Source organism: Harpia harpyja, chromosome 18, assembly GCF_026419915.1.
Source record: "Harpia harpyja isolate bHarHar1 chromosome 18, bHarHar1 primary haplotype, whole genome shotgun sequence".
NCBI lineage: Eukaryota > Metazoa > Chordata > Aves > Accipitriformes > Accipitridae > Harpia > Harpia harpyja.
In genome coordinates, this window is record NC_068957.1 from 24,433,057 (window position 1) to 24,505,145 (window position 72,089).

Below are 72,089 nucleotides of genomic sequence, written 5' to 3' on the forward strand. Positions count from 1 at the left end.
TTTTTTTTCTGTTATATCCTCTATTATCCTCTATTATATTACATCTTCACACCTTGACAAAAGGTGGGAATTTCTTTTTCCAGTGATGATGCGCGGCTGCTCCACAGGCAGGTTTGTTCCCACAGTCTGTTGCCTCCAGCTCTTGCCATGTGCTGCCTCCTGCTCCCGATAAACCCATCGGTGGGGACGTTCGCACAAGACCACACATCTCTTTTTTTACTACCACGAAGCCGTTAGCTGCTGCCTGGATGGGTGTGCTTGGGGGGGGGGCATTTTCACCCGTTTGCACAACCTGCTTCAGCCTTGGCTCACCTTCCCCACCTGCTCAAGTGTTTTCCACTATGTTGAGACCCAATGCCCAGTGACTCATTAGGTCAAGTTTTCATTAATTTGCTAGGAAAAATGTCCTCGGCTCTGTATGTGTGGGTTTATAAAGCCCTCTGGACTTCTGTACCTGTTCTTTGGGCTTTTTTTTGGCAGTTTGTTTTATTTTTCAAATATTTTTTTTGTTTTGCTTTAGGTTTCAAAACCCAGCCAAAAAAAAAAAATTTTTCAAACTGTTTTAAATACATCTGATCTAAAAAATAAAAAAAAAAAAAGGCAAAAAAGGAGATGAAAGCAGTGACAGTTTTATTCCAGGAGACTTGCCTTCATGTGCTGCCCTGGCTCGCAGGTGAGATGCTTTCCCATCCGCTTCTCCGTGGCTCCAGCCATGCGGGCAGCTCTCCTTAACCCCGCTGGGAACCGCACACCACCTCCGGCTGGACCTCCGAGATGGACCTGCCTCTCCAGAGGCTATCAGCTGATGTTTCGTTGGATGTTGACTCAATACATCTCTTCACGGCCATTTAAAGCTCCTCCACGCGGAGTGTGAAGGTTTGAAGAAGACTCACCAGCAATCACAGAGGTGCTCCTCACCTGCGGGGAGAAATAGTTTGGTTTTAGAGGAATAGAGGCTTCTGGATCCTAGTAAAAAGATGCAGCAAGGGCTGGTTTTGGACAACAAACTTTGCCGAATAGTGTAACTCAGGACAGGGAGGAAAAAATTGTATCTTGCCAAGCAGGAGCTTGGAACTAAAAGGGCTTGGGTTAACGATGGCTCTGAGAACAGGCTCCTGCTTGTACTGAATTTTCCATGGATGGTGAGGGGCAGTGAGAATCAATGGCAGAAAATTATTGACAGTCCATCAACGGCTCTGTGGCACAACCCTGACGGCGTAAAAGGCGGATCGTCTTTCCCCATTTCAGCTCTCTTGCTCTTCCTTGCTCAGCTGGGGCTCCCCGGAGCTGCCCGCCGTGAGCTGCTCCATCGCCCCATGCAGGGGTCGGCCACCTCCTCTTCCCCTGCCCCAGGGGACTCTGGCAGTGTCTTCTGCGCTTTTGGGGTTGACCTTGGGTATTTGACCCAGGGGAGCACTGGGACACCCCAAAGGTGTTGGCTCGGTAATGCTCATGGGAGCATTTTAGCACCCCAGCTCCAAGAGTGAGCTGGATTTCAAGTATCATTTTCCTAGCTCGACAGTGGACTCTAGCCTGAAAATCCTAAGAAAATGGGTAAGCGCACACACCTATGTTCATTACACAGCCATTAACTAAAAATAGCCACTTCGTAACCTTCATAACCCGACTTTGGGAAGAAACAGTAATACATACCTGTAAATAGAAGTGCGTTGCACTGGGCTGCAACTCAGCTACGTCATGATCAGAGGGAAAAGTTCTATTTTATTAATTTTGCAGAAAATGTATGGTAGTCTCTGCCTAATGAATACTAATAGAACCTTTAAAGCTCATTTACCAAATACATACAATTAAAGGACAATGAGAGGCATTACTTACAGAGCACATTCAAGCATTACTGAAATATCCCATTTGTTTATCGCAATAATTGCAAAATAAAATACATTGATTGCTCCGTATTTATAAATTCAAGAGCTATTTGGGTCTGCGCGCGCTCTTCCTAATCTGTAATGAAGGTTATAAAAGGAACAAGCATCTTAATGTAAAATACAAGGAAAACTCTAAAACGGCATGAAATTTGAGAAATAAGGCATTGTGAGTCAGTCATTTACTCATGTTCTCTCCCACCAAAGTACATGGGCGATGATGCAAACAGGATGTGGGAGGATTTGTGGATATTTATGAGCAGGTGCTCTTCAGCTGGAGTCTATTCTGAAATAATTGACACCTGGGGCAGAGTCTGCCTGGGGGATCGTGGTGGGCAGCAGAGATGCTTCTGCAAAGTGTCTGTGGATTTACACCACCCTCAGGGCCAAATTTATCTTCTAGCTTTTTTCTTTTTCTTTTTAATACCCCCCAAGAAAGGTGCTGGCCGGGTTGCATCTATGCCAGTGTCACTCCGGGTACGGTGCTGAGCGGTACGTGGAGAACGACAACAACGAACGGGTTCTGCTGGGGTGTTGGAGACCTTCAGCCCTACCTTCCCCCAGGGTCTTCCTTACGGAAAGCTGGGGGAAGAGCCCAAAACCATGCTGCTGAATGGGGTGACAGTGCCCAACCTCCCCTCCTGCTGGCTTTCTCAGGGCTGGGGCAGAAAGGGACGGCATCAGTGTAGGAACAAATGCCCTCAAGCCCCAACCTTGCAATAGAAGGTTTCCAGTCAAGAGCCACTTGCTTGCTTTTATTTGCAGGCTTGAGTCATTTTGACATTGTTTCATCCACACAGACAGAAAGAGAGATCGTTTTGCCAATTTATTTTTTTTTTTTTGCTTTAGACCAAGAAACAGCTGTAGTACAGAGCAGTTAGAGGAACCTTGAGGACTTCAGGGGTTGTAAAGGGGTGTCAGAGGTGTGTGCGTGGCTGGATCTGGGGATATCCCATGTGGGGTGACAAGCGATAGACAGAGGAGATAAATATAAGCATTGTCAAAAGAGTGAAAAATCCCATTGCATTTAAACCATGGAGCTGAACCCCTAATCCCCAGAAGAACGATCCAAAATTATACTATTTGTCTTCTGCTGAAAAACATCCACCGGGCAATTTGATTTATTCTTGGGGCTTTGGGCTCATCTCCATAACATCTATCTCCCCGTTAGTTTACATATTCCCCTATCTAAAGCTATGCTATCCCACCGTGGCAGCCCCCAGCCATGCTGGATGTGTTGGTTATCATCTGCTAGTGAAGCGATTCATCTCTCCCAGGCGAGGGAAAGCAGACACACACGTGGTTTTCAGTGGCAGTTTAGTCATTTTCTTTATTTTTTTTAACTGATATCTCTGGTTCCACAAATACACCATTTTCAGGTTTCTGCTTTAGAAACCCAGCTCGCCCCACACCTTATTTCTCCTATTTGAGAAACTGCTGCCTGCCACCTGCCACTCTGCGGGAGGATCAGCCTCTCAAAACGCTCGTATCACCCCAAAACCGCTGCCAGCCGCAGCCGGGCCGTGGTGACAGCATCTCTGTGAAATAGCTGGATCTTGATGAACAGCCTGAGACCCACCAGCCCATCCGTAACGGCTGCTCCTGGAACAAAATGGCTTTGATAAGTCTGCAGAGCTGATGTGTGCAGCCTTCAGGACAGGGATTTAATAACTTAGTATTATTTTTCTTTCAAGGATCATTTATTAGCTCATTACAGAGCTGTTTGCTTCTCACTCAGAAACTAAAGCCGACATTCTTCATGTGTGTGTGCGGCCACAATGCCGTTCAACTTTGTGAAAACACATCAGCAATGATTTGGCCCCAGGTACATACAACTGAGGAGGAAAAAGAAGCAGCGTTTTCTCCTTCACCTGTGGACTTCAGGAGGCTGTGGGCTCTTGTTGCTGCGTGTCCTGGCTGGCCGTGTCTCTCGGTCGTGGTCACATCCCTCACGGAGCCAGGGGCTTGTGCCAGGTGATGAACGGTTTGGACACCCACCAAAATCTCCTCCAAGCCATTCTGAAATTTTAAAATTTTGATTGACGTTGCTGGGACCGATTCCGAAGTCCTGGGCAAAGAGGGAGGAAAGTTTTCACTTTTTGCTCTTGGGTATTTCTTTTTTTTTCTTCTTTTAATGATTTCTTTTGCTTCAGTAGATTTTGAAACGGGAGCACTGTTGAGAAACGAGAGGCTGAAGTACCGCACATAGGGATGGCAGCGTGAAATGTTTCAGGGCAGAGCCTTTAAAAAATTTGACTGAATCCATGTGCGGTTTCTTGTCCCCCAAACAGTATTTTTTTAGCAAATGCAGAACTTAGATTAGCCAGCAAACCTGCCCTGGGAAGAGCGGCAGAAAGCTGTGACACCTCACCATGGTCCTGGTACATCTTGTGCACATCCCCACAGAGGTGCAGAGCCGGGTTATTCCCATGGCAACGTTGCCAGCGCTGGACCCGGGAAGGTATATGCCAGTTGTTAAGTGGTACTGACACTAATGATATAATTAGCTGTGTTAAAAGTCATGTCTGGTAGCATCTACTTTGTTTCCAGGGTGACTAAAACGCCATAAATAATGATGTCCAGCAGCGTTTCCACAGAGCCGCTGTCCCTGGCAGGAGCGGGGCAGAGGGTCCGTCTTCATGGTCAACAGGCAGGAGATGGACGTGGTAAAAGTTTCCATTCTGCTTCCCAAACCGGCAAAGCCGAGATTGCCGAATCTCGCCCTGACAAACGGAGCAGCTCCAGGCTGGGATCCTTCTTCCTTGGCTTTCCACAGATAGGTGGTGTGTAAATATATCGAGAGTTCGGTCACCAGGAACTCATGAGCAGGAGCCCAAACCTCAGTTCTTGCCTCCAGCTCTCCCCGAAGCTGACAGAGGAGAGGGAGATTCTCCAGTGAAAACCATTGATTTGTCAAAATGGGGAAGAACGTGGTTTTAACCTGCTTCAGCAAAAGGTTTTTGGTGGAGAACCACTTCTTTGGCAGCTCGCTGCGTGGGCAGGGGAGCTCAGACATCCAGATCGATGGGTATCATCAGCCCAGCATGTCCCCTGGCCCCTGGGAATCACTGACCTGGGAAAATCCTTGTGGCTCCTCAACTCTTCGCACCTTTGCCATGCACTCACCCCTGGCTGTCGTCTATCTTCCCGGCTGTAGTTTTCATTTTAAATTTTAGGTTTGTTTCAGAAATGTGGAGTTTATCATGGATCTGATGTCCTGATGGTCCTTGTCTGGGGGATGCCCGGGCTTGAAACAAGCCAGGGTTTGGGAAGGAATCTGTCCACAGGAAAAAATCACTCACGCGTGCTCATTTTGCTGTGTTTCCAAGAGGTTGTGGTTTGCAATTTCAATTATTTTGACTTTTTGCTGAAGCAGAGGGCTCGATTCGGTTCAGCTGCTCCGCTACCTCCATTAACGCTGCGTACTTCATTTTCAGGTTGATTAAATGCACATATTGCCCTTCTCATTTTAGCAGCCGAGCAAACCAATTCACGCCAAGGGGTAAAAGCAGGTGACTGCCAGACACAAGCTGCAGCAGCCGGGGTTGAGTCGTGCCCCTGGTGTTTGCACAAGGCTGAGCTGCTGGAGGGGTCATCGGCATGGGCTCTAACGACCAGCCCGGAGAAGGCTTCAAATGGGAAATGGGGAGAAGAGATGAGGAGGAGAACATGCGTTTTTCAAAGGAAAAGCAATCGCAAAATCTTCCATTCGTGTCAAATCAGCAGCAGAAAGCCATGTGCGCAAGGCTGAGCCTGATCCAACCCCCATCAATATTGAAGGGAGGATTTCTAATGACTTCCAGTGGCTCTAAAATTGGCTTTTACAGTCTCTAAGATGCAACCGCAACTGAAAAAATCCCCAAAGCCTCTGTCTTTACTGTTCTCTTTTTTACTGCAGTCTTCTTACCTACTTCTTATTGAGCTCTACAACTTAATACTGTAAAACCGTAGTCAATCCCTGTTAGCGTGAGGTGCACGAAGCCTGTACATGCCCAGTTTCCAGCTCTGCCACCTTTGCTTATTCTTTCAAAGCATACCTGTATGCAGGGGAGGGGGTTACTGCTCCAGTTCAGGGGGTGGACTATGAGGGCAGAGCCAGGAAAGACTTTTCCACTGATTTTAAGCACAACCTGAGAGCCCTTTGGACTGATTGCCAGCCCTCTACAAGGATTTGAAGACCTAATGCCTTTAAAGTAAACAGAGCTAAACCGCTAATAAAATCTCTAATATTTTCAAGCAGGTGTTCAGGAAAATGCTGTACCCTTCAAACCAATTTCTCCCCACCATTTTAACTCAGAAGCTGTTCACTAGGAGAACTGCTGCTTTGGGGAAGGCAACTGCTGAGACACTCTGATAGTTACCAGGAGGTGGCATTTCAATGGATGTATTTTTATTTTCATGCTGTCATTGCACAAAGTCTCTGCACATCAGTGAAGGAAGGTAGAGAAGTGCAAAATTATTTAATAAGGGATGATTAATGAAATAATAATAATTGAAAATAGCCCCAGGACTTGAGTATTCACAGTTATACGACAATAAGGAAATAGTTAAATTTATCACATCTCAGCTCCAGCAGTGACCATGTCTCTGTTCAGTGCATATATCCATTTGCCCAGACCGCAGCACGAGCCCTGAAGCAAAGCCCCATCCCTTCGCAGTCACGGGACCCAGCTGCCACGGCGACATTTCATTAGTCAGCCTTACTTTACAAAATAAATTATTTTCCTTTTGTTGTTTAACACAAACATGCATTGACTAATACATTGTTATGCAAATACAAATCACCGTGAAAGCCAAAATACCCTTCAATTATTTGCATTCCACTATTTAACATCACTAACGGGGGAGATCGATGAGGTTTTCATACTTCCCAAACGCTGAATTGTATTTCAGGTGATGGGGTTGCCTGTAATATTGTCCCTGTAAAACCCTCGGGATGAGGTACCAGGCCAGATGTATACCCTGAACATGTAGGAGGGAGGTTTTTGACTCCCTGCTTGGTGTTTTAAGCCATAAGGACATCCCAGCACAAAAGGGGAGATAAAAGAGGGAGCAAAAGTGGGGGGGGAAGAAAGTGTCAGAAACAAAGTAAGCGAGAAAGCAAACAAAAAATATTTTTAATCTAAAGATGGTAAAAGCAAGTTTTAATAAAGACAAATCACTCAGTTTTTAAATCTGAAGAACTAAACCACTTCCCATTTTAAAATATTTTTTTAATTATATTTTATTGTAGGTCTGCTTTATAGTCTAACTTAATAACCTTGTTGACTCCAAGGGGAGCCAAACTTTTACCTAAATCATATTTCTCCCACTGGTTTTTGTTAGTTTTTATACTATGACCTGTTTTCTTGTTATGACCTTACTTAGAAACCATGGAAGAACCATCACATTTCAGTTCAGAAAAGCACATAAACGTACACCCAGATGAGTCTCTGTGGGTAGCCCCAGTGAAAGCCTGGCTCGCACGTTGGGTGTAAAGACTACTGACGCTCTTGTTTCCTATAATAAGAGTCGAGAAATTCATTGACTGAATACATTATTTAATGAAAGAACTAATCAATTCAATAAATTATTTAGAGTTTAGTATTAGACCAGCTGTGCTTGTCCCACACTATTAAATTTGACAACTGCGATGCTGTTTCTTATGGTCATCATTCTGCCTCTTGATTGAAAACATGACTGAGTGTCATGTTGGGCTGGAATTTACAATTTAATCAACTTCTAAGGAAGCGTAACAAGTTGTTTGTACTTTAATACGAGAAGTTCACAGTTCTTTCTGCTTACCTGATGGGGTATATAGGCCATTCAAGGCAGGTAATGAATTCAGACCCTTGATTGGAAAATGTCATTACCTGGGAACTGCCAGGGATAAGCAGGCTATACAATAAAAAGAGATATATTTCAACATCCATTTTTATCCTTTAGGCAAAACTATGAGCTGCAAATTCAGGCTATTGTCTGGAGAATGTCAGGAGCCGATAAAACTCTGGAGGAAGAAATTGTTGGCATAAATGGTGGGAGCACCGCAGGGTTGCATCAATGTCTTGAGCTGAGACTTCTTGTGCTCCCAACACCAGCTCTCCTCCACGGGGAAAACGGGATGGCAAAGCCAGCCCCGGGCATCTGCCGAGGACGCTGAAATGCTGCCGGTTGTGTGTGTGCAGAAATACAGGAACATATGGGCAGCATCGTGTTCCTGTCTATTCCAGAAAGCAAAACAGAACGAGTGCGAAATAAATTCCTATCAACAACAGGATGAGAATATTTACAGGAAAATGAAATATAGGATGGGGGAAAAGGGAGATCATATTAGAGGGCAGGGCTTGCGAGGGAGCAGGGCTGCATCTCGGTGGGGTTTGCCATGCTGTCTGTATTCACACACACCCAGCATACAAGGAAAATAGAATAAAAAATTGCATTAACCTGTGTATGTACAAGCACACACTTGCCCGTAAACATATATGCACGTGATCTGGATCCAGTTCTCTGGAGGACTTTTTTTAATTTTTATTTTGTAATACATAGCTGAGTGAGCAGCCGTCGAGTGTATTTATTACAGTATTGAATTGCTTTCCATGGTAACTAATTGTGATTTCAGAAACACAGGTTCTGCAATGGTACAAGATGAAATGGAGCTGAATATGGAAGCAGCTGGTAAGAAGAAAATCACTTGCTTATGAAATAGTATTTAATGATTCAGACTGATGGAGCAGAAAAAATGGGGGGTGGCAGGGACTAGAAAACAAAACAGCCCTCCATTACCTTCATGTATTTCCCTAGTTTTTGAATTCCTCGGGAAAGTGTCTGGTGAATATTTAAGGAAAGGAAAACCCCCTATGTGGGCTGCCTTCCCATTTCCCCACTTACTGTTTTATTAAGGGGCAAACTGTTAAAAATCTGGCTGTATAAAAGAAAAGAAATAGTCAGGAAATGAAATTATGATTAAATGGTTATTACTGGTTAAACAAATGGGAAGGCTTTTACAAAAATTTATCCATTCCACTATGAAAAACAGGGGAAAGAGCATGTTTTGAGCAATGTTAAAAAAAAAAAAAAAAAAAAAGATTTCCTCAGACTGTGGGGATCTCGCTGCCCTCCCGCACCCAGAGCTAAGGACGGCACCAGGTGCCCAAAGAGACCCGAGCAGAGCTGGCTACGCGTGCATGAAACAAAGAAGTGGTAAAACATTGAAGACCATTTTGAGGCAACTTATGAGTGTCATTAAAGCAGAGAGGAGATTTGCAGATTCCCCTGCACGACAGACTGCCGTTCCCCTTCCCATCCCTTTAATCTCATCCGGCATTTGATAGCAAAGGGGTTTTGGGGAGCAGCTCGAAGGGGCTGGCGAAGGCAAGGGAGCCTCTCCAGCATCCTCAGGCTGCTGAGGCACACCGATCCCGCCTGCTTTTCCTCCCCATTTCCACCAAATGGCAGCATCTTTGCCGTATGCGAACGGCAGCAAGTCTCTACTCCATCGTCAACACCGCAAGAGGCTAAAAGGCAATAAACGTCCCAAGTCAGGAATTCCCAAGCTGTCACGTGGGGCTAAAACCTCCAGCGTGTTCCTTCCCCTCCTCTCTAAGGCACCAGAGGATCTAACAGCGTATTGACACTCCCAGGAAGAAAGAACAATATTGTTTTATCCTTTTTAAAAAATATGATTGAATTAATAAGCAGTGGTCCAAAAGCCAGCCCATGAAACAAAAAACCCCAACTAACCAAAAACACCCGAACTCCAAAAAAACGGAAAATCCAAGTAAGCAACTAGAAATCTAACTGTGAAGAATGCGGTTATGTCTCCCAACTAAAAACTCAGAATTTGTAGGAGTTTCTCTGACCTTGGTCCAACATCACTGGCATTGGCCGTGTTCATACTCAACAGAAATTCTACAGCCTGTATAAATATGTGTTTAGATTTACGGGAATTTGCATTCAGCGTAGGTAAAATGTATTTTTAAGCATATGTAAAGTCAAATCGTTTGTCAAGTTAAGTATTTTATTTACCCAGCAGACAGTCATGTTTTTATTATATAAATATATATCTAGGCACTTAAAATGTGAATATTTGACACAAGCCTGTTTGACAACTAGCCTAGAGCCATTCAAATGTATCAAAGATATTCATGAGAATCCGGTTGTTCTGTAACCTTCAGTGTAGGTCTGACAGCAGATCAGCGGTAAATCTGAGTTGGTGGTTTATTGACCTAACGAACCGTAGCCGAACCTTTTGCACTCTTGCAGTTCTAATATGCCAGTTTGGCTGCTAGAAGAAGTCTGCATGCTAGAATTGATGTCCAGCCAGAATAATGAAGGTATTACAAGCAAACCATACATTAAACAAGAAAATTATTTTAATGATTGCTCCCCAAATACCCAAAGGCACTAGTCGACACTGTGGACTAATGACCTACAAATTAGTGTGATTAGTACACATTTTTAGCATTACAATATTTTTTCAACAGCTTCAGATGGCACATTAAGTGAAATACTTCTTTCATCTGCAACAGCTTTGTCCTGAATACCCTTCCTCTTGTTTAGTTTAATAGAAAAACATATCAAACAAAAACTGAGCTGTAAGAATCGTGCTGACCTGCCAAACTTTCTCTGCTGTCCTTTCTCCAGATATTTCTACAAATCATGTTGGATACACACCTGTGTAACTCTGAATTTATGTTGATGTAACTTCTCTAACATCAGTCAAATTACACTACGAGAAAATTGAAGTGACGCCGTGGTAAATCAGATCCATTATTTCACAGATCTGCAGGCTCAGTATAACACAATAGACGATATAACATCTTGACTGAGGACAATTTTACATTTCTTTTATCCATTGCAAAAACCTTTGTAATGTGTCGAGTATAAAGCTCACAAATTACATTTTAAAGGAACTACCATAAAGTATATGCTTCAAATAGACCTTTTACAATATAACACAAAATTCAAATGACATTTTTTAGGAAAGCACTTGAAACTTTAACATTTATGTCCTGACAACATTAGATTACTTTAAGCTGTAAACCTTAAGAAGTTTTATGTGATTAAATAAAATCAGCATTACAATTTCCAGGTATTATAATTATTGAACAGATTGTAACAACAAGATATAATTATGACGTAAACATGAAGCTCAGGAGACTGGGACTGAGAAAACTCTCTCGATTCTTTGTAGATTTATATCTGCACATAGTAAAATCAGTAACAACTGGAGAAGAGGTTACAGTATTTCATTTTACACATTGATATCAGTGTTTTGCAAGCAGCAGTCTATACAACATCATTCCCTTTTTAATATTGGTTTACAGAATCACTACTACCTTGAAAACAACCCTCTCCGGGTCAAATACTGCTGCCAGGTCACTATAACATTTGGAGGGAAATACTTAAAACCGTCAGATTTTGTTAATTGCCCCTGTATGTGTAGATATGTAGATTTTATATATGTATATATATACTTACCTCCATAAAATCATAAACCTCTCTTAACCTTCAAAACTGAACTACCTCTAGGTAAGAAATACAAGACCTTTTTCAATAAATTTAAAGGGTTTATTTATACCTGAGACATTTTTGCATATTGATGTCTTTGTACCTTTACCTGTAGGTACTCACATAAGTCCTTTACTCTTTTCTGGATTCTCACACAAAGCCCATTAGAGTTAGGTGGATTCTTCCCACTAACTCCATGGACTTTGACTGAGTCCTTCCTTACCTAACCTGGATGGATAAACAGAGGCGTAACAGAATTAAACATATATATTTAAATAACAGTTGCTGTACAAGCAGACAGGCTGGTCTATGCAAATCCAGAGCTAGTACACCATTCCTGATACTCTTCACAATCTCTGATTCAAAAACAGAATTACAGTCCTTTATACAGGGTGATACATGTTTCTACTTGTTGGTTAAAAAAACCCCTTTTTGAAATATTTCTTCATGTAGTGGATCATTGGCTATACGTGACATGTTGAAAATGCTTTCTTGGCTGACTTGTTTCCCGGTTCTTGAGAAGATCAACCCATTTCTCCACCCAGCAAGCGAGGAAAGCAGGAGTGGAGGAGTAACAAGTTGATGTGGCTACATTACATTAAGGTCACAGGCCAGTGCAGATGGACTGAGATTTTTCAAACAAATTTAGGGAGTTTAGGAGCCCGGTTCCTCCCGAAACCCAAGCCATTTGGATGCCTGACTCCCGCAGATTCCTTTGAAAGTCCCGGCTCTGCCCAGACCAGTTTTCAGCTCTTCAGCCCTTGTTGAAGCACAAGCGATAGCAGGGACATAACCTACATAAGGCTCTTTCAGAATTTCACAGTGCTATTTAATTTGGCAAATACCAAGCTAAATTTAAAGGTTCCCTTTGTAATCTAAACAGCTCAATTAAAAAAAAAAAAAAAAGAATCCACCATGTTTCACTCCATTTTCCTTCTGACAGGGATAATTCCCTAGAAGTGCTTACATGCAAATATAGTGTTATCATATTTGATAACATAGCAATTATTAGAATTGCCGATTTTATTAAATATAGTTTAGCCAATGGAAAGATACTAGTGGAAGTGAAAAAAAGTGTGCTTTTAGACACAGAATTGAACATACTTGAAAAATCAGCAAAAATAATAGTACTATTTTCATGAAAGACATCACAAAATAAATCAGCTTCCAAGTAGATTAGTATACCCTTCTTACGTTGCAGAAACATTGTTTTTTGCACTATATTTTACAGAAAAGAGTTGACTTTAGTGATGATGGTCAGCAAAGTTGTCTTTAAACAGCTCTTTGTTCTACTGTACAGGCATATAATGGGAAAAAGGAAAGCTACATTTCACTGGCAATAGGGCTTCATAGACCTTAGAAATTTTAGAAATGTTTGATTTAAAATAGTGGTATGTAGCATATTTCTGTGTAAAATAAATCAAACACTCTTTCCCAAGTAGAAGAAATTTCTAAAGCCTGACACCTGTTGTTAATAGACAAAATGCAGTCAATGTTTTTAAACATGAGGAGGATGAGGACATACAGTAAAGTACCAGCAATGAACTCGTAGTACAACACACTGACATGTTAAGCATCAGATGTAAGAAACTCTACTGCTTGCATTTCCAGTTGCCTGTTCCAATTTTACAACCGCACCCATTCCAAATCTCCTTTTCATACTATTCCTTCTTGTACCATATCCAGCATCTAAACCGGAGGAGTTTCAGTGGGAACACCTTAGATCCATCCGTCCCAAACCTGCTCATACTGAAGCAAGCAGTGCACACCTCTCTGACCGTCAGTGCTACGAACGCTTTGCGACCCATCGGTGCAGTACCAAGGGCATATGTTTCCCTTTCTGTAATTCAGGAGCTCTCTAGCATGATTGCCAACAGCATTACGACTTTCACGGAGCAACTGGCACAGGGAGGCACTTATGTGACATGTTTAAAACTTATCTTTGGTAAACACTTACACACACAAAAACTTGTAACTAATGTTTTACTTCCTGATATAAGAGAACTCTTCATTTGCTACTAGTGTATGTATGCAGGTATCTAAACATATACAGGACATTGCTAGTATAAAATATTTTTTTCAAATGCCACTGCCAAGGATTTGTTTTAATTCACCTAAAAACAATGCAGTCCTGGGCTTTTGGGGTTCTTCCTGACTCTGTTTATTATGCATTAAAGCATCTCTGATCAATAACAAATTAGCAATAGAAAGCAAGGCCTATGTGCTCAATTTTCACCTTCTTTCTCATTCTATTACCTTGTTTTTCAAGACTAATTTAATCCGAATCATTGTAGCTCTCACAACTTTCATTTTCTGTGAGGCAGATCCTGGAGTCCAATGCTGCATTACTTAAGCGGTCAAATCTCTCACTCAGATCAGTGGAAATTTTGGATACACAAAACTGCTGAGTCTGCTCTTGGTAGGGATGTTTCCTATTAACCATTACTAAACAGTGGTCTGGTGAGGAGAGGGACCTCACATCTCTAATTGGACCTGAAGAGTGATCAGACTAGAGCCTGTAAAGCCGAGCTCAAACCACCAAGAGACAGCCCATCAATGCGTATTTTCAAAAGGTGCTGCAAATAAATGTTGCTGGAACTGCATGGGTATAACTGATGGATGATCTGCTTTAATGTACCCAGAACACTATCACTTCTAAAATCAGGCATTTCTACTGAGAGGTATTTTATTGGCTTAATTTTTCATTTACACTATTTAAATTTGGCTTAAGAATTTTTTTAGAACCCAGAACTTAGTGCATTTCATTTTATAAAATTAGAACAATTTATATCCTTCTCTTTTCATTGGAAAAGAAAAAAAGTATAGCCCAAACACACGTAGGGGTATAAATACTTCATGAATGATAGCTGTTTCACTTATTTTACAATCTGCTTAAAGGTGATTTAGAGATTGATGAACGAAATAACTTTGGCAACTTGCACAAAAATATGTCCTTAAATCAAAAGTGATGATATAACTTGCTTTAATGAGGCCTTTATTATGGAGAGAACTGGAAAGAGAGAGGCATGTAAGTGCTGAGGAGGTTATCGTGTTCCTAAACCATGCCGCTTTGCATTTGTATGTGAAATGGGTATGGCTGGTAGATGATAGGTGGTTGTCCGTGAGCAATGTAGTAATTGCTGAAGTTTCTGTCACTGATATATGGAGCAGGCTGATAATAGCATGTTACATTGGCTGCATTTGGGATGATATTTTGTTCTCCGAGTACTTTTAAAGCCAGAATTGTGATCATATTTAGAGTTTGTCTTCGTTCATGTCCCATGAGACAGACTGTGCTCTCATTTACAACTCCACGCAGAGTCATCAAGTAGTCGTACTTGCTTTTCTCTTCCCCAATGAAGTGGTTGCGCAGATATGACTCAATTTTCCTCTGCTGCTCAGCAACATCTGGAAAATCAATGAAGAACCTGGAGCACATGTAACGTTCCAGAGATTTAATTTCAGCCTCATCTGCTGGCTTAAAGTCACGAACCAGGAGATTGCTGTACTTCAGGAGGCCACCTCCTCTGATTTCCTCCGGGTTCCTTGTGGAAATCAGTTTGTATTTTAAGTGGTCCATTGCTTCATTGAAGTCTCCATACATACTCTCGGCGATGACAGTGGGGTGAGAGTCTTCTGTCAGTTTGCAGTCTGTTGCTGTGTAAACATTTAGTATGGAGTCCAGTATGATTTGGAAGGAGTCCACGCTAAACTCAAACTGCCGTCTGAGCGAGTTCACAAACTTCAATTCTACATTCTTGCCGCTGTTGTTTGACAGCGAGATGAGACTCCAGCGATCGTGGTCAGTAGAGACTTTGACCATCTTCTGCACATAGGCATCTTTCATGGTCTGAGCAGTAATTTTTTCCTTATTAACACATTTTGGCAAGAAGTCCAATAGGCAATTAAGAACTGCTTCCTTAACAACCTGGAACTCGAGCTCACTTGGAAGTTCCACCCCAAAAATGATGTCTAGGTCCTTGTAACTGGTTCCATTCTGCTTTACTAGGATGTGACTGGCTGTCGAACCGTTCAGGCGGATATCTCTAACATTGATTTGCTTTTCAATGAGCTGTTCCTTTACCACATGAATGATATCCTTTGGCTTTACATCCAGTGTTGGAAAATTTCCTCTCCCATGAATAGGTATGACCTCAGCTAAAACTTGATCCAGGATTTTAATCTGATCCCAGGTGAGACTACTGAATCTGTGGTCTGAGTCTTCAGTCATTGTGAAGTCGGTTGGCTAACTAGGGAGAAACAGAAATTAAGAGACAAAAGTTAGAACTTACTCAAATACAAGAGAGCCTGACATTTCACTCGGTTATAACAAACATGTAACTTCCTTCCTCGGCACAGTGACAAAGCAGTTCATTTTACAGAGGCACAATCCCAGTTAATGGTCTGAGTCAACCACTACACTTGTCACAGGCTTTTAATTGAATTTTAATGTACTCAGGTTTTAATCCTGCTGAGACACCATTGTGTTATTGTATAATCCATGACTCAAAGTAAATGCAGTAAACCATATAGATTTCATTTAAACCTCCTCAAAGGTTAATAACATGAAATACTTGGCGGTTATAATGAAAGTCCAAATAAATTTCACTGTGAAGAGCTAAAATGAGCAAAATGAGCAAATTTGTTCTTTCTGTCCTGCCTAGAAATCTCCCTCTATCTTCAGTGACTTGCATACTTAAAAATACTGAAAGATCAGGAAGTTTTTTTAAAAAGCAGGAATGATGCAACATGCTCATTGGTTATCTAGCCACATGTCTTGGATGCACTTTAGTCTCTATGGATCATCTATACGTATGTGTCCTTTAATACCACTTGTCACAGTTTAAGAACTGGATATCTGATCATTTTTAAGCTGTTTCCTCTATGTTTCTGAGGCAAAATCTTTTCCTTCTAAGCCATTAACCGTGTTCCTAGATTAATGTGCCAATGCTGCAAGTTATGGTTTGCAAAACCGATAAGAAAACGCCTTCCAGTCTGCACTGATACCCTAAAACTTCTCAAGAAGGCCTTTAAAGAGGCACCTATAGAATACATGGGATAAAGCTCAGGCTCTGGAATTCCTCAGTTTAAAATTATATTTTGTCTCCATATCATCATGTTTAACAATCAGAGAGACCTTAGCATGGATAATTTATTTACATTTTACAATGAGGAGAAAAAAAAGGTGCAAACCCCACCATATTGGTTTTAAAATGTTTCTCATTGATCATACGCAAACTTTAATTAAATTTTCGTAATGGAAATCTGAATGCTTTATTTTAGTAATTTTATTTATGTATACTGTGAATATAATTAAACACAATCATACAATTATATAATTAGGTGTGATTACAGTAAGTATATAAGAAGTGCATTTAAGGAACTACAAAAAAGAAAAACATTGATGGGCATTAGGTGTCTGAGGTGTAATGAAAGATACAAATCTTCATCTTACTGTCTCCTGACATTAATGTCAGTATTACAGAACAGAAACAGTTCAGAGGGCTAAAAACCTTCCAGAATCGATGGGTATCATTTCATGCTGTGCCCCCTCATGTCTGCTTACGCTTCTTCAGTTCTTTTGGGGTAGTTAATGCTCAGACGGTTAAATCAGAAAGGTTTATTGCTAAATCCTATCATACCATTTTTCAATACTCTTTCATAAATTGCATAATAACTCACAGGCAGATATTGTGATTCACTGATAGCTTTCTCATTAACCCCAGCGCTTGGCTGCTGTGCCTCAGTGCGTTGAGTTCGAAGCTGTATTTGCTGCTCTGAGCTACAGGTGAAGGAGGAGAACATTTATGGACATAAAGGGACTGTTCTCCATCACTCAAGAGAGCAAAAATTCTTTAGTCAATACTGTTATTGGGGCATTTCTTTACTCTCCTGAGTCAGATGTGGGTCTCCTCAACCCATGGGAAGCTGCTGTTTAGACAGTTTATAGGTGGAGGTACAGATACTGAAAACAACTTTGATTACTAAAAGGAATTTCTTTTTTCTGCACAAATATTATAATTTTGCTTTCTCCTTTAATGTTGTGTGTGTTAGCCAAGCCTTGTTTTAAGAATATTTCTGTTGGGTTTCTGCAAGCTTAGTCCAGTGAGAATTCAGGGAAACTAAAAATAATTTTAAAATAATTGCAATAAAGTATTGGCTACATAGAAAGGGTGTTTAGGTCATTGCTGTTGAAACACTACCTGAGCACCTAAAAAGAAAACAGAAATTAAGATCATTGTATTCCTTAATACTGCATACAAACAGGATGGGAATTATACCATGACACTGAACTTCATAATCTATTTTCCACAGAAGAACTATGAAATCCCTTGCAGGTAGATGGCTGTTTCTCAGAAGGCAGCAATCAGGACTGCTGCCCAGACAAAGGTGTGTCTCCCAGCCAGGCTGACGCAAAGCTGGAGTTTGGAGGGACTGAAGAAAAGTGACTGCAGATGAGAAACTCAGGTGGTGGTCAGGTGTGACCTGAAACGGCTCAGTGAGTCACCAGCCATGTGAAAGAAGTGACTTTCAGGTATCTGCCAACACTGCAAACATACTACTGAAACACCGAGAAGTGTTTCCGCAGACAGATGGCTAAAACATACTTTTTCAGCTAAAGCTCAAGAATAAAAATAAAATCATACTGAGTAATAACACCACCAAAAAGTCTACGTTGTTGTTTCTTAATCAGTAGTGACCACATGTGTACGTTGTCTTATATTTTCCTTCCCTCGCCTTCAGATTCCACATTCTGGAATATTTTAGTAATTTCAAGTAACTTGTGAACTGACAAATGGCTTGGGAATATTACAGAGCTATTTTTCACATACTTCTACTAGAGTTTCAGCTCCCAAGTAAGCTAATCAAGAGCATACGTAATTTCAAGCACCTTTCTGGCCTCATTACAAAGAATGGAACTAACCATATGTTTGAAATTAAACGCATGCTTTGAAAGTTGGCTAAATCAGGACCAAAAAGTTGGTAGTTTAATTGCCACTGAACTGACGGTGTGAAGCTCTTGGATTCAGTCCTATACTTCTGGCACAACCATGTAGTTCCTGGCATTGTTTACGTAGCATGTAACTCCATATACGTAACATACAAATATATTTATGTTTGCGTACATCCTCAGAAATACACACATTCCTGCAGGCATTTAGAAGATACGACATTTGAACTGAAAGGGAGAGAAATTGCCATCCATACCACCACCTATATTACATGCTTATGACTTTACCATTAGCTATTTATTATTATGATTCCACGCTTATTCCTTTATTACCACAAAATTACCAAAAACTTCTATCCATCCTTCATAGGCTTTATGACATCCCAGTACAAGTTTATCATAAAAAACAGCTGTTACAGAAAGCCATTGTGAATTTTGGAAGTAGCATAACACTGGATGGAGTGAGAAGGTTGGGAGGAGAGGTTTTTGTATAAAATTTTTGCTGCCATGTTTGTCATCTGTGTTATTGATATGTCAGATTATGGTGGACCAGCTCTAGCGAGCTACTAGCAAGCTTACAGTTGTCAGAAGTGTTGTATAAGCAGTAGTTTTTGTCATGTGATTTGTCTGATATTGCAAAACTTTGAGAGGGTTTTTCAAGGTTAATGCTGTGGTGTCAAAGAAGGGAATGTTAAAATTCAATCCCCTTTTTTAGCAGGGACCATCTTCAAACAGTTTTTGAAAGTCACAAGATGGACCTATCCCTAAATAAGCTTGGAAATCCTTCCTTTACTGCTACATGATTATAGTTATTTAGATTTTATTGCAATATACTAAGATTTAAAAATGACAGGAAAAGGTAATGTCAGTAAATATCTCTTCTGTGTTGAAGAGTCATGCCTCAAAATATCAATTCTCTGAAGTGATTCCTGGAGAATCCGGTGATGCTCTGTGAGTTCAGAGCCTCAACATAAATGTCTGGGAAATGTCTTATGATAAATACTAAGAATTTTGTGCTGAAATAATGCCTTCAACTTTGACAAGTAAGGAAAATGTCCTAGGAAAAACAGGAATTAAGTTGTCAAGAATATAATTAATTTACAGATAGACCTAAGTAAACATTTTAGACCTAAATAAACCTTTTTCATTATTATTATTTACTGATTTGCTTCCAGTTTGCAACCCACTACACAATGCTGCACTTTCCTAGAAGAACTTTCTCTTGTTCTTTTCCTTAATATTGTCTGGCAACAAGAACAATTTCCAGGCAATTTTATAGTCATTAGGAACCTTATTTCTTAAAGCAGTGGCAAATTTATTTACCAAGGTGCTCAGGCTGAAGTCAGGAGTTATTATTAACGCAAGTAAGCCTCAGTTACAATAAATCAGCAGCAGTATTGAGGCTACAATTAGTCAAAGCATTGTGTAAAACAAGAGAGATCAAGGGATGAAGGGAAGGCAACTCACTGCACGTGACCACAGCAGCCAGACGAAGCCGAACACAAGCAAGTGCTGAGGTTGGGTTGGTTAATGGGAAAAGAGGCTGGAAAATTGCTTCATTCTTTGGAAACTGGTGATGTTTGCAATGGAGGATGATCCTCATTTGGCCCTTTGCCAGCAGCAGCATTATGCCATTTAGGGTAACCATACATGTGACACAGAATTTGAAACCTCTTACTCGCCGGCACCTACAGTCCCAGCCTTTGCTAGGTCTGCCCTGCTGCACCCTGTCAAAGAATTCAGTTTCTGTAACTTCTTCAACCTGAATACGTAAAAGCATTTCATGTGTTTCACATTCAGTGTTTTCCTATCTTAAAGTCCATACATGGGCAAATGGAAGGCTGCATGAACACTAGCACCACGGCAGTGAAAGGAACAAATAGCCTCTGAAATTGTATATTGTAAAGAGGGGTTTTTTTCCTCATTTCATCAGTATTTATAACTTACTGAGACTATCTCCTAGTGATTTTTCTTAGTTTTTTGTTTATGGGATTTAAAATGTTTCTGTAAACTGCAATGGACACTGAATCCTGCCTGATTTAAGATCTCTGTCAGATAAAGTGATGAGGAAAAGTAGTTTTCGGGATGTTTTCTTTTACATATACTGGCTAGAGAAGCACAGAATAAGACGGATCAAACCTAGTCAAGTTTTGTGATATATTATCCTTACTATAAGTTTAGAAAAATATTTCCCTGCTTCGAGTTCCAACTTGTCCTTGAATGGTCACCTTCAGCTGATGAAGTGGTTGCAATGTGGAAAAATGCTTAGTTACTGTGGGATCATTAAACATAGTTTTGCTAATTTTTATTATTTATTTTTATATTGAAATTAGAGGCTCTAGTTTTCTTCAGCAGGGTTTGGACCAAACAACTATGAGTTTGGTTTTACAATGATGCTAAAAGATTTAGTTAAACACCTCTTAGCACTCTGCCATGCACCAGCTTCATCAAAAAAATAAAAGCAGATCTGGCTTTATATCTGAATGAAGAAAATCTGCCATGCTAATGATAGCTTTCGCATTCCACACAACTTTCATAGAAACAGATACAGTCTAGAGGACAGTCTCATCAAATTTAGCTCATATTTTACCAATAAACTATTTACAATTCTCTTTTTATATACCCTATAATGTTGCTTCAGTGTATTTTCAAAGGTTTTCAATGTGCTGGTATTCTCAAGCAGAATACATCTGAAATAGTTTCTGTGCAGCTGTGTTAGCTCCATTCTCTTCCCTTTGCTTTTATCTGCTCCCCTATTAGTCTGTTTTACAACGATTATATGGAATACTTTAATGCTCCAATTGTCTTTGTTTGCACTCGAAATCGGTCGCAAAGGGACCTCTTACAGATCAAGCAAAGTGTCTTGTCAGCTGCCGTAGTTGCCTTGCTTTTGGGGGTTACCCCAGAGATGCTCAAAGTAACTATTGCAATTGTCCCCTTAGATCTCTGTATTGGTTTTCCTGCATACATATTATATGCATCACTAATAATTTCCCTGATGTCTTGCTAAAGCTTTATTTAATTGAAAGATACATTTCTCTATTAAGCTGGACATTTTAAAGTATTCTGCATGCTCACTGACTTAAGGACTGCAGCTGGCATAAGCTCTGAAGGCAAGAATGTCAAATGCAGAAGGAGTCCCAGTCATAATTTAAATGTGTATGAGACAAGTAGAAGCAGTAAAGCATCTGGGGCATCCTAAATGGGGACATATTTAAACTGGTTTGACAGTGTTTTTCATGAGTTTTTCCTTCCATTAATGTTAATGCATGCAGTGAAGATACTGTTTATTTATCCCGTTATCATGAGATAACGCATGAGTTGCCATAACTTTTCAGTACAGTTACCATCTAGTTACCCTGAAATAACAAATAATAACTCAAGGCCATATGCTCTTCTCCTGTGAGATAAGGTTGCATGGTGTGCAAAATACACTTAAGCTGCAAGCAGTTTCCATGGACTATGCCACAGAATATCACCTTCAGGGACAGAACAAGTAAGCAGAAAAGAAGGACAGACTTTATCAACAAAAATGTGTCCTACCTTTTCACCAACCCAACCTAAGGAACAGGGAAAAGCAACAGAGTCATGTACCAGCCTGCACTGCGCCTTCTCCCAAATGAAAACAATTTGCAGAGAAGTACAACCCAAGGGCAGCCATAGTCTCCTATAGCACAAAGCTGGGAAAAGGAACTGAGTAGCCTACACCTCTACTGGAACGTTACAGGGTATTGGCTCAATGAGCTGGGAGTTCTCAGAAGGGACAAAATAACTAAGGAGTTTAATTTGGGCAACCAGTACGAATACATAATCTGTGTTACGTCAGCCTGGAGATTTGGGTTTTTTTGGATGTCAAATTTTTCCATCATGACTCACAGTACACTTGTTCTTAGCTGCATGTGGATCCCCTCACAGGGCAACATTTTCAAGGCCAGATATATTATGCCTTTGTATCAGTTCCCACAATACACAAGGTTCCTTCTTACATGGCCTCCAGGTTCAAACAAACCAAGTCCTTGTAAATAGCATGGTATGAGGCACAGTCAAGTCTTCTCATTTGCTCTAAAATACTTTAATAACTTTAAAGAAAATAGGTGTGATATGCAATATTTGGTCTATTTGGGGCTGTGGTCATCACTGAGAAGCTACTGCTTTAGGTAAAGATTATTTGTACTACCGAAAGCGTACAATGGACTAACTCCTGAATAACATTTCCAGACAGAAGGCAAAATCTCACAGACTTACCGTGGCAGGACGATTGGCAAGCATGTATTTCAGCAGAGTTAATAGGATGACTCACTGGATCCTTTGGTAAAAAATATGAATTGTCATCTTGTCACTGACAAAAACACAGACCTCCCGGGGAAAGCTGCAGGGAAAAAAAACCCAACAAAAAATAACATTCATTTTGAGATAAATGTTAACTACCAGTCACCTGCTGTACATAATAAATCATGCATTACAACTTGGCAGTCCTGCAGTCATAACAATAGCCTTTTAAGTAGGAAATGATAAGGTAAAAGCAGTGGAAAGGCACAGAAGTGCTTATAAAGACTCTGGGTTTCAGGTCATACTTAATCTTCTGCAAGGATGTTAACAAACTTGCTATTTTCTCTATGGGATATTGAGTAAGAATTTAATATTATTAATAGACATGCAGATTAGCAGGGACATAGTGGAATCATACTAAAAAAATAGGACTAATAACAACTCAGCAAAATTAAATATTATTAATTGTGTCGTGGTTTCATATTCTTTCTAAAAATGCATGCAGATGACTGGAAGGTCTTGTTTCCTGGCAGACTAGGCTGTTGGTTCATTTACAGTAAGCCCAGGATTCAGCCTGTTGCTGGAATTTCCATGCACTGAATGGCCCATTGGCTGGCTATGCAGGAATTACAACTATTTTTGTAAATACTTGTATGCTATCATAAAGGCACATTTTTATATTTGTTTCTCATTTCAAAGATGTGCTGACAGCTAGGTAGCCTTTTTTAGGCTTTCCTTCAAAGACCTCCATTCCAGCACCCCATCCTACAAAGTTCACACCACCTACACAAGGTTCCTTAACTTCCCAAGTAGGGCCCTGTCCCCTGTATGATTTGATATACATGTGAATTTACTCCTTGTTGCTGAGTTGTGTTCCACAATCTCAACTTTTATGCTGAAAGTATATATGCTTCTGAGTAAAGATAACTTTGCAAGTATGACTTGAGTGTAAATATATGCATAACCTGCAGGAAAAGCTGAAATGATAGCCCAAGGAGGTATGGACTGTATTATTCATTTTATTAAGAATATTATGGATTTTTCCTCCACGCTACAGCAGTCAGAGTTTTATCACTGAATATGCTGTTTTACTGCTGCCAGAAGCCCAGTACTTGTTTTCCTCTCTCTGTGAGGACCTGTCTGCTGTGCCAGGACCTGTCTGCAGCTTTCATTTGCTTTCCAGCTCATGATGGGCTACTAATTGAATGAATGCATGTTCCCTGACTTGCTCCCCAAATCCATGCAGTGATGGCTCATGTTTGCAGCTGGGAATAAAGGGTTAAGACTGGCAAGGGCTGAGCTCCAGTTAGCCTGAAAGTGAGAAGCCAGTTATGTCTTCAACGGCAAGGAAAAGAGGTTCTGGACTGCTTAGATAAAAGAGTCTCAGTATGTGGAGTCTGGCCTCCTGGAGGAAAAGTCTGACAAATATATAATCAGTTACTTAAAAAAAAAAAACACCCTCACAACATCATTTAGTCTTTTTAACAATGAACTACTGTTATTTCTTTCTGTGTGAGGGTGGAAGGTTTAATGGATATATGATACCCATTAATGGATATATCATCATGATAGAATAGATTAACACTAGAGTAGAATTAATGGCTTCCCCTGGTGATATTTAGGGGAAGGAGAGAGAGACCTTTATATTTTTTTGTAGAAGAACACCCATTATTATATAATATGTTCATAGAAGCAGCAGCTGAGATTGATGAAGTGCTTTGGCTGTTGGGACATTATTCTCAATGGCTGCCTTTTATTGGCTCCATCATTACAGGAAAAAGTGCATAATTTCATTATTCTGTACTCCTGGTTTCCAGGATTTTTCTAACTCAGGTAAAAACAAAAATAAAACTGACTATGTATGTCAACAACTACCTTGTGCCTCAAAGATAACATTTCCCCATTCCTGAATTCAAAATGTAAATTGTGATGAGATGCACCAACAGACTCATTTCGAAGTCTTGAAAGAGTCTTGTGTCTCTGTGCATAGCGAACAGAAGACTATAAGGAGAACCAGCAGGGTGTACGAGATAACGCATGGCTCTGCGCCTTGGGCTTCCCCCTCTGACACGCCGTGCCATGAATACTGCTTGAGAGCACGTCCCTAGTCTGTCACTGCTTTTGGGTGTCCCCGCTCCCAGGTCCCAGCACGAGGCATATTGACCCTCAAACCTATTGGGTGCCTGCACGTCCCATGGGCTTCAGTGAGCGTGGAGGTTGCTCGGACGCCTCATCAGCTGACCCAGGGCATTTCAAGGTGATTCCCCAAGTCGGCAAGAATGAGAGCCAAGGATTGCCTCCCCTCTCCAGAGATGCTTGCCTCCCCCTTTCTGCCTGCCAGGTTCCAAGAGCAGTGCATGATTGCTCTGCTTAGCTCCTCAGACTAATACCAAAATCTATTTACTCACTCAAGATACCAGTGACTCAGTCCAAAGCTCACTTATCAAAAACTCTCATTATTATGACTAAACTGCAGCAAAAGCAGGCAAGGTAAAGAATGAAACGATCCTCCTTTTCCATCTATTAACCATCTTCATAATTATCTCTCCTCTTCAAATGCCAGAGGAAGAGGGATGAGCTATGCAGCATGCCATTACAGTCCTAATTCTGGGCTGTTTTCAGGGGATAGAGGGTGTTACAAAGTCAAGGGTCCCCCCAGAAACTCTCCAGAGGCTTCCCCCCCCCCCCCCCATCTACACCAAAGGAGACTCGGCGAGTTACAAAAGTGGCAGAATGTCCCCAAGGACCTGTCTTGTGGGATGGCCTTGGTCATGAAAGCATTAGAGGATACTGCCAGGTTTGCAGTCACGTCTGTTTTGAGAGGGTTCCAACACAACACACGCAGTAAATTGCATGCATTTCTTTTTTCTACTGATCATACCACAAAATGCTGTGCCTTGCTGGAAGCTGCATTTAGTTCATTCAATCAATTTTTTTTTTTTTTCTTCTGAATCAGTACTGAGCCAATGAAGTATTGAGGGTGGATGTTGATAGTACATACAGTAGTACAAGGGATTTGGAGAGTTTTCCTTGAGGTGGGCCAGAAAGCTGAAGACAAATGCACTCATGTTCCATAAAGCCCTCTCCACATCACTCCTGCTCTGCTCTGCATATTTTATAAAAGTATTTGCTATTAGGCAATTATCCTGTTTCACTCCAGAAGTATTTTCATTTTATGGCAGAAGACATGAACTCTGGGCACAGGCTCCAGGTTGATTTGTTAAGCAGTCTAGGACCCCTCCAAATAAAGGCTCTTTGTGACTGCTACAGCAAGTGGTGAGTTTAAATTGAGTTGGAAAAAACTTCTGTATCCTGGACCAGGCTTGGCTGGCACCCTCCACAGAAATGTGTCTCACAGAACTGATAAGAGGGCAAGCTGGGATCCTATTCAAATGTTACCATCTTCCACTGTTTGTTTATATTACTATTTGTGTTTATAATGTTAACATATAGTTCATATTTTTATGAATTAATTTCCATACTTATATAAGAAAGTTATTCTTTGACTACATGATACAGTAGTGGGACTTCCTTTTAATGCTATTTTCCCAATTTTATGAGTTACGTTGTACAAGTGGGGAAAAATGTATGAATTATTTATTAACTTCAAAGTACTTGCTGTACAAGAGTTTATTCTTATTTCTGCATCAGTAAAAGCTAGGTTCCCCCTAGAAAACAGCTTTTTGATAACTGAAATGTTTTCTAGAGTTCTGTGATAAAGTAAAAAACTGCGTAACTCCACTCAAACTACATCAGGAAAAAAGATTATGGCTGCAGCACCAGGACCAGGGTACTGCTACGCTTTCATGGTGAAGGCAGCACGCGATGTCTCTGTTGACATTATTACTAAAATGCAGAGAGAAGATAAAGCAATGATAAACCAAAGAAAAAGGCTAAGGCCCTGCAGCAAAGACGTGTGTATTCGTGACTTTTCCATCACTATCAATAATGCATAATGACCATCATGTGGATGACGACACCAATTTTTGAGAAAGACTGAGTCAAGCTTTCTATCACCAAATGCGAAAAAATATTCAACATGACATTGGATGTCATGAAGACAGGACCTGCTAGATAAGCAAAGATCCAGCAGAAAGGGTAATGGAGAAGAAAATCAGCTGATGTTGACATAAATTGACATCTGCTGTACCAGTTTGTAGTGTTTTATGGAGGAAAACTGTTCTTTTGTTAATATGTACTGAACGAACGGTTTTTAGGACCACAAATACATCTTGGCTAGAAACAACCTGAAATGATAGTTTATCTGTGAGCAATTCTGCAACATGAAGAAACTATGTTCAATATTATGCTCAAATTTTACAGCTATCTATGTTCTCCCTTTATGTACTGCACTCTAATGCTGCATGGCAGTAGACAATAGGTACGTTGCTGATTCCCTGTGGTATCTTAGATTCTGTACCTATGCTTTTAATAATTATTTTTGCATGAAGATCGTGGTGGCAAAGGGGAAAAGCCAGACTGTAATTTTCAAAAGATTTCTTTCTTTTATGTTTGAATCCCAGTGGCATAAATTCAGTTCTCATACCAGAAATTGCTCTGGTGTAAATGAGAGCAGAACTGGCCCAGCATGCGCATGGCTGGGCATCTGACTTCAGTAAGATAAATTCTGACTTCACTTCCACTCTATGTGGACCATCCCTCACTCCATGTTACCTATCGTTTGATGGTGAAATTTGGGTTGGAGTTTGCCTACAAAGCTTTTAACTGTGCATTGAGCTTGATCCATTAAAAGCAGCGGGAGTTAAACATAGACATGTAAGATATATATGACATGTAAGACATACATATGTCCTAAATCCATAAGACAAATTCTATCCCCGTATGCAGATGACTATCAAGCTAGTCATCATGGGAACTCAACAAACACTGTCAATAACCTCAGGGTGACCCACCAAGGGCTGCTCAACATGAATAAAAGAGGCAAAGCAGAGCACAAGCTACCAATACTTTCATCCCTTGCTATGGCCAAGCACTGATGGCACAGACCAAACCCATCCCGGAGGTGAGGAGCCCTGATTCACACCCAGGAGTCCCACAGCTGCAGCTGAGAATGGAGTCTGATCATCAGAGCCCAGAACAAGGAAGGCCAGGAAACCAATCCAGATTAGGAGCATTTTGAAAATACGGGTAGAATTTCACTCCTTCAAGCAGTGTTAATTAATGAATGAATTGCCACTGCCAGCCTAAGTGCTGCTTAATTTACTTTCCAAAATAACTCAATCTCAATGTGATTTCAATGTGATCTTTCAAGGAACTTGGTCCACTTATGTCTCCCTGATTTATAGTGGATTCATAAACGATCAGACTCTACTGCGTCAGCAGTTACTCCTGAATTTGAGCAGGAGCTGTTGATACGCTCTCCGGGGCAGGAATTTAAGTTCAGGCCTTTGCTTGCAAGGGTCAATGTTAGACGTCTCTCTTTCTGGCAGCTGAATCATTATAGAGCACATAGTCCTTACTACAGTGCTGTATGTCTGATGCCTAATGAGGCAACAAAACCAAATTTGCTGTAAAGTTATGCCTCTAATGAATAGCTGAGCAGGGACGGTGTGCAAGCAACACTACCACGAGGTCAAAGGTCTGCAGCAACTGCAAATTAAAGGAATTATTACTGTTCTCTTTTAACTAAGCTGTGAAAGGGCAAAGATATAAAGGAGTCAAAGGTATAATCCAGACTCTGCTATTCTCCCCTCCACACATCAAGCCCTTATTCCTCACTCCTGGATGCTGCAGCCACAGCACACGGGAGGATGAAAGGACAAGGGGATCGTTTTGACACTTCTGAATAGGACATACACAAATCACACCTGACTCTACAGTTTAAGGAGAACACAAGAGCATAAAGTGTAGGAGAGTCCCTGCTATTGATTCACTTTCATTTATTATTCATTTCTTGGCCTTTAACAGTGATGCACATCATCATTCATACCTACCTTGTTGCTTTTTATGGGAGTCATGAACAAACTATTACTGTTAATGCAGCACGCGGAAGACAATGTGTACACCTGTGTAGTCAACCATGCTCTTTTTGATAGAGTAATAAAAATGGTTAAAGATTTGCAGCGGCTTAACAGACGTATCAAACAGACATGCTTGTGGATGGGAGAAGGCAGTGAGCACCGGAGAGCGATTTCCTGGCTGGGAAGACACAGAATACCAGCCCTGAGTTGCTGGAAACCGGTTTTGCTCTGCATGCAGGCATACTCATTTGAAGAGCACTTGCAAATAGTTTAGGGCAGACAATCCCAGCTCGCTGTCTGACTGTCACCTCCAGGCTCTCTCCTCCCCGGGGAACGCGGATGGCCCTTTCTGAACACCTGGAAAAGGCCTAAGATGCTAGGGCTACTTGATGGCACCCAGCTGAGATGATACAGCTTCCAGCATCTAATCGGACAGCGAGTAGTGAATACTGCGCTTCTACCGCTTCTCCTGTTAATTTGGTGGGGAAGCTCTTGCCCAAAATTCAAGAAGTTTTTAGGATTCGTGCAAACGAACGCCCGTAGTAAGACAGAGCTCGCGTGCAACGAGAATCCGCCCCCCCCCCCGCACTGTCAATTCGCCAAACTGCTCTTTTTACCAGTTGATACAAGTTTCTCTGGAAAACGCCTCACAGAGAGAGGCGAAAGGCCGAACCCGAGGCGACCGTGCCCGGTTTTGCGAAGTTTTACAACTGACGCCGACCGGACGCGGAACGCACCGATCCGTCAGGCGCCCACCCGCTCCCTTCCCGCCTCTCTCCTTCCAGTCCTGAGGCAGCCGGGCCCGGGTCCCCGCCGACCTCCGGCCGCTCTGCCCGCCCAGCGCTCCCCGTCCCGCTTCCCTCCTCCCTCACCGAGGGGCCCACGCAGGTCACCCCACACCCCCGGCGTGGGGTGGGCACCCTCAGGCCCTGGGCGGCCGCGGCGGGACGGCGCGCACACACTTACCGTACAGGGAACCCCCTCCCCTCCGCCGCAGGCCCCGGCGCTGCTCCCCCCTCACGGGAGAGCCGCCGCTGCTGTCCGCGGCCGCCCTGGTGCTGAAGCGGTCCGCCCTTCCCTCCCTCCCTCCTTCCTTCCTTCCCGCCCCCGCCGGCCCTTGGAGCGTAAACCAGTGGCCATGGCAACCCGCGTCACACGGCCCGAGGTGGGGCCGCCGCCGCCGCCGGGGCTCCCGCCGCCCGCCCGCGCTCCCGCCCGCCGCCTGACGGGGGAGGCCGCGCGCCGCCGCCTCACGGCGGGCTTCTCCTCAGCCGAGGGTCCCCGTCCCACCGGGGCTGCCACCGGCGACCTCCGCCTGCAGCCCTTCCCCGCTCCCTCCAAGGCCTCCCCCTCAAGCCCCGCGGGTCGTTGCGGCGGGAGGTGAGGCGCAGCTCGGGCGGGGAAGGCCCGAGACGCGGCGGCTGGGCGGGAGAAGCGGGACCGTGGTATTTAACGAAGCCATCGACTTTACGACGCGGGTTTTCTCTGCCACGACCCGGCGGGATGCAGATCCCTGAGGCAGGGACGTGGCGGGCACCGGGCCTCGGGCAGGGGATCGGAGGTCCCGTCACCTCAGCGGCCCCCCGGGGAAGGAAGGTCCCGGTCACTTGGTGGCAGACGGTTTCATCCTCTGGTGACCCATTTCTCAGCTCATTCACCCCGAGAAATGACAGAACAAAACGTGCTTGAGTTTCGAGACCCTTCCTGCAGGAAAAGCTGGTGGGTCTAGCCCCGTTACTGGTATTACTGGAGCACCGGGAAGGCTCAGCCGAGGTCAGACCCTCGCCCGGTTATACGCTGGAGATAGACAGACAGACACACTCTGCATACATATATACGCATAGCAAGAGGACATAAAGTTGCCGAGGGAATCTCAGTAAGGAAATCTGAAGTTCCAGGGATGCAAACAGAAGGATTAAGGTGACTTAGCTAAACTCACGCAAGAAACCGGCGACGTGAGCGCCAGCACCTGCGGTTTGGTCACTCAGACCCCCGAATTCTGCCTGACCTGCAGCACAGTCCTTCCCGCGGCGGAGAGGCGCTCGGCCGCTGCGTGGCCTCCAAGCTGTTGGACCAGGCTTTCCCTCCACCACGGCTTTGGTAGGAGACGGTCCCTCTCGACACATTCCATATGCTCCTTTATGTGCGATATGTGATGTCACTGACTCGGTTCTAGTTTTACACGGCAGATTTAGAAAACCAGGCTTTCCAGCTGTGGGCCTCCAAAATGTACTATCTTTGATCAATTACTTAACTGGGTGGATGTAATAAAACCCTGCATGGGATGAGGTTATGGCATTTGTGCCTTTTTTGGTCATTTCCATTCCGCTGTAGTACTAAACACCTTACATTTGCTGTTGTACAGCGTCTAAGTTTGCTTTTTGCCACTACACAGAACTAAAATGAGAGATAATTTACTTTACTGTTCTGAGAACCTATGCTGAATGGGTAAGCCATGATTATTTTTGAAAAAGTGCAGATTTAGTGCTACGGTGACTCATAACGATAAGCATACCTTGGCACAAAAAGGTTATGCAAGTATTTTAAGCTGAGTTTTATCATAGGCAAATATATATAATAAACTTAAATAGCCGTGTCTGTACTTTAACTTAGAGCACCCAGATACTTCTAGGCTGGCTCTTTGGTATTATGCCAAAGCAAGATTTTAACTGTTTATCTCAAAAGAATCCACAGCGATGATCTACGACCCTGGTTAAACATAAAAATCCCCAAACCAGCTGTTATTCTTTAGGGCCTTTAAAAACACCTTCAATGTCTCTTTCCTCTTGAGAACATTTTTATGAATCTAGTGATAGAGCAATTGCAGCAATTACAAAGCACTTCACAATTAAAGAATCCCACTCATGAGCCAACCTCATTTTATGTCATAGACACCGAGTTAGTTTATATTATTTTATATTCCTAGTTCTGAAAAGTATTTATATTTAAATTAGATTATAGTATTATACTAGTTTATTATTTCTTTTCTTAGTTTATTATATTAATTATATTTATTTTTTTTATATTATTTTAAAATATAAATAAATAATAAAATAAAAATATTACTTTATTTATTATATTAATTATATTTATTTATATTTATAATTATATTATATATATTAATTATATATAATATTAATATTATATTAACTTATATTCCTAGTTGTCAAAATAGAAAAAAAAAAAAAAGGTGATGAGACTTTTGTAACTCGCAAATCCTAATAAACTTCAAACACAACCCAAATGTGAGCTACAACTTTATTTTCCGGTTGCCTGGCTCTGGGCCACCGCAGCCAAACCAGAGGCCAGTGGCCCTGAACAAGCAGCGCGCTGCCAGAGAGATGAACAAGAAGGGAGTGCGCACACTCAGCCTGTGCCAGGATGAAGCCCGCAGCTCTGCCCAACCATTGTATATCTAGCTATTGAGTGATTAATTGGGCAAATTAATTAGTTAATGGTTCTACTGGGCTTTGAAAACAGTGAATTACTAAGTAAAAGCTACATATCTATCTTTTTTTTTTTTCACTCCATATCACTAGGTAATTGCCAGCCCCATGGCATGGCTGGGTAAGGCAATAGTGTTTAAAATACAGAGAAAAGCTTATGTTCGATGGCTGATAAACCTAATTTAATGTCAGGCAGGGAGAGCTGGCTTTTCTTGGAATTGTGCCTTTACCTCTTTGCGCATTTTGAGGGAGGCGGATGTAAGTCCGTGCCATCGTGATGTCACCAGGCTGCTGTGAATGGCCACAGGCAGGCAGGCCAGGGACGTGATCACAGGGCTGGCAGCAATATATTTTTCAACACACAGAAAAGTGGCAGGAGACTGAACGAAGGAGAAGGAGGTCTGTATGAGGACATCCTGGGGCCACTGACGTTGCTGGGACTTTTGCTACTGACTTCAGTAAAGCCGGGATCTCACCCAGAGCACTTTGTTTGGGAAATAAGGATTTTAAAGGTAACCTCTGAGGACAGGTCTTCTCTGCCGATGTGATGTACAAGAAACGCTCTCTAAAGCCCGGACTCTGGCTGCCTCCTCCTACTTTGGCCCTAATTCAAGAAAGCAATTAACATATACATAAATACATTTCTCGTCAGCAAAGCTTTGGGGCAAACACCTAGTTTAAAGATTCACTTATCTCTAATTCATTGGTTAAGAGGTAAGGTATTACTTGGGAGGAGTAAAAAGTGGGATAATCTAGCTGTAAATCCTTATCGTTATATCATTTATAACCAGAGCTTAGTCATCTTTTGACCAGTGACGCACAGCACTGATTTCTTGCTGAATAAAATTTTAGAAGCACAGCCAATTTTTCACAGAGGCTTGGAACTGTGCCCTTTATCGGGTTTTATGAATGCAAAGCTCAAGGTCCGTAGCATGCAGTGGATAACCTAATGCAAGGTCATGTTTTGCTAGAATAACAGCACCTAAATCCTCAACTGCGACGATGGGGTCCAGCCCTACTTTCAGATTTTATCAAATTTCATAGGGATTTTGATGTGCAGAACAAGGTCGAACTGTGATAACAATAAAGGCAGTTGCAAAATGCTGAAGATTACCAAGCTTGGAACTGTAAAGGTCAGATCCTGATCTACACTTCCCCAATTCTCACACGTATTTAGATCTGAGATATCCTGCGCATTTAGCTCTCCATTCTGCAGTTCAGCAGGGTGGAAGAAAATCATCTTTACCTTTGGAAAATTCCATCACAGGACTACCTTTTCCTTCCAAAACTCCAGAATTTCATGTCATGAATGATGCATATTCTGTCTCAAAGGAAATCATCTGAGAAAAAAAAATCCCCAGGGCCTTAATTTTAAGTGTATGCTTCTGAGACAACATGGGGGGCAAAGTGCACTTTCCAGGTTAACTAGGCATTCACTTTTGAACACACACACACACACACAAAAAGAGAAACACAACCATAAGAAATTTTCCTTTCCATCCTGCCAGGGTGAAGCCAGCAGATTGCACACACGACTGTCAGAGCACTGTAAGCTCTTTCTCTCATCACCAGGCACCTTGCATTGAGTGCTCGGCCAGATTTTGGAGGAATTTAAACTGTCCCTGCCTGTTTTTTCCATTTGGTAGCCATAGCGGGATAATTGGATCTTACTGAGTAAAAAAAACTACTGCGAACTACTTGATGTGCAAATTTCTCTTAAAGGAAGTGGAAGGAGAGAAGTCCACTGAGGTCAGGGTTTTTATAGCTCCTGCTACCCTTTATGGAGTTTTACTCTTAAATGTGAAGAGACTTGTTAGGTTTATTTATTGCCTGAACCTAGAAGTAGAGAATGCTTTCATTCATCCAAAAAGGTCTCTCTGAAGACAGAATGCAACTCACTTTTTCTTCTGCCATTGGTGCTCGGAATGAAAATGAATCAAAACAATCAAAACCATGAGATTAGTCAGAATTAGCTCTTTTCCTGTACCGATGCTCAAGCTCTGGTCTGCATGAAGTAATTTCTTGACCTTTGGCCAGAGAGGAAAAAGTTAAAAAGCGCAAAATAAGCTATAAAAATGACCATTAAAACATTTCCTCAGGAAATCTATTTAAATGCTGATGTCATTTTCTACAGTAACTACTTCAATCTGAAATAGCTTCTTTAACTGTGGGAAACTAGAAAGGCACCGCCAGAATCATAAGGAGAGGAAGGTTTGCCGACGCGACAGCAGACACACTGTAAGACATGTGGAAGGAGTAATGCATGTGCAAGGTCCCGTGTGGAAGAGATGCGAAGAAGACCCTGCTCCGAGATGAATGAGCAATCTGAGGAAAGAGGCATCTCCCTACTTTGTAATTCGAGGTGGGTCCTGGGACATTCAGCAAACTTTGCTCCAGCTGTCCAGTTTTGGAGAAGCTCACATAAGCACAGAATTTAAACGGAGATTTAATAGTCCAACAGGTGAGAGCCCGCAGAAAATCCACTCAGTATCATTACTATACGTTGGAGTGAAGAAGAGGCTTCTAATTCAAGACACAGAGTAGCGAACGTTAGTTTATTGGGAAGCCAAGGGAAACAGAAGAAGATGTGGCCTCATAAATCTGGTTATACTTCCAAAAATATACCGTAGGAACATTAGATGCCACTGGGAACACACAGAGTAGAGCTAAGTGCTCAGCAAAGCATGCTAACCTAATTTCATCATTACATGACAAGAAAATCCTGACTCATATTTTATGAAAATTATTACAGTGAATCAGCAAATTACTTCTGTTTATCTCCTCCAACGTCAGCACACTGAAGTCTGGAGCAACTTGAACTAATCTCATGGCACTTGTAAATAGAATATATTCAGACCAGCTGAAGCTGAGCTAAATGGAAACAAGCAGTCATTCATCATCGACGGACAGCTGGGAAGCTCAGAGAAATGCTATTTCCTGACTGTCCTGTCAGAAGGCAAGACAAGCACTGTGTGTGCCTTTCACCTCTGACTCCTTTATCAGATCCCAAATAAAACTGGTCACACTTAAGAAATGTTTGGTCATTATAACAAGGTCTCCCTGTATGGCAAACGCTGGTGGTTTTATAGATGTGCCCCTTTGGACATATGCCAGTGGTGGCAGGGAAGAAAATAAAACTGCACGGAAATGTATAACCTGATCTGGCTTGTTTAGCTAATCCAATCTTCTCTCCTAGTAAAGCTCAAATAATTTGTTTGTGTGTGTAGGGCACGCTGGAGCACCTGAGGGATGAGAATGAAATCCTGCCTAAATACTGTAGACCAGCAGAGAAGCTACTGAAATGCCCTCCTGCATCAGTACTCGAATGACGTCATGAAATTTCTGCTGGTCACCCTCAAACTCCAGACAGACTGCTTCTGCCCCTGGGGACTGTTCTGCAACCTGGACCGTGCACTTCAGCTACGGACTAAAAGCAGGAAATGTCCCCAAATGTGGTAACGCCCGGCTGCACATCTTGCTGCACATTTTGTAGCAGCCTCTACTCGTTTGTGCTGTTATAACAGCATTAACTGGCTGTAAATTCACATTATCCACTGAAAGGTTTCTCTTGCAGAAAAAGATCCTTGGGAATCACGGGATGTCATACCCTCTCAGCCTTTGCCTGTCCTCTGGCACAAAGATTAGGAGCAAGACTAAAGGTCCCATAAAAATGCCTCAAGGCCCATGACTTCTGAAGCACTGATGGTGGCTTCACGGGATCTGCGGGCTCATGACTCCGGAGTCAAGCAGCCTCTTAAACTTTTCTTCCTACAAGAGGGACAGAGGAGGAGAAGAGGATACAGCCCCAAAGGGTACCTGTGCAAAAAGGCAGCAGTAAAAGCAGGCAGGGAGTATAGGAAGGCATACAAAGAAATTAGGTGGAGTGAATGGTAAGGAAGGAAGCAGTTGCTGATTTAGAAGATGACTTGGAGCGAGATCCGCTCCCGTCTGAGTAATGCATGTCCTAACAGCTACTTTGTATGGAGAGGGGAAAAAGAGTCAAGACGGCCCCTCCGAGCTCTCCCCGCAGGCAGCACAGGAGCGGGGCAGAGGCTGGGGGCTAGCCTGTGCCCTGGCCCCAGCCCCGGAGCAGCGGCCGCGGGTGACGGTGGCACTCGTGCCCGAGCGACTGTGGCGTGATGGAGCGGGCGGTCAGTCGGAGGTGACAGGTATGCAGCTGGGCTGCACGCACTGACTTCAGAGCTCAGCTGCCGCTTCGGTGCATGACGCCAGCAGCGCATGAGTCACCCGGGGTAGACAGGAACAATGTTAGTAGTTTCCACATTTACAAAGCGGAAAAAGCTTACATCAGATTTCATGGTATTTTTAACAGAGAAACGGCTTAGCGAAGCAGCAAGGCGCCTTAGTAGTATTCATGTGCTACAAAGGATCGTTTCATGGGCTTTGTATGAAAAGAGCTATATTGGAGCTTGATATTATTACTATGTTGTGCAACATTGTAGCAATCAAAAAGAAGGACAAATACAGAGAAAAAGCGATTCCTTTAGAGAATAAACCATTCTGATACATGCTGTGCAGAGAGTAAAGATTTGTTTTGACGACCATTGAGAAAACATCTTTTAAATACTCAGTAAAGCACAGGCAAGCCCGGTAGCAAAACTCTCTTAATCCCCAGAGCAAGAGAGCAGTCACACAGGCTTCTTGGCGGTACCCTGTCACAGCATCCTAACTCGCGAGCTGTCAGCTCCCCCGGGCATCGGAGCTGCCGTGCCAACTGCAGCGGGGGCCAGTGCCAGCTGCGGTGGGACTCCTTGCAGGATAGGGAAACTGCCAGCTCGGCCCCAAATCTGGTAGAAGTTTGGTAGTTTCGGCTGAGAGCTAAAATGTACGGCATGGAGCGGTGAGGATCACGTCTGCTGTGTCCTACTGCTCTGCTGGGGAAGCTGGAAGAGGAGAAGGTCTTCTAGGCCTCCTGCGTCCCACTGTCTTTTCCCTTCCGAAAATGATAAGGAAAGAAAGGGTCTTCTCTTCCACGCTGCACATGAATAATGTGTTGGCCCTGTAGGGATACAACAATCCTTCTCTTTCTGAGCCACGTGTCTATCTCCTGCTTGAACATGAGAGGACCAGGGAACTCGGGAGACCTCTTGCACTGGGACCAGCCCCTACATAACTCCTTGGAGACTTATCTCTCGGAGAGTATGGATCCTTTAAAATTGGCAGTAGGCTACAAGGGCAGCAAATGTTAACTCACGCGCCAAAGCGGCATGGGGTAGCCGGAGCTATCTCCAGCTCAGTGGGGCACTTTGAGCTGCAGGATGGGGCAGCTGTAGCACAAGTCAGGCTATGCCTTTTTCTTCCCTTGCCCTCTCTGGTCTTTTCCCAAGCCATGAGATGCCTAAGCAGGGCTTCCTGCTCACCAGGGCCTCCAAATCTGAAATGAATATATTGCACTGTGCAGAAAGGAGAGATCTGTAATGCTTGCAAGCTACTTTCACAGCTCTTGTCTTACAGGCTGCAACCTGTTGCAGTGAAGCTGACAGAACCGTAAAATAGGTTTATTGCTTCACCCAGCAAGAACGAACCCAACCATCAAACCTTAAAGAGCTTGAGAGGAGAATAAAAGTCCAGATGCTCTGTCCTTTCACTGTAAGAATTCCTATATGATTTCTGAGACTGATCACACAGCAATTGCTCTATGGGGAGCTGGCGAGTTGGTTTAGGATGTTCTTATTTAACTGTAAAGATTCCTGCTTTTCATCGATCCCCACCAGTGGCTGTCTGCACATAACAGAAATCTGCAGCTTCCTTTAACAAGCAGAAATATCCTACAAAGAGGCTACAGAATGGGATCTTAACTGACTGTTAAGCAATAACACCTACTTCTAATAGAAAAGGCTGATCATAATGATGAAGCTATCATGCCATCTGTGAGGAATTTTAGGAGGTGCTGGCACAAGCCAGGTTGACCTGGGTTGTTTCGTTAAGCAGAGGTTGTGTGAAGAATCACTGACCGGTCAGAACCACGATACCACCATGTGCCCCAAGCAGTTACTAAGCAATATATTGTGTTCTGGTGGATGCAAGGGGCATATTTGTTCATTTTTGTTATATTGCTTTCACCCCCACATTTTCAGAAACTCTTGCAAAAAAACAAACTCCTTTGAAAGTAAATCACTTTCAGCAGAGGAGCTGAAGGTAGGTGATGTGAGCTGCATCACGTGAAATACCTGTGTGACTTCTCAAAATAGCAGTTTTAGTAGCTTGGAGAGTCCAAACAACCTCCCAGAGCTCAAGAGACACAATTGTAACACAAGCTTTCAATAATACAACTACATAATACTCGGGCCACTGAGAAATGGTGTGATAGTGTTTTCTTAGTTACGCTTCCTTGTTGAGAGCTTGCATTGGAGGGCACCTACCATGTTAAATCCTGTTCTTGTAGCTACCTCGCCAGCCGCAGCCATGTAACATCTCTGTGCTATTCACCAGAGGAGGGAAAATAATGATCTATTGAATGCACTTTTTACCTTTTGGTACAGCCTGCCAGCTAGAAGCCAGACGAGCACCAAGAAATGCTTTATAGAAAGCTGGGGTCCTGGAATATTGTTTAGGTGTCACTTGAAATTAAGGTTTTAAAAGCTGTTCTTCAAAAAGCAGTAGTAAATGCCATCTGGTGCATAAATTTATATATAAAAATAAATTTGTTTTTTATTACCACCAGGTATTGCTTTTCACCTGTAGAGCAAGCAAACATAAAAGTTGCTTAGGAGAATCCAGAAGAGTCCAACTAAATGGTGCTATGTTTATAGTAAATCTGCAAAATGAAGGCTTGGGATTTCTGGCTTGTGTATGGTTAGAAATCTCTAGCATTGTTTGAAACCACTCAGCATTTGATTATGCAGGAAGGCACCGGTAATATTAACACCAGTTGCATTGACATTGTCAAGGTACAATTTGTTTTTTTCATATAGGTATTTTCTTCTATCAGGGAGTTGAAAACAGGAAGGCTGATGAAAGCAAGGATCAAAAGCTGATGCGACCTGGATTGTGTTGGCTTGTTCTTTCTATTACGGTGACATCAAGGCTGCCTCAAGGATGAGAGAGGCACTGAGCACAGCTCTGATTAGAGGTCTCTCCCCACAGCTACAAACCAGATTTGTAATGGCAAAGCCTGGGAGAGCACAAGACAAATAAACTATGAATGGTGCTCTCCGTCCCATGCTCAAACGATCAGATCCACTGAGCACGGGATGGAGAGGCGGCTTAGGAAGGACAGGTCACCCTGCAGCAGACCCAGCCTGGCAGGACTGGCCCCTGGATACGCAGACATGTCCCGTAACACACCCAGCTTGCACGTACGATGCCTCCACCGACGTGAACTGCTGCTTGTCCTGCTGCTCCCAGGTGTCCAGGGAAGCGGTGGTGCCAGGCGGATGAGGAAAGGCTGTGCCTTTCCACAAAGAACAAAACGTGAGTGTGTTATGTGAGAAAAACCAGACTATACAGGGCTTCCACCGCTCTCAACAGTAGCTTATGGACCTGGGTCTGAAGATGGCACTGACGGAGATTTCTGAGGTTTCGCAGTCACTAGGAGCTGAGGAAATCACTACCTCTGAAAAGGCAGACCTGAAGGATCTTCGGGTCTTGTCCCAGTCTACCCTCTGCTCTGTCAATGATACTTCTGCTGCAAAAACAATGGCTTTTTTCTTAAGGCAACCAATTTCAGCTGTTTTAAAATTGATTTTAGAAATATATAACATTCTTTCCCCCCCCGAGCAAGTAATTACAGATTAAAAATTACTGAAACTTCAAAAAACTTCGGCTAATTTAGTCAGCCTAGCTTTACAGTGTCATTCGCCTCGCAGAGGAGACAGCTAGCTGGGAAAATGTAGTTTCAGCTGTGGAAAAAAGGGGAAAAAACCTAAAAGTATTGCATATGATTATTTCTCAAAAGTGGCCCAAAATAAAATGCAAAAATGTAAAGCAAGGACATTAAAATATCTTTGTCATTTGAAAAAATATGCTATTCCAGATAAAAGCTTTTGCGTCCTGCAGTCTCCATGAGCCTTTGGAGGTCCTTGTCTTCCTCCGAGGCAGTGGCTGTATTTAACCACAGCTACACAACCTGTTAAGCTGGTAGGGCCACTCCTGGGTATTGTATTGATTTATTATTGTAAGGAGCATTCATTTCTTTAAATAAATATTTTTATAGTTTTTACTTCTACATAGGTTCTTTTAACTGCCTATCTCCTCTAGTCTTTTTCCAGAAGAAAAATCACTTCCCTGCCACATTAACTGAGTTTAATTTTCTCCTTAAATCTGTCCCAGGCTTCTCATTTGTTCAGTGGTTGACAGAGTATTTTCAAAGTCTAAATATTAATCCATTTAAGAAAAGAAATGAAGCATTTGGGGGGAAAAAATAAACTTTCAGATCTTTTTCAGAACCAGCAGTCTATTTTCTTCAATCTCTTTCTGATTTGAGTGAAACCCCACGTCCTTATTTTAAATTGACTATCAACATCCCATTACAGAACATGACAGCTCTGTAGAAGGTTGTGTCAGTCTTACTGGCAGAGATAAGCTGGAAATGAAGCTTATTCAGTAAATTCATGGTAATAGAGCAGGGGCAAAATTTATTAAAAAAAAAAATCACCCCCATGATGTAAGGTCCCTTGGTTTTCACTGTATCATTGACTTTCAAAAAGATCTAGCTTAGATTTACACCAATTCTTCTGAAAACTACACAGTCTGGGAGCATGAAAAACCTTGATTGCAATTATCATGGCAAGAACACGTATACCCACACGCTGCACATCAGCACGGCTTGTTTTTTATAGCCCCGATGTGACCTACAAGCAAGCTCCTGCAGCTGGACCGAGCTGTGGACCGAGCTCTGGGGAAGAGCGAGCAGCTCTCAAGGGCCTGAGCAGCCTTCCCATATGTTAGCAGGCAGGTTATTCCCCGGTAATTTCCCATATTACCTTATTTATACTTAAAAAGAGTGATCTGTTTTCATTTTCAAATCAAGTGTATTGTTCTGGTGGAACTCAGAGGTAGAGAATCAGATAATTAATGCCAGTATTGGACAGTTAAATGGTTTTATTGAACTGATTCTTTTATGCCCTCTGGCTGCCTGCTTTTCAGATCCTGGCAGGTTAGGTCTGAATACCCAAACAGTATATCCAGTTACAAAGGCTTTACATTCCTGTTTTCCTTCTTGTTCTCCGAAGAGACAGGAGAAATCCCTCTGCTACTTCATATAAATAATGCCCATATTGGAAGGAGTTTTCTTTCCATGAAACTTTGAAGGAGACGGTGACACTTCAAAGGAGAGCCAGAAGGAAAAAGAGGGAGAAGCTGGCACAGAAGGATGTCGGGAAGGGACACCAGGCACCTCTGAACCAGTAACACGAAGTGCTGCCTTAGCATCTACCATAAGCATGTTCCCCATACTGTGTTATCCCCCATCCTCATGTCACCTGTATGAATTATGGAAGTGATAGGAAATCACTGGACATCAATAGTCCAAGCACTCATTTGCTGCTGCCTCTAGCCCAGCGTTAAAGATATCGTATATAAACTTATCTGTAAAAGCACAAGCTGGGCAGTATAAGTAGATAAATTCTGTTTTTCAGCGTTGATCCTTGGCTATACATCGCTTTATGCCAACGAACAGTGCCCCAAGGAGGAGGTGGATTTCTCAGGAAAAGCCGGAGACTGCAGACTCCACACAGGCTCCCACAAGGGCTGCTGGGCATATCCCAAAGGGAAAAGTACCTGAGCAATCATCAGCCTGGGTCTATTACCAGCAATTTTTGCAGGCTTGAAGGACTAAATTCTTACATGCACGAAATCTTGACATCTGTAGAGTCTCCCAATTGTAATTCTGTAATTTGTTCTTCAGCCACAAAAATACAGTTTGGTTGCGTGTGAATTATGGATCAAGATGTGCAGTTATTTACAGCGTGTCACATAAAGGAAGAGCTGTTTGTGGTCACCAGGTCTGTCAACAGCACTCTGGTCTTCTAGAAGAACTACTACATAGCAATCCAGGGATTTGGGGAGTTATTTGTTTGCTTAGCACTGATGCTATGTACTCCAGGGTCTCCTGATTAAATTTATGCAGCTTGTTATTAAATTAATACCAGCTGTGACAAAATAAAACTCTGCTGCATGACCAATTTGACTCACAAAGCACAGAAAGTTCTCCTGTTCCTGACTTTGTTATTTTCCATTCTGCATCCTTCTACTCTTTACTTCAGCTGGCACAGAAAAGGCCAAGACAGAACACCTCTCTGCACCTCTCCGCCTACGTTTCTTTCTCCTCTTGAGCACCATCCAGAAGAGCCCAGTTGTACAGGGCATACAGTGCTGCCTCCTCTCCAAGTTACAGCATCGCCCTTCCTCCATGCATGCAAAAGGGAAACCAGCTGGCTGCGGGCACTTTCCTTCTTCGGGTTGCTTTTCGTGTTGTGTTTCCCTCAACAAGAAAGTCTACAATGTTTTAAGAGCATGAAATATGACTAAGAGGAGTTTTTGAAATACATATATATATATAAAGATTTCTTTTTAAAAAATATAAAAATAACAGAAAATGAGCTTTTTCTAAAACATGAATTGTTGGACGCTCCTTTCCATAGAAAGTTTCACAAGTTCCAGTATTCACTCTAAATGAGAACAATTTTTGGTGAATTTTCTGTGGAACAGAGACTCTTAGTTTTGTCCAGTTTCAGTGGCATCTTTTAAGTCAAAATATCAAAGAAGTATCTCTGTGAAAGAAGAACCAGTACTTCAGTACTGAATGAAGCAACATTCATATTAAGTCACCATCAGTAGCAACCTCATTGTCTCCTGTCGCTGCCTTATACTACTAGGGATTGTATTGAATCATGGAAATGCTCATTTTGTGATTTATAACCACACAGTATGTGGTGCAAAAAATTGCCTGGATTAACAAGCCTTTTTACATCCACAGGTACATGGTCCCCTATAGTCAGAACATCTGCGTTTACCCAAGTATAGAAAGTGGGCAGACCTATATTTTGCCATCATCTCTCCACACTCAACCAGGACTAATTGCACTGTCGTTAACTCTTTGAACTTGACTCACTGCAGCTGCCAACCATTTGCAATGGAAATCTGGTGTGTCACCAACGTTTCAGGCCATCAGTAATTCTCACTGTTTCAGAGTCCATCTGCTGTAATGAATATTGCTGCAAGTAGAAGAGCAAAGTAGACAGTGGGCAACGCGTGCTCGTTCCTGTGCCAGTGTTCCTCCACCAGAAAAGACCGAGGAGGCCAAGCTGCCTGGCTCACCCCAACGGCTAACATCATTCAGCCTTCTGTAGCCAGCTGCTTTTGCTTCAGAGATGTACAAATGCATTGGCTAGCGAATATCCCACATTACCTAATGTCTTTATCACTTTAATTTCTTTCTGCTATATGTAGATTTTCAATACAATGTGAGTCAAATCCTTGTATTGCTTTTACTTGGCATCTGCTAAGAAAACTGCATTTTAATCACAACAGTGTTCTCCACAGCATTACTTTTAAAGTTCTCAGTAGTGTGTGTATCGTACCTGGATTGACCTGTTCTAATGTTCTATCCCCTGAATTTCTTTTTAACGGTTACTTTCTTTTGCACATCACGTGTGACTGACATTAGGACTGACTAAAGGTACAGATCAATTATTGTGATTAAAATTGATCCTCACTGGAACGCACTCCGGGCGTCACAGTTCACAAACGAACGCACATGAGCTCATTTGGCTTGGTCTTGCAACCATTACATACGGTGAGAATTTAATTGAGTCAAGAGAATTATTACTATGTTGAAATTACAGTATTTGATCATCAGGAGAATAAAAAGCAAGCTGTGCTTATGTACTTTATACCTAGTGGTAAAGTTGTATTTGGTTTTGAATGCGTTTTAGAAATGAGCTATTTTATAGCAAGAGCCAACGTTTGGGAGGTTTATGCAATATGGGACCTCAGGTACCATGAAAATAAAATGTGCCTTTGTTTCCTCTTACAAAACATGAAGAGTAACACCTATTTCTGTAGGCTTAGCTGAAAGGCATCAAACAAATGCTAACTATTTGTAACACACTGCATTACGAACTCATTATAAACAACCAACCTGTGACAGCTACTATATTGGTCTATACCTGCATGTTAAAGCACATAGGAAAGGGGAAAAAGAGACAGAAAAGGGGCAAAGCAAAGGAAGAATAAGAGCAAGAGAAAGATTGAGCTGAAACACCACAGACAGAGAGGGAGAATTTTGTTTATGTAATGAATGTTTTAAGCCTCTTTGCCTCAATCCTGTCCTAAAAGCCATCACCACCTGTAAGTGTATGCATTAAAATGCCAAATCCATACACCTCTGTTGTGTCTGGAAATTGAATTCTACTGTAGTTTTTCAGCACTCATTTAATAATTTTTTTTTTCATATTTTCAGTTCACTTCTTTTCTAGCTCATCCTCTTGTGCAGCTTAGTTTGTCAGTTTTATTTCTCAAAAGTGCTATGGAGGGAGCAACATATAATTCACAACTCAATAAAATTTAAGAAAAAATAAATGTTTGCTGCATCAAAGATGAGATGGAGATTGTGTAGGAGGGAAGGGAAGGGGAGGAAGCAGGAGGTAGACTTTAAATTGCTTCTTTCGGAAGAGGTTTGAGAATTGAGAGTTGGTAACTCACAGTACAAAATGGCTGAGGCTCTAAAATGGACATATCAAGAATTCAAATGCAAAAAGCAGGAGGAAAGCATTCAGAAATAGTGGCTGTGCAGGGTGATTTCAGCCTAATGAGAAGTAAGCACTCAGTACTGGAAATCTATGATTTGTCTCAAGTAAGGTAAACCCTTTTGTTTACAATTTTATTGGCTGGAAAAAACCAACAACTGCATTTTCATATTTCAAAAACACAGGATACAGCAAACTCCTCCTCATTTTACAGAGGCAGAAGGTCTGTACTGATAGTTCAGAGATTAGTCAACAGCTTTATTCATCTCAAAGAGAAGGTCATTCAGATGCCAAATAACAGTGACTCAAATGTCAAAATTATCACTGTTCCTTTTTTCTAGATGAGACAGGCTGGAGGGTCTTAGCACTGACTTAACCTAAGTGACGTCTCATTCTGCCCCCAAAATACAGCTTCTGGCCAGCTGAAGAGTTACTAAAATGGAGCTGAACTGGAAAAGCCCAAAGGCAACCCAGCTGCACAGCACAGGTATTTTGTTTTGGTATGTTAAGTACAAGGCATTTATGTTGTGGGGAAACTTGCCAAAGTAGGGCCATTTCCCTTCCACACCTGTGACAGTATTACAGCTTTCCAGACAGCAGCAGGGAGAAGTCTCGCAAGGAGGGTCCCCCGCTGCCTTCCACGTGTGGTGCTCTCGGGGGCGGGCTGTCGTCGTATTCCTGGCATCAGGGATGCTGCTAAGAGGATGGAAGAGAAGCTATGAGTCTTCTTGCAGCACTCTGCAGTGCAAGCTGGCTGTGCCAAGGGAGTAAATCAGATCAAAGTGGTAATACAATTGAAAGAGTTTGCTTTCACTGGATCTTTCAAGGAAGACTGGGCATTTAAGACATACTGGCTTTTTCCAGTCCCCTTCCAAACTTTTAATCTGGAAAAGCAGCACCACACTGCTATCCTGCTATGACAAAGAGTCCTTACTATCTTCTAAGCACTGGGTTTTTACTTGGACCCCCAATTAATTAAAAAAAAAAAAAGAAAACCTTAAATGGTTATGAAATTCAGAAGCAGATTCCCAGTGCTGTAGCTTTTGTGCAAACACTCCAACTGCAATGGCAGCGACGGAATGACCTTTGGTTGACAGCAGTGCGAGGAGAAACAGAAGTTGTCCCATTTTTGCTGAGGAAAAATGTATCTGTCCAAGTAGACTGAAAGGGGATGGGGTTCCCTCCATGTGAGCCAGGGAGGAGGGGAGAGGAGGCAGCAGCTGCTTGTGAGAATCGGGGAAGAAGTCTCCCCGTCTTCCCATGCAGTGAAGAGTTGCGCTCCCCTTGCATCAGTCCCTGCACTTGGACCTTTAAAGCGGAGGACCAAAATGGTTCAAACTCTGCCTCTTCCATGGGCAATTCCCTGCAGGAACGTGCAGGTGGAACGGAGATCAGAATTATCCCCACGCTCCTGGCAATGGCACCCGACCGTGTATCTGCAGATTCCCCCAAGCTGCAAGATCAGCATATTAAGAAGTCTCAGTTGATATAATTTGCCCTGCAGTATTTATTCCCTTCTCCATGAAACAGTAAATTTCAAATGAAAGCATGCAGAGAATATGCAATTTATATATTTTAATGTACCTTCAGTATGTTATTATAATGAAAATGTTTACAAATATATAAAATACATAAGTTTCATTGCAATCTCTGCTAACATCTTGGTATGTCTCTACATCTGCACCCACAGTAGACAAAATATTTAACTTAGGTTGCTGAAGACAAATGCTGGGTAATGTGTTTCTTCCAAATTTCTTTGTGGTTTTTTTAGTCATGAAAACTCAGTGATTTATGTCAGGAAAAAAACAATAAAATATATTTCCCTAGTAAAGCTGCTTGTCTCTTAATCACTGCAACACTGATAGGATTTGATAATAAACAGGTCAATAATCCTTAAAATCTTCTCTGCAGTTTAATCTTCTTAAAAGCAACAGGACTCTGTAGAGAATAAGCCACACCATCTGCAGATAAGATCAAAAATAATAGGTGGATGAAAGAGTGGAGACCACCTAAAGCGTTCCCTTCTGCAGTTAAATGCTGTACTCTAGCATAACTCTACTTAAACAGCGTGGTGCTTGGGGTGAAATGCATCTCCCATTGAGTCAACAGAAATTCTAGTACTTCACATACTCTATACTGACATATAGCCGACCAAGTAATTGCAAAGCAATAAAATCTATTTTTCTTGTGACACAACCGCAACCACAATGTTGCCATGGCAATGATTGAGCTTCATTGGCAATATTTCATTTACAATCTTCCAGCCATTTAAAGGTTTTTTTCCAAAAAAATGAATAAATGATAGTGTGAGTCAAAAAAAAAAACTTAGGCTACTTTCTCTAGACACTTACTACTTTAAAATTAGAAAGCAATAATTTGCCATTTTTCATAGGTGTTATACCTGGTTAAGCTTATTCTTCAAACTGTTCAACTGACCAGCCCTCTGAACTTTGTGATGTTAAATTTCACTTGCACTAACACCCAGCTTTTAAAGAACATCTTCTCTATTGGTGATGTCACGGTACTAACACGTTTTTCAACCTGCAAGGATTTCACAGCTTGATTGTATCTTTCCAAATTTCCTCTGGCTCTTTAATAGGGGAAGCTAGCAGTGAAGTCAGAGGCAAACAGACTGATTTCTTGGGGGCATCCATAAAGTCCTCTCCCTCCTGCCTTTGTTTTTCCTTCTAATGCCCATGCAGGATGTTAGACGAAGGATATGAAACAGTGTCCAAGTTATGACTGCTGCTGTGAATGACGTAAGAGAAAAGGGAGGAAAGCAGTTGCCATACATTTGTTTGTAACTGCTCAGCTTTGCAGGTTTGTATTCTCGAGCAAATGGGAAAGACAGAGAGGAGCCCATCACCAGAAGAGTATTTTTTCAGCAGTTGAAATGGAAGAGGGATTTAAGTTGGAATTTGGCTCTGTTAGCTTTATGTCCTGAGCAGCACTGAAGAGGTTGTAGCCTAGTTGGCTCCCTCCTGTGTCAGCTGTGTGAATCTGATTTATACTTTTTCAGGTTTGATTGAGGTAAAGCATTATATGCTCCTATTTCTGAGCAGGTTTTGCTGCTTTGTTCTCTAACATTGTTGTGGATAATTAGGTCAGTTTTACTTCTCTTTGACATCACTGAAATGAATCTTTTTTTTTTTCAAAGGAGATGATCACTCTAATAGTTCCTATCTAATGTTGCTGCCACCTCCAAATCACATCCTAACTAATGAGTTCCAGTAATATGATAGAAAAAAATGTGGATATTCAATGATCTAGTGTCTGTTTCTGACCCTGGAAAACCTTATTCATTTAAGTAACTATTACTCATGAGAATTATTGTGCAAGCTTCTAGGAGGTTGATTTCAGTAGGACTGTTCATGCAGGAGCAGTCTGCTCACAGTTGGGTCTCTATTAAATATGTTAAATCTCTGCTACATCTCTTCACAGATTTGGTTTTAAAACCATAGACAATAATACCTGCTTCTGTGAACTAGTGATACTGAGACTTTATCTACCAAAGTGGATGAGATCCTGAAAGTCATATACCATAATTGCATCTTTTCCCATCTCCTGAAAAGGTACTTTACATAGACCTCTCCCGTTAAAAACACAAGAGCAGTGCAGCTGCTAGTCACCACATGTCTGTCACTGGTAGGTATTTAAAGCTTTTACAGTCAGGATTCAGCAATCTTTATCATTATGAATTCAGACTCCCGAGACACAAGCTAGAATAATTACTGTTACTAGCTTTGCTCAGAAGTGTCTTCTGCCACACTTATTACAGTTCATTTGCTATAAGTACTCCTACATTATTACCGTATCTACAAGCTATTCATATATGAATTTCACACAGTGGGGGTAAATGAAGAAGCTGTCAGTTCAGATACATCACTTTACTGGCAGGGCTTTGGCTGAGATGCTTCAGCAGAACACAACACTGAAAATGCAGCAAGTGAGCTGCCTTTCCTAGCGCTGCTGTGCCCGTGCCCAGCCTGTGGGGCCATCACTCCTCCGCTGCCCACCCAGAAGCCCCCACCATCACGTACGAAAGTAAGTCAGGGAAGTCCTCCGGACTCCTCGACCCAATCTCAAACTTCGTGTTCTGGCCCCAACTCCAGGAATGAAAGGTTTTCATTTATAAATGTTTTTATATGGTCTTTTCAGAAGTAACAAAATGAAGGAAGTAATTTATTCCTGCTGTCGTCCCATAAAAAGCAACAGCTAAATAATGCTCATAGGCATATCTAAGAAATATTATTCACTATGTCAAGAATTTAAAAGGCATACAGATTGATCCTAATAAATAAATACAGACTTGAATTATCATAAAGCAGGATTAAATTTCCTGTTCCAATACCTTTTCTGAACACCCTGTTCAGGAAGAATACAGATACCCATGTTTAGGACTGAGAGACAAGTTCATTCTCATGAAGAAAAAAATGTGATTTCATGTTTGAAAGCTTAGCTAGCTATGAAGTAATAAATCAGCATTTTTTCCAAAGCATTCTGGTATCTGAAGAAAGCCTCCTCTGATGGAAGCAGTGAAGAGCAACCTTCTTAGCATTGTCCAATTTTCACTGCTTCTAACAGCTTCCAATTACCAGCCTTAAGACATTGAAAGACTATACTCACTTTGGAAGAAAAATCAGAGTCTTAATATCTATTTGTGTAACAAACAGATGACTTTGCAGTAACAAGGACTATTTGTACACTATAAAGAGTTTTATACATTCCATTTGAAAAATGCCATCCCTTCCCTATTTTGAAGGCTAATGGCACTCAAAGTGAATCAGTCAATAAACCAGCAAGAATGTTCTTCAGGTTTTAGCAGGATTAATCTAGTTGTTAGCTAGAAAGATTTGTTAAAGAAAAAAAGCCCTAGTCTGATAGTTTATTTCATCTAAATTTAATGATGAATGAAACCTAAAACCTGCCATGGAAGACCAAGTCTTGAAGAGAAAAGGATCTTGGCCTAAGTCTAACTGCAAGCTATACTCCTCTAAAATATGGTGCATTTAACTCTGAGAACCATTGTTACATTTACTCTGTAGCAAGCAAAGTCTGACCATGAAAAAGTTAGAGTTTGAACTTAGGGAGCAGAACATGTTCAGCAGGAATAACAATACTTTTAGCTTCTAGATTGAGCAGCTGTCAGTTTTGAATAAGTCAAGTGTTATCAGAAATTAAGCTTATGACACTTCTCAGATGTGGGATGTCAAGACTGTATCACTTTCAATCACCAGACAGCTGATTTTTTCCCAATTGCCACTGCCAGACAAGATGCAAGTCAAGCAGTAGTGATGGCAGCTCTGCTTCTGGGAATGGTACCGAGAAGATTATTAACTACCCCAGTGTTCTTCTGGGACAGTGACAGACATGGAGATTTGCTTTATGCTTAGCTGAAAGTTAATAAATGATTGACTCAAGAGGTCTTTTAGTATCATAAAAGATCAGAGCCCAACTCCTCAGTTGCTGTAAATGGCTGACGTTGTTTGGAATGCCAGCAGGTGAGACTCTAGCCCTATTTATCAAAAGAAGGCAACGAAAAAAAAAATTGCATCTTAAAACATATAACCTGTATTTTATATCTAACTAGGATGTATAACTTTCTACTAAAAGTATTCATTTTACTTCATCCTGTTAAAAATAGTTATTTAATTAAAAGCTGGAGGCAATCAGAAATCTCTTAAAGTGATTTGAAGGGTGAAAAAAGCCCTTCAGCTAACGATACGCTTGTGAACTTTATTTTTGGAAGTTCTGTTCCTATAATTATGTTCTATCTTGCAGCAAATTCAAAGGCAGAAGATCTTATTTTTTCGTTCTTTTCCGGGTGTCAAACAGTTTATTAGATATGATGAACGCTGCTGTCATTTTGTTCTTTCTTTTTTGGAGAGGAGGGCTTTGGGTGGGGGTCTTTGTCTTAGAAGAGGTCTGTACATAATGTTATGCTGTTGTTACCATACAATACAATAAATGAGAGAGAGAGAGAACTCCTTAGTTCTTTCAAAATTATTGGTTCAGACTCTCGATCTTTTAATAATTAGACAGCACAGCACGCACTTTAACAACTTCTGCCTGAAAGATACAACATCAGGAAAAAACCTGCATGTCAAGATATCAGAGTGACTTAGCAAGGTGACTCAAGAAAATAATTTAACTTGCTGGAGGACTTAACCACTTATTAAAGCAGACTGTCATGAGCTTATAAAATGACATCTCCAGCAATTCAACAGGGAACACAACTCACATTTGATCTTTGTGTTCCAAGTGACCCGAAGAGAAATGTTGCACGCTTACAGGGGTATCTTCTACTCAGGTATACTGAAATACGTGCAATAAGCTGCAGAATTGTGGAACTTTTTGATAAGTATGATAAAAATACAGTTTGGTATCAAGGCTTTATATAGGTCATCCTTGGTGCTCTGAAGAAGATTAAGGTCTCTGTTCTTCGTAATATTGACCTTGTTCCTGTGAACATTTGCACTAACTGCAAGTCAGTGAAAGTTCTTCTAGTAACTCCAGTGGGTGTTATATCAGTATCTTTTTTCAGGTTATTCTCTTTTTCTCAATGTATTAAAATTCTGCAACTTAGTCTACTTCTATTCTGTTCAGCCTCAAAGGGAAGAGCAGGGATTGCACTATCCCAGAACAGCCTACAGCTGCAGGTAGGACTTACCGCGGGGAATTCTGTGGAGGGATGCAAAATTTATAGAAATATTGCATCGGATTTATAGTCCATTTAATTAGCTTCATGGAATAGCATTCTGCTTCCTTTGAAAAGTAATTCCAGCTGTTTCCTTTGCTATTGGAAGACAAGAAAGAGTAGCAACAGAAAAATCTGATGTTACAAGTTTTCAATGTTTCCTCAGTGCATCGGAATTTTATGTTATTTGCTTGTCAAGTTTAAAAGTTATTATCCCTAAAAAAGTATTACAGTATATGAATATTGTATTTCATTATATTTGAAATGAAACTTAACACCATATCCTCAGAGGGGCTAAAATCAAAAACAGAACAGAATTTTTTAATGAAAGTATAAATAAATTATAGGTAAGGCCAATACAAAACTTTAGTCTATGTTCTCCACTGAGTAATAACCTAGCTTTAGCCAAAAGTGCAGTAACATAAACTACAGCTGAACACATATTTATCTTTAAACTTCTGAATTACTCCCACTGCTCTTTTGGTTTGTTTGAAGGTTGTTTACAGAAGCTTAAATACATTTTAAGGTTTGGTCAGACAAGGATATATATTTAGCAACAGGTAGAAGAAAATATTGGTATAATGTGCTTCCCTGCCTTCTTAGTATGGTTACATACCTTGTTTATTTTATATTTTTGTAATAAAAACATATTTTATATTAATCCCTCTTGATATAAATAAAAATACCCCCAGCTATTCTGAAACTTGGCATATAGCATTTTTGTATCAGAACCCAACTGAAAATATCAAATCAGCATTTTTTAGCTGACTACTGTTTTCAGGAAGAAAAAAAGAAGGCATATCTAATCAACTTTTTCACCTTTTCCAAAACAAATAAATATAATCCTGACTTTTTAACAAATATCTAGCTGATACTTTTGAATCTTGAGGTTAAATTCTCACTAGTAAGATCCTCACTCCTCAGTTATTATTACATGCTTAAATTTACACACAGTGAGTTGGTTTATTAGCACCCATAGGATGACACAGCGTGCCCACCATTAAGCCTGTACGTTAAGTATCTACAGGACCGAAGTTTTAACTTGCATCTCCTTAGAATAGGGATCTCATTTTATTTTGGTTTAGGCTATATTTAGTGGGGATGTTACTTAAATGGGGGATGAACAGCAAGGCGGAAAACTTTGCTCAGGTTGGTACCTTCTCTGTAGAAGGGCGAGAGCTGATTGTGAAGAACCACAGCCAGTGAATGACTGGCCAAAAAAATTACAGATTAAATTCAGTGCAGATGCATGTGCAGTCATGCATATGGAGAAAAGAAATCTAATTTCACAAATAAAACAAAGGTTCTGAGCTGCCTGTTACTATTCAAGGACAAGTGTTGGTTTATGATGGAACTGAACAGAAGGAATGGAAAACAAAACAAAAACCAGTATTACTATCATCAACAAAACCAACACAGTTTTATACTAAACCATTTCTCTGCAAGAAATGAAGCACGAAAAATGCTTGTAATGAAACAAGACTGAAAAAGCAATGGGTGTTTTCTGGAAATTTCTACAGAGTAACAAATGTCACCTAGAAGGTGAGTAGGGAATGACTGCTTACTACCCCTCCTGATAACTAACTGAGATGCTGTAATGCAACTAGCCAAGAGCAAGTTTGACGCCAACAGCAGTACTTCCCACCTCACACTGAAACTGTTGAACACCTCACGACTAGGATGACGGAATTTTTCGCGGATGCGAAGCCCTACGCGTAATCAAGCCATTAAATTCAGGATGGCACAGAAACGTGTGGCGCAGGGGGTACCTACATCACCAATTTCTGGATGCTTGGAGAGTCCCCCAGGGAAATATCACCCTCTGCTTGCCCTGTCCTTACACTGCTCTCCAGACACCCGCCAGCAGCCAGCCAGACGTGGGTACTGCTGTGGCTTGGTGTGCTCGCTCTGACATTCCCATGGTATGAATTATCATGCAGATGCACGTGTAACCAGTTCAAAGTTATACAACAGTTTTCTCAACCTCAGATCTACAACTTTTTATATCAGTATCTGTCCTCAAAAAGTTACTAACATTGTGTTTCCTTAACGACTGCTAACATCTCACTCTCTGAAATGCACTAGTAACTCACTCGAGTTCCTACAGTTGCTCTAGATACCCACTAAGCGGCCCTCAAATATTACAAAGCAAAATTTACTGTTCTTAATCTCTTTGTAAATTGATAGACAAGAGCTAAGACTGCTGCCGCAGGAAATCACTTCTACCTGCTGGCGCTTCCAGGCTGTGGCCGCACAGCCGCCAAAGCCAAAGCAAACCCCACACGCCACCGTCCTACCGCTTTCCCACCCGTCATCTTCCAACCCCACGGCGTTTGTGCTTGGCGTTTGTGCTCTCCACTGCTGGGCCTACTGCTGACAGGGGCTCTTCCACCTCGCCCCTCAGGCGGCCGAGACCGAGCCCCCCCCACCCGCCAAGCAAGCGGCCTGCCCGGCCGGCCCAGAGGCTGCACAACCCAGCCCGGCCCTTCCCCGGTGCTAGCTGACAGAGCCGGCTGAGGGAGGGAGAGGGGAGGGAGAGGGAAAGAAGCGGAAAGCACAGCCCCTCAGCCTGAGGCGGCCATAACCCGCCCTGAGGCGACCAACCGCCACCGCGCTCCCGCCCCGGTCCCGTGACCGGAAGGCGGCGGCCGTGCCGCGCGTACGCCCCGCCCCTCCCCGGCGCGGCTGCGTATAGCGTGGCGGGGCGGCCGGAAGCCGGAAGTGGCGGTAGTACCGGGTGAGGGGACGAGCGCCGGCCGCACCGTTCCCCGTCCCCTCCCCGGGCTCGGCCGGAGCCAGCGCCGCGGAGCCGCCCGCCGCCGCCATGTCCAACATGGAGAGTATCCTCGGGGCGCGGGTCTCGTCCTTGTGGCCCCGCCGTGAGGCGGCGCGGCCAGGGTTGGGCTGGGGGCGAGGGCCCGGCCCGGCCTGGGCTCGGTGGGGGCCGGGTCGAGGTGAGAGCCGGTCTGGCTCTGGGGCGGGGGTGGGATGCGAGGCCTCTCCGCCCGGGTGAGGGGGAAGGAGGAAGCGAGTCCCTTCCCTGACCGCGGGGGTCGGTGGGGGACAGGGGCCTGGCTCCAGAGGGAGGAGGAGGAGGGTGGGAGTGATGGGCGTGACAGGAGCTGTGCTTTCATAAACTGGGGGGTTGTCCTCTCTGCGTGGATGGAGAATGGGGAATTCGGTTTTACTTTCCAAGGCAAGATCAGCTAACCTTAGCTGGGGGGGGGGGGGAGGCTGTGGTGCACGGAGGGACAGCCCAGCCCCTGGGGCAGAAAAAGCAATTTACAGCGTAGAGCAGTGCAAAGTGTGCACCGCGGACATCTGACATGCCATACATCCAGCGCTCTGCACAGACTGGAATGATGTCAGCAAGGCTGACTCGTCAGCCGTCCCCCCAAACAGCAGCTGCTGTCAGCTGAACAAACCCAGCTGTTTCCTGCTGGAGAAAAGAAGTTGCACGTGGGGAAAACCCTTGTGGGCAAATTTAAACTTCCTTGCTGTATAAAACTATCGTAATGCGCTGGAGCAAAAAAAGCCTTAAAGATTACAGAGGTCTCGGTGTGGTTTAAATGAGCTGGCAGTGCTCGGCATTGCCAGTTGTTATGGCAGGGACCAGTGGGAGTGCTGGAGCAGGTGACTGTGAGTCACGGTTGATGGTGGAAGTCTGGTTTCACTCGGGTTATGGCGCATTGAGAAAGGCATTTCAAGGGAGGAGCGAGTAAGTGCTCGTCATGGGGTGGGAGGGCTGTGGAGGTGGCGGGGCGAGCTATTGTAATGTCAAAGGTAAATGTCCCAAGTGAGTAACTGAGGAAGTTATTTCAGAATAAAGTGCTCTGAAATGCTGTTTCAGTGCAATGGCTGTAAATAGGTGATGTCGTGTTTTACCTGGTTGGTCTGGTCTCTGACCTGAAGTGTACTGTTCAATGAACAACTTAAAGGTGTTTTCCTGTTTGGTAAATTACCTAATCTGTGGCTCAGTGCAGTACACTTACTGCTGCTGAAAGAGATGGTGACCTAGGCTTTAAAGCAAAGAAATGTAAACACAAGCAGCAATTTTAGCATTACTGGTAGCTACCTTACTAGATGTCCTAGGTGTATAGGCACAGCTGTTACCTTTTTGTAGCCTGCTTGTGATGTTTATAGGATAGGATAACAAATGCATCAACAGACTTCCTAATGTCTTCAGATTGCTGTCAGAGCTCTAAGATGCATGGCTGGGCTTTAGAGGAAAAAAAAAAACAAACCAAACAGTTCTGGAATAATTTATATACTTGAAATATTAAAGAAGCCTCAAGTACCTTATAATGTTTAGCTTTATGTGCTTCCACTTAACTGTTAAGCATCTTAGTACTTGCTGCATCTTCCTCTTGGGATATCAGAAGGTGGCGTGAAAGAAGCCTATAAAGCTTTGTACTTCCATTTTGTTTGAGAAAGACTGATATTATTATTTGGAAGCTTTCATCAACAGTATTTTAAGAGTATGGTTTTTTAATTGTTATTTTTACAGCACATACTTTGTCAGTAACAGTTTAATGCAATCATTCTAAGTCACTATGAAGGCTTGTTCTACTGTCTTCTTAGAGCTTTCAGCTTAAGCAGGACTTGAGCTTTACAAAAAGAAAAGTTTCTCTTGCTGACTTAAGTATTCTCTCCCCAAAAGTCAGATGACAGAGCTGTCAGGGACCCCAGAATCGCTCACATGACAGAGGGCTGGGAGGCTGCTCTGTAAAGGAGCTGCATGAGCAATTTAAACCCGAGATCATACTGTGGCTTGAAAGGGCAGCCCTGCTTCCTGGTTTGTACCTGGGCATGGTCAGCCAAGCCAGTTTGCTATTACACTGTTAATTTGGCTTATTCCCCCATTTCAGATGGGGAGGTTCCAGGCAGGCCAGCAAACTGCACTTCCATTTCACTGAGAGTCGAGGACTCTGGGTGTGTAAGTGAAAGTAGGCGGTAGAGTAAGACTTGCAGTTCCTCTTCAGGGCTGTTTGGTTTGTTGTGTTTATCAGTCTGAAGTAGGTTTGATGTTAAATGGAGCCAGTTTGGGATGTGAACTTACTTTTTATGGCCTTACATTTTAGAACTCAGATGGTAAGTGGCATTATAATTGTAAAGCAGCTTAGTAGGTCTCCTTATTGTGAGAATTTCAAGGGCTTACTTAAATAACATTTTCCAAGTTTTAATACCACTGATGGGGAAACACAGTATACGCTAGGTTTGGTAGCACTTCAAACAGGAGAGCAAAATACTACAATGAAAGGATAGATCCTGTTCTTGAGCCCTTAACTTGCGCTGCAGAACACCTGTTTAATTTGAAGTTTGCTGCAAAGGAACTCAACAGGAACTCAAAAAAATGCGACAAAGAAGAAAAGGCTGAGAAAGCTAAAATTAAGAAGGTAAGCAGTGGCTCTGAAGCTCTTTGGGTCTGTTGTTTACATATTGTAGCAGGAAGATATCTGGTGGTTTTGCCGTTTTCCTGGTATGCATGCTAATAATACCGTGATAGATGCTTGTGATTTAAAATACATGACTGTAAATCTTCCCATACTTATTAATAAATGTGAGGATGTGTTCTTGTGTATCCTTTTGTACAGCTTGTGGCATTTGCTTCCTGAGAAGCTTGTCTTGTATGTATTTTGTTAGAGACTGTTGTTCTCAAAGTTAAAAATATTTAATCTTAATGTTTATCATCTTGTATTAAAAGAACTTATGAAGAGGAACTTGAAAATAGTTTTTGAGTCCTTGAAGTAGTAAAGAGAGACTAAATTTATTTGACTGTATTTTTGTCCATGAGATACAACCATACCAACTGTATCTTTTGGGGTCTTGATACTGAAAACGTTTTTAGGAATGAGAAAAGTATGTTTCTATAGCTCTGTAAAACCTTCTACTTGAAGTGCATGCTAGATACCTTCCTTGGAAAGAAGTTAGGGGTTCACATCATGAAAAAGTTTGGGAACTATTGGGGGAGGAGGGAGGGTTTTATTTTATCTTTTAATAGAAAAGATATTGTGACGAATTGATGCTTATTTCAAAAATGAAATAGGCTATTCAGAAATCATGTTTACAAGAGCAGGGAAGGTTAAAATGCTTTTTCTTTTTCCTTTTTTTTTTTCTTTTCTTTTTTCAACAGGCAATTCAGAAGGGTAACATGGAAGTCGCACGAATACATGCGGAAAATGCAATCCGCCAGAAGAATCAAGCCATCAATTTCTTGCGCATGAGTGCCCGGGTAGATGCTGTAGCAGCAAGAGTTCAGACTGCAGTGACAATGGGCAAGGTAAGTCTGTTTTCACAAATCTGTTGCAAGGATGAGACCTCTGATCTTCTTAGAGGTGACTTAATTCTATCTATAATGAGCTGAAAAGTTTCAGTTTTGGTTTCAGATGTAGCCAACAGTAAATCAGGTACTGGAATCCCCCCCCCCCCCCCCCCCCGGCAGCTGCTCTTTAAAAGTAGATTGCTATCCACTATGTTTTGTAGCTAGTAACTTCTGTGAGCTGTTATTACTCATGCTCGTAAGGATACAGTGTGTTTTACTGGTTACCCTTAAGATTATTGTGTATTTTGAAGGGGAGCAGTATCTTTGCAAAAAGTCATGGTGTAGGACTTGTGATTCCAGAAATCTTTTTTTAGCTCAGGTAGTTTTTTAAGGTACGCTACTGTACTGCTCTTCAGCCAGAGAGTTTATTCTGCCATATGATCTGTATGCCAAATATATCCCTTAACACTTGACAGGTCTCGAGACCCACAACAGTTAATGCCATATATACCTCGGTTCGTAGCAAATTTCAGCTCAGAATGCATATTTCAAGTGGTTGAGTTAATTTATAGAATTTGAGATGATAGGAGCTATAAAAAAGGTGTTCTAGATGGCAATCGTGTGTGCCCTACTATTTGATACTGTAGAAACTCTGTGGATAGACATAAGAGAGCTTGGTAAGAAACTGCTCGTTTTTCTTTCTTTGTAATAATTTCCTTTACCTCATTTCAGGTAACGAAGTCGATGGCAGGGGTAGTTAAGTCTATGGATGCCACGCTCAAGAGCATGAACTTGGAAAAGGTAAATAGACTTACCTTTCTTGGAGCTGCACACCAAAAAGCAGAAAGGGCAATGGACACAAGTTTTAAAAAGGGAAATTCCAATCAAGAGAAAAGGTTTTGCAGTGAGGTTGGTAGATCCTGGAACCTGGGCAGAGCCCTGACCAATGTGCTTGAACTGTGTTAGATCAACTTCAGAGTTGATGCTGGGAGGGGAGGGGGACAAGCTTCTGATCTCCAGATTCTTTCTTTGCCAGTTGAGATATATTTCTCGTTCTGTTATCTGCAGATCATTGATTTGATTCAATTTTTTTTTATAGATATCTGCACTAATGGATAAATTTGAGCATCAGTTTGAAACACTAGATGTTCAGACACAACAGATGGAAGACACAATGAGCAACACTACTACGCTAACAACACCACAAGTAAGAATAGTACATTTTTTTTTTTTTTTAAAAAGGGTGATCTTAAATTATGTGTCTAAACTGCATGGAAATGTCTGATTCTCTTCTTTCTGCCTACTTTGAGACATAGCAGCAACTGAAGCCTTTTTACTTTTCCTTTGTGCTTGTTTGTGATGAAGAGACTTTCAAATGACAGTCACAAGCACAGAGGATCCATGTATATGTATTTTTGTCTATTTCACTCTTATAGCAGGCTTTATTTTATATTATATGTTGAAAACTTTAATCCTCTTACTGGATAAGCAGCGTTTTGATGAGTTCTCTATGAACTTCTGAACCAGAACACACTGCAGCATTAATTATCAAAGCAGAATATGCTGTGAGAAAATCAATAGTTCTAACTCACTGATATTAACAAAAAGACATTAGTCACCATCAAATTAGTAGTAGTATATGGAATGGAAAGGTTGTTAATTACCTACTTTCAATTTATGGGCGTGTTTACTAAAATAAATCTTTTAAACAGTGCTTGACATAGTTAAGAATTCCTAGCACCTATCCCCTTGTGCTATTCCACAAGGAGCTATTCCAACAGAAGTTTTGTCAGAGAGAGAAAGGTACTGGAGATAGTGCTTTGTGAATAAAATAAACAAACCTAAAGCCAGATCCAATAAACCAAATCTATTTGGAGATGGGCTTTTTCCCATGTTGTGCAAAGCAGCATTTTAGTAGCTAATAGTCAACGCTTGAAATATTCACGTATATGTTTGGGTTTTTTTACAGATAAGTTTTTTAATTCTTCAGAAGCATTATTTCAGAAGCTAGAGTTCGATTAATGGAATTTTAACAGGCTGAGCACCTCTACTCGTTACTTTTGATGTCATACAGGGCCCTCTGGTGGTTAAGCACAAAAATGTTCTGTAAAAGCCATTTACCTTTAAATCAGTTTGATTAAAATAATTTCTGTTCTTTCAAGATTTAACAGAAAAGGTTGTCAGAAACTACAACATGCAACAATCAATTTTGTTTTCTTTATTCTAGAACCAAGTGGATATGCTTCTACAGGAAATGGCAGATGAAGCAGGGTAGGTAAAATTTTGAGTGACTTTCTTGAATAAATCTTGGTTCCAATAACCCTTCCTGGTCAACTTGAAGGTCAGATACCCTTGTTTTATATGTGTGTCTCTTGGAAGCAGAGGAGAATCGCCATTTTCCTTTCACCTGTGGACATTATTCTCGTAATAGTTTAGTTGCCAGTATTTCATTCTGTTTTCACTCAAAGCTACTGTGAATGTCAGGATGCAGGGATGGTTGTGCACAAGCCTAAAATCATATGTCACTTGTCATGTCAGGGTAGCATTTTATTATTTACTTGGATTGGCTTTAGCATTAGCAGTCCTTGCCATGTTTCTGCACACTTTTCTTTTTTTCCCCTCTTACCACATTAAAACTTCCTGTAGTTCTGCTCTCACAAGCTAGACATTGCAAAACAGGTTCTCATGACATATTTAAGCCTTTGGGGATATACCGAATTATTTCAGAGAATTTTACTTGCCTTCTTGGTGACGCATAAGTTGGAAGCGTCACTCTGTTGGCTTGAGGATAAATACTTTTAACAAATATTTTAGTAAAACTTTTTTTTCATGAGTGAACTTTTTGTCATTCATACGTATGCCATGTCTGATATACCTCTGTTAAACAGCAATCTCGCTCAGTCCTGATTAAGCAGAATTCATTTAGCTATTGCTAATTATAATATATGACTTGTCTTCTTGGTAATGAGTCAAATTTACTGATCAAGTTGTCTAACTAGCTGGAGTACAGCATTCATGGGATGCTGGTGGCCTCATGCTACCTCAGTATTCCCCTGCTTGTCAATTATTGTGCTCCTTCCTTTAGCCATGTATGCCTGACTTGGGTTTGGTTTTGTTTTGTTTTCTCCTATTAGTCTTGATCTGAACATGGAACTACCTCAAGGACAGACAGGTTCTGTTGGTACAAGTGTTGCCTCAGCAGAACAGGTAAACATTAGATTCAGTTGAAATCAGTGTTTTCTAGAGAAAAGTGGTGTGAGAATTAATGCTTTGCTCGGTCAAAACAGACTTGCTAAATTGTAAGTAGATATAAGCTGTCCGAAAGAAATAGTGTGTAGTTAAAACAGTCTTGCAATCAAAATAATTTTAACAATACATTTGTCTGCTTGGTAAATCCAGAAAGTTTAGCTGTTTGAGGTGTATTTTTGCATGGTTATTTCACGGAGTTCCAAACAGTTGGCTCTCCTACCTACTCCAAATTTAATGAATCCAGCTATCTCCCATAGCATACACGAGGCCTTTGGGGTCTTGTTTTCCTTCCCTTTAACATGTGAAAGGTCTTACGGGACTAGTGCAAAGAATTCCGCATTTGCTCTAGATGAATGGCTTAGAATTTCTTGTGTATGAGTGGATCCTGATGTCAAGGTTGCACAAATCTTTTGGTGAGTTGCTTTTTACATTCTAGGGGAATATATTTGAGGGAATGGAAAAAGTACAGTTTATTCCTGTCATCCCATCTTTGCAGAGAAGGCTTTAGGAAGCCTTATCTTAACTGACCAATCTTTGGGAAGCCCCAAGTATTCCCCATTCTTTGAAAAGTCCAGTTTCACCTTGTACTAGGCCCCCTAAAACAGACCTACTGCTATCTCGCTGTAGCAGTTCAGTTGGATACCAGCCTTGGTCAGTCAAGGCTGCACCCAAATAAGGATGCAGTTCTGTAAGAGCTGATTTACACTTGCAAAGATGATATATTAAGAAAAAAACAAACCCAACCCTATCTCTACTTGCCGTGTTCTTGAACTCATTCCTAGGTATCCACTGCTGGAGATAAGATAGCTGTATGGACTCTGGTCTCACCTGCTACAGCCATTCTTGAGGTCTTAAGCAAATCTTAAGACTTGCACATGAGATAATTTCATATCATCTGGACCCGAGATTGCTTGACCATTGCAGAACTTTGCAAAAGATAATTTTCATATTACTGACAGGTGGTTTCTTTGTGTTTTACAATTCTGCAGGATGAGCTGTCACAGAGACTGGCCCGCCTACGTGATCAAGTTTAAGTTAAACAAAGCTGCGGTTCTTTGTACATGCTTTCAGAATACCCTTTCTGTAACTAACCCTTCACTGCACTAGAAAGGTGTATACAGTATGGCTTAGGTGTTTGAATATTTGTAATATAGGGTACTTCGCTCCTAGCTTGCTACTCTTTCTAAAATACATTAAGTAACCCAAAAATTTCTGCTCTCTAATGTCTTTTTCTGTACATTTTGAAGTTGATATATTTTTTGCAAGCTTTTTTCACAAAATCAAGTTGATATTCTAAGTCAGCTAGTAATGTTGGTACATTCTAGCTAAAAGAAAAGTGGAGTGTCATTGATATATATTTTAAATTATGAAGTGATTTTTTTAAATTATGCGAACTGTTTATGGTTGGAGAACTGATGTAGTCAGTTCAGATGATTGTTGCAGATAACTTTCTTACACAGCCAAACTCCTGGAACACGCAAAATTGGGCAGTGTGGACTTCATGGAAAATATGCTTGTTAAAGTAGTGGACTTCAGTCTGAGTTTTTTAGTCTTTTAAAGCTAGGGTACTTGTGCTGAAATTAGGAGTTTAGTTCAAAAATGAGTTACCAAAAGCTGTTTTCATATAATTGGGAACTTGTATGGTGTCATCACTTTAGTACAGGAGGAATAAAAAATATTTTCCAACTTTTTGTCAGTTCTGTTGAATGTTGCAGCTTGCTCGTTGTTTAATGTCAAGTGCTGTAGCTTCTCCATTTTCCTTTCTTCTCAGTATCCTGGTGTGCAGCCAGTTATGCCACTCACAGCTCTATTCTACCAACGTAACATCTAGTTCCTGTGAATAGGGGATTCACGCTATCCATTTTTATAGATTCAAGCTGAGAAGCCTTACATGAAGTTACTGAAGCCTGCTTTTCTCCATTCCTTCTTACTCTGTCTTTGCTTTTAATCTGGTCACCTTTTTATACGTAAGGACAAGTCTCGTGATCATATTCCACACTTCAGTGTTCTTCCATATATGAAAGACACAGAAGTGCTCTTCCTCGGGTTCAGATCTTCACAGTCCTCCTTTCATGAGTCAAGGTCCCAGCCCTGTCTTCTCTAACCGGGACACTCCCTTAGATCAGCTTTTCCTCCTCCGCACCTCACAGCGGGTGAGAAGTGGATGAGTAGCATAGGCCAGCTCTGTCAAAGGGAGTTATGTTGGATTAAGAACAGCTGCTTTATTTTTTAAGGTATAATGTTGCTCTCTGCAGGTGAAATAACATGATTTGTAATATTGCAGTTGTATGGAGAAGCTAGTTTGTTTTAGTGATCCCTTTATATTTCTGCACAGTAAGAGAATCTACTGGCTGCTTTCAGTAGCTTCAAACTCTTGCTGCAGTTGTAAAGTAAAGAAATGGTTATAGAAATCTGTAGCTGAGACTACTTGTGATGTGTTGTGATAAACAGTGATGTTAAAATTCTCTTTTGGACTTTTTGGGCTCATTTTTTTGTTCTGTCTTTGTAGGGGTGAGGGAAGGTGTGAAGCACTAGACTTGGAATTAGTTCTTAATTTGCTGGTGTTCAGGATCACATGGGTTTTCCAGTGTTGGATACAAGAAAAAAAAAATACTTTTTTAGTCAAGCAGGATTTTTTCAGTGAAAATGTGCAAAAATGGTGAAACATTTCAGAGCAGTTTCAAACTCTATTTTGAATATGTTACTCAAATCACTTTGAAGGTTTAGCAGGATATTACATACTGAAGTATTCAAGGCTACTGTAAAAATAAGATAAGAAAAATAAGATACACAAAACAACCTAAATTGTTGTGGAGTTGTCTCTCTCATACTGGCAGCCTAAACTAAACCAGTATGTTTAAAATGTGGTCTTTTCACTTGTTTACATTTATTTTCAATGCAGCTTTCTTTTAAACACCTTGGATGTTCCTCCTGTAAATAGGAGAAATGGGAAGATGTTTAAAAAACATGTACTCACAGCTGTGGTCTTGGTACAATCCTTTCAAATTATTAATAAAACATCTTGGGAAAGGGGCTATATACTACATGGTTTTTTTTTCCCTAGCTCCTTCTGAACAATGTAACAAATTGTATAATGGTCTATCTATGCAACCAGGTTACCCACAACTGGTAACTGCTTGTGTGTGTGCCTTTGCCTTGCTGATCTTAATTCCATTTTTTTGATCTTCCGTTACTTCATATCATGATAGGATTGAAAACTTTCTGTTGTGTAATAGATCCACATCTGAGTTTACTTTATGCTTGCTTGTTGATGGACCTGTACCACAAAGCACCGAGGTTTTCAGTGTTTGATATTAGACAACTTCAGCTAACTTGTCTGGCTTATTTTACTGCTAAAGATTATGCTGCTTTTAGACTGTTCCTGGCCATTCTTAAACTATTTGAGGGGGTAGACAGGGATTCTGAGATCCCATGTGTTTGATTTTCTGAGTATGTTGCCTTGTTGTGAGCCTTGGGGCTTTGGAGGAATTTAAAAACAGAGAGATGAGACTGATTAGATTGCTGCAAGGTCAATTTTAAATAAGCTTATCTTACTGGCTATACACAGCCTGTTTCATAGTTCTGATCTTATCCCAGACTTGCTCACTCCAGTACCGGAATAGATTTCCAGTACCATTCTTTTAAAGGGATTAACAAGTAAACATAAAGGCTTGATTGACTTCCTCTGTGGGACTATGGTGCAAAGAGGTAGGCAGGTTTATCTGACTTGTGGAAGAAATACGCGTTTGAAACAATGAGTTTTTGCCCTGCTGACTTCACTCTCAGAATTGCTGCGTATTTCAGCAGGGCCAGGATTTTGTATCGGTTACTTCTGTGTATAGATCTCCTGCCCTCTCCTGGGGAAAATGATTTCTCTTTAGAAGCACTTGTGTATGAGAGCTGGCATTCAGAAAGTTTTAACACATTTTGAATGTATATATTTTTCTCAAGTCTTTTGGAAATGCTTACAACTGAAAGTTACTCTTAGAGCAATATTTGAGTTTCACATCCTTCCTCCATTCAGGCTTTCCTCAAAACTTTTGCTCTTTTCTGAACAACTCTGGCTCCTCACTCCTACGTTGCTAGTGTTTCTTGTAAGTTGACTGTATGTGTTTGTAGAAGTTCATTTCATGTTAAATAAATTGTATGCGCTTTTATGTAACCTTATTACCAGATACTATTTCAATATTTATGCTTATGAGCAGGCACATCTAAAGTGAAACATTGCTTGAAATGTTGCAAGATGGTTTTGCTCGACATTTTTTGCTTTGGTTACTAAAACTGCTAGTGTTTGGTAGTATTAGTCTTCATTCATTTGAATTGCAAAACTGAAAGCCATGAAGAGCTTCAGATGAAAGGAGAGGGAAGGAAAGGAAGAACAAGAACTTTAACGTTCTTGATTGCAGCAGGATAAAATGATCAAGTTGCCTTTGTGGAGATCCTCAGAGCCAAAATATAGTGAAATTTTGTTAAATATAATCAGCAGTTGTGTACAGAAATAAATTCTGAAGCTGGTGACATGTATAGAGAAGAGAAGAATTTTTGGAGCTCTAGTAGAGTTCATTTTGAAAACTGCTTTACTTGTATGGGACAATTTGTAAATGTAACTGCAAGTGGTAAATAAAATTGTACAGACAACTTATTTCGGATGTGTTCCTAGGTTATATGGCTGCTTGCTGGTGGGGCTTAGTACATGGATAAACAAGCAGAAGTCATGATGTCATCAATATTTTCCTGTGAGAAGATAATCAGAAAATAAAATCTTTATGGAGACAAGAAGAAAGTAAAGCGAGTACTATTCAGAAAGATTTGGGAGAACAGTTTAGGGGAGTAATTAAGTATAACAACATCAAATACAATCTATTTAAAATTTTATGGGGGTTTTTTTGTTTTTTTTTTTTAATGTTTAGTCTGGTGTGGAGTGTATCCCTCATGCTTAAACATCTAAGAGGGTTTTCTGTCCTTGCCATATATAACAAGGGGTTGTGTGGAAAACTGGCAGGAGACGGTGTGGTTTTGAGTTTGTCCTCCCCAGAGCTAAAACTTTTAAATAAAATTTTTATTTTCCCCTTCCATTGTGGTTTGGGAACCAGCAGAGGGAGCCTCAAGCTTTGTTTTTGCGTAGGTCCTACATAAATTCTTTTTTTTTTTTTTGAATTCTGAAAGAGGACTTTCACAGAGTCCTCACTAGCTGGGTTAAGGAACTCTGTCTCCTGTGGAACCTTTGGTTCTGGGCAGTGTCGAGTCTCGGAAGGACGTGCCTGTATCGGGACTTTGATCCGTGCCTAAAAGCTGCTCTGTTGCACAAAATACAACCTGGAAACATGTTGCACAGGGCCATCGGCTAATTTGTGTCCACACCTGGCCGTCTTTGCTAAATGCACTTCAAAACAGTTTTCTGTGGTCTTTAGGCATTAATTTGGGACTTTGAGATCTGCTGTTATGAGTATGACAGTGAGTAACTTTGTGCTTAAGGCTTGTTTTAAATTGTTTAATTTTTAGTTAAGTCCTTTGGGGTTTCTTTAGCTGTTGTGTTGTTCTTATTTTTTGTCCTGTGATAATTATTCTATTTTATACAGAAGGAAACGCACACTGTGTACTGGTGGGAAATGTATTTTAGTAGAAAATTTCATTTTCTTATTAGAAATATTGCCCACGTTGAGATTTGATTTGATGAAGTATTTACTTTGGTTTCAGGATTCTTTCTGTCTGTATAGCGCATTGCATTTTTTGGCTTTAGCATTAGCATTCATCTGTTGCAAAGGCCTGGTTTGGACTAACAGCAGCATACTGCTCAGTACTTTCTTTTTCATCAAACAATATTTTTTCAATGAAATCCCAAGAAAGGTCAGTGGCCTTACTTGTATCGGAAGCAGCTCTCTTCATTACCATTCAAATAAAGGAAAAGACCGATGCGAACAATCTGTAACTAATTTCAAGTGCCAATTGAGCCTTTTTAACTTGGGAGAAGATGCAGTAAGTGAGTCTTACAGGCTCTTGCTTGACCTTTACTACTCTTTATTAAGAAAGTCATGCTGAATCAGCTGTGATACACAGTTCAAGATAGAAAATCAATGGGCCATGGGATCCCAGCTCTTTCCAGTTCTTTGGAAAGCTTTCCAACATCTTCCGACGGTGCTGGCTGCCATGAGAAGCAGCCAGAACCAGACCATCTCGCAGCGGACAGGCTGCTTTCAAGCTCTTATCTAGACAAGGGTGATTTGGCAGAATAAAAGTACTTAAGTATCACATATTTCTAGTCTAAAGGATGGTTTGCTGTTGCGACAACTTGTGTGGATTGCTTAGGATATTCTAAACTTGTTAACTCTGAGTGAAACAATCTTTTTGCGGAAGTCTGAAGCAATAAATATTACGTACCAACTAATATGTGTATCTGACAAGATAATAATCAGCTTAATTTAATTTCCCTACTATCTGATTCATAATTCTTTATTACAATCAGTTTCTGTCAAAATGAGCTGTCAGGGGTAGTAAAACATTTTAAAACTTCCTTTAAAGACACTCAATATTTTTCATATTTAATTTTTTAAGAATTATTTCTTTTTTCAATGATTAGTTCAACAGAATCCTGGAGTCTCCATCAAGATATTTCATTTTGTTCTTATTGCAGTCAGGGCTTTGTTTCTCTTGCTGCAAAATGGGTTAATATTGGAACCATTAAGCTCTATTTCTGTTGCTGGTGATTTTTCAGTTCCAGGTACCAGTATGAAGCCCCAACATTTGACTTGAAATGCATAGGAGAAGCAGGCAGTCCCATTCAGAGTGTTGTAAATTAGTTCCAGTCTCCAAGAGACTGCTGTAACTAATTGATATGACCTGGAAGTGGATAAAGTCCATAACAGTAAGATCAACTTTTCCTCTAGTAATTTGACAAATAGAACCTTTTTTTTAAAGTCCCGCATAGGCTGCATTCCCCATTTGTTCTTTTGTGATGGGCGTTGTTTCCGCATTGAAGTGATAATGATTTTCCAGATTTCTGCTGATTTGTATAGCAGGTGCCTTAATTTATTAATGCCAGAAGAAGGGAGAGATTCAACAGCAACAATAAAAAAAGGATTCCTGGCAGCAACCGTATATCAAAGCCGTTCCTTATCCAGTTACGTTGCTGTAAGTATTTGACCACCGCATAAAAAGCTGGTATCTCTGTACAAAATGTATACTTCTAACAACCTCTTCTGCAGAGATAATTCTATTTATAGAGATTGCCACTAATATACGTCGATACTTCTGCTATTATTACATTTAACAATGGCACTACTTTTTCATCCAAATATTTAAAAAACACACTGTACAGCAAAGGTTAATACTTACCAAACCCCGGGTTGTCTCGTGTATAGTGTGTTTAAAGTGGCAAATGTAGAATATCCTGGTTCTCTTTCAAACGTAAGGCTTTTGTTGAAGTTTTACAATTTCAGTTAGCCTGTAGTTAGAGTATTAAATAGACCAGGTACTCCCAAGCTCTTCGTAAAGGTTTATAGTGAGGTTCGGGAAATCTGGATGTTTTCTTAGGATACTATTTACTGAACTGCACAAATATTCCTCCTCCTGCTCTATAAAAGACATGCAGGAAGACCAGTGGTTTGCGGAGTCACTGGATCTCATTTATTTTATACAACCAGACAGAAATCGGGAAATCTCAGTGTTTGTGTGGGCTTCGACTCTTGCAGAGTAAGTTAATGAATTGGGACCTGTGCAATGGTAGCTGTTAGAAACTCCGCATTTCACTGCCTAGTTAATTTTATAAGAATAATTCTAGGCAGTCACTGTAAGTAAATACATGCCGCTTTCTGTATGGGCAGTGATTTGGGGAGTTTCTTTGTGCAACTCTGCTCCCAGCCCCTTCCAAGCCTGCATCCCACCCGTCTTCTCCCACCCCCGTGACCGACAAGTCTGTCGGGCTCTGCAATAGTCTCACTGTGAATATAAACTCGCCAGCAGTGACTCAAGAGAGTCCAGTCTCCTATTTATTTGTGCCCTAGTGGGATGTGAACCTTGGTCTTCGAGGGTGAAAGGTTGAGGGATGTGTGTCTTGTTTACCTGTGCTTTTCAGATAATGTTTTCCTTTAATCTATTAAGCAGACACACCATTTTGTCCCATGGCGTACAATGGGATCACTAACGATGCGCTTAATTACTACCAAACCACATATGAGTGACTGATGCGAGCAGACAAGAAGAGTCAAAGCCCCGTTTGTCAGCCAGGAGGAATTCAGCAAGGCTTCCCCCACCTCCAGTGTTTAATAGAAACATCTTTCCACAAGAGCGCTGCAAAGTCTGCCTGATTTACAGACAGCTTCAGGGATGGGATAAAGTCATATTGGGTGGATTTCATATGAGCTCTGATGGCTAAGGGGAAACTATGTATTTAGAAGCAGGAATGAGGAGATCCCAAACTATCAATGGATTTGAAAATCCAAATTTGATTCTTTTGAAAGTTAGTAAAAAAAAAAACAAAAAACAAAAAAACCCAAAACCCTATAGATGCACGGAGTTAATTCAACCATTGTAGCCACTGCTGCCTTTCAACACTTTGAGGCTTTTCTCTTTGCTGAAGCTATTACATTTAGACATTTGCATGTCATTGCATACCAAAGAATACATTTGGACTTAATTTTTGGCACTGCTACAAAACTGTTGTATATGTTAATCAGCCAAGGTGTATGGCTCGGTACATGCTACGCCGGCGCTGGTTCACAGACACAATAGGATGGAGAAGATACAGCAACACAGCTGCTAAACATATTTACCATCGAATAGTTAGTCACACTTCTGGAGTTTTAATTGAATTACCTTTGACAGTGAACAGCAAACCTGGTGGGTGATCTACTAAATTTAACTGATGAATGGGCTCCTTAAAATCAATTAGCATCTAGGGCTGTGAGCATGAACACATCCTGGTGCTCTGCAGGGACCGGAGCAGGATCAGAATGACAGCAGCAAATGTGAGACAAAGCGAAAGCATGCATCTCCTGCCGCTGCTGACCTCTGCTACCCACATGAAAGAAAAACAGGAGTCTAACAGGAGCTGAAAGAATCTGACAGTAAATCATTTAAGCTCTGTTTTGCAGAACTGATATAGGATGCTTCTAAACTGCTTGATTAATGCTGGGCAATATATTAAAAGCAAGATGCAGCGGAGCAAGGAGGCTACTGCCAAGTACCAGCTCTGTATCCATGCACCAAGCTGTAAGAAGTACCATCTATTTGCTTTATTATTTTTCAGATGTTCAAGGTAGCGGGTAGCCAAGAGGAATTAGCTATCTTCTTTTCTTTTGCTACAGTGATAGGGTCCTGTCTAGCCACAGAGAAGCCCTCAGTCTTTTGGATGGTTGTTTGTTATCTGAATAATCAACCGATGGCAAAATGCAGGCTGGAGGTTCCTCTGACCTTTGCCTCGTCGCAACCTGACTCCGTGCACCGTTCAGCTAGAGCATGTAATGAGCTACAGATGCGACAGATAGGATAATTAAACACACACAAATATTTGAGGGACTTTCAGGTTGTGACCAACTGATGAAGGCAGCAAACTCTTGATTGGGGCTGCTGTCTTTGGGTTTGGGGGTGGGTGGGAAGAGGGGAGGAAGAGGAGCACGCAGCACGTTAGCCTTCCTTCCTTTCACCCTGTTTTGTCGGACGACCAGATAAGCGCTTCCTCGGGAGTAAATCTGTGCAAACACTTGATTGATTTGGTTTGAATATTGACTTAAGTGAAGACTCAGTTTGGACTATACCACATGTGAATTTTATTTTTTTTTTAATTGCTGAAATGAAAAGAAAATGTGTTGAGTTCAACGACGACCGTACAGAAACCAGTACAACAGCCCTTGCAGGCACTGCCGTGGGAGACTGCGATAAAAAACCTTGTTTTCTCTGGGGGGTTCCTCCCCTGTATCCACCTTCCCAGGCTGGTGCCCTGGATGCCACCTTATGGGATGTTCTGAAGTCGATATAGGGCGCAGCGGGGCTTTGCTTCCTTGCCTTCATAAGAGGATAGTGTGGAGAAGCTGGCACTGTGTCCTCAGCCAAATCTTCATCTACTCGCCCCACATTTCCCATGGATGTGGGAGCCTGTCTAGTGTTCTTAGCTTTTTGCAGAGTAAAAGTCACCCCTTCCCTCAAGGTAGACATCACCTTGCAGCACCGACACGTTGCTCTGGGAAAGGACAAAGCTAACAGGTCTCGCTTGATACTTACCAAGAGAGACCGTGGCTGTGCCGTCAGGAGAAGGCAGTTTTGGCTGAAGGTCGTCTTGGGCAGTCCCAGGTCTGCATGTCAGGAATACATCTCACCCGAGGCTGCAGTTCCCGGCAACCTCAGCCTGGTCTTAATGCCAGCTGGAAGGCTCCCGTCAGCTCCCAACAGGCAAAAACTCATCTAAACCCCCGGAGTTGTGCAGCAAGAAGGTGCAGTGCCGTTGTCGCTGTGCATGAATGTGGGCATGGCCACCACGCCGATCTCGTACGGAGAAATAATTCCCAGAAGAGGCACTGGGGTGGGAAGCGATCTATCCTCACCTTGCACGGAGGGTCCAGATCTCATAGGAGACATTTGACTGCACTGTCCCACAGCTATGAGTGTCTTCTGAGTCTCCACGGCTGAGCTGAAAAGCTCTTGTGAGACTTGGCACATCTTATATCTGGCTGTAGAGTTGGGAGAAGAGCATGGTGTTTGGGCCAGACCTGGAAAATCCTCAGCCAGGCAGATGAGAGGAGATGGGGCGAGCAACATCGAGCTGCTCAGGTGCAAGTCTCAGAGCGAGGTCCTGGAGCTGACTCCAAGTGTTTCATGACTGCTTTGCAAATGTGACTTTTTTTTTTACTGTAAAGCACTGAAAAAAAGAGGGTGAGATCCAGCACGCGCTGATGCTCTGGTCTGAAGTTCTATATAAATTACGTTGTACATAACACATGCTTGCTAATTTCATTAATTTATAAACAAAGGGCTACTGCCCATGCAGAACAGCCCAGAAAGTCCTGCGCTGTGTCTGCAGGGCTTTCTCTTCTCCTTGCTTTCCTCCTCTCCGCCTTTCAGAGGTTTCCCTCTGAAGCCCGGCTGCTGGGTCAGCTCCTGCGCAGCCCGAGACAACGCCGTGCTGACAGCCGTGCTGCAGAGTTCAACTTCCAACACACC

At 41.7% G+C, this 72,089-nt stretch overlaps 2 protein-coding genes across 2 annotated transcripts; one reads left to right on the forward strand and one right to left on the reverse strand.

Moving 5' to 3' along the window:
• Window positions 1-10,212: 10,212 nt before the first annotated feature.
• Window positions 10,213-29,614, reverse strand: TENT5D (terminal nucleotidyltransferase 5D). The gene is made up of 3 exons (XM_052814012.1): window positions 29,541-29,614; window positions 22,570-22,693; window positions 10,213-15,622 (listed from the first exon to the last, which is right to left on the reverse strand). The coding sequence occupies exon 3, from the start codon at window positions 15,601-15,603 to the stop codon at window positions 14,428-14,430; it is 1,176 nt and encodes a 391-aa protein (XP_052669972.1). The 5' UTR covers window positions 15,604-15,622; window positions 22,570-22,693; window positions 29,541-29,614; the 3' UTR covers window positions 10,213-14,427.
• A 24,501-nt stretch (window positions 29,615-54,115) lies between these two features.
• CHMP1B (charged multivesicular body protein 1B) lies at window positions 54,116-65,580 on the forward strand. The gene is made up of 8 exons (XM_052813460.1): window positions 54,116-54,267; window positions 56,726-56,823; window positions 57,561-57,707; window positions 58,422-58,490; window positions 58,789-58,896; window positions 59,917-59,960; window positions 60,824-60,896; window positions 61,928-65,580. Exons 1-8 carry the CDS (start codon window positions 54,252-54,254, stop codon window positions 61,970-61,972), a joined length of 600 nt encoding a protein of 199 aa, XP_052669420.1. The 5' UTR covers window positions 54,116-54,251; the 3' UTR covers window positions 61,973-65,580.
• Window positions 65,581-72,089: the final 6,509 nt, after the last annotated feature.

Excerpts from the sequence above, each read along its gene's own strand:
- TENT5D (XM_052814012.1), bottom strand. The coding sequence starts at position 15,603 with ATGACTGAAGACTCAGACCACAGATTCAGTAGTCTCACCTGGGATCAG.
- CHMP1B (XM_052813460.1), top strand. Across the intron at positions 56,824-57,560 it reads AGAAAGCTAAAATTAAGAAG|GCAATTCAGAAGGGTAACAT; the intron begins GTAAGCAGTGGC and ends TTTTTTCAACAG. Across the intron at positions 59,961-60,823 it reads GAAATGGCAGATGAAGCAGG|TCTTGATCTGAACATGGAAC; the intron begins GTAGGTAAAATT and ends TTCTCCTATTAG.